The 66,594-nt window shown below is 37.4% G+C and overlaps 2 protein-coding genes across 2 annotated transcripts; both read right to left on the reverse strand.

Moving 5' to 3' along the window:
• Positions 1 to 2,702: 2,702 nt before the first annotated feature.
• On the reverse strand, positions 2,703 to 44,056 carry LOC110097732 (carotenoid 9,10(9',10')-cleavage dioxygenase 1). Its single transcript, XM_020824279.2, has 14 exons — positions 43,668 to 44,056; positions 43,374 to 43,444; positions 33,936 to 33,950; positions 30,778 to 30,889; positions 30,369 to 30,468; positions 30,135 to 30,197; positions 29,877 to 29,987; positions 29,618 to 29,802; positions 29,293 to 29,428; positions 23,663 to 23,780; positions 23,483 to 23,584; positions 20,742 to 20,993; positions 3,461 to 3,572; positions 2,703 to 2,974 (listed from the first exon to the last, which is right to left on the reverse strand). Exons 1-14 carry the CDS (start codon positions 43,944 to 43,946, stop codon positions 2,936 to 2,938), a joined length of 1,695 nt encoding a protein of 564 aa, XP_020679938.1. The 5' UTR covers positions 43,947 to 44,056; the 3' UTR covers positions 2,703 to 2,935.
• An 11,752-nt stretch (positions 44,057 to 55,808) lies between these two features.
• Positions 55,809 to 59,277, reverse strand: LOC110097745 (zinc finger CCCH domain-containing protein 24). The gene is made up of 2 exons (XM_020824294.2): positions 58,941 to 59,277; positions 55,809 to 58,400 (listed from the first exon to the last, which is right to left on the reverse strand). The coding sequence occupies exon 2, from the start codon at positions 58,274 to 58,276 to the stop codon at positions 56,177 to 56,179; it is 2,100 nt and encodes a 699-aa protein (XP_020679953.1). The 5' UTR covers positions 58,277 to 58,400; positions 58,941 to 59,277; the 3' UTR covers positions 55,809 to 56,176.
• Positions 59,278 to 66,594: the final 7,317 nt, after the last annotated feature.

Genomic DNA, 66,594 nt, shown 5'->3' on the forward strand with positions numbered 1-66,594 from the left:
TACGGAGGAGTTCAATCGATTGAGCGCTCAGAGTGATCTGCATGAATCGGCCACTCAAGTGGTCGCTCGGTATATCGGGGGCTCAAGGATAGCATCCAAGATAAGTTGGAGCTGAATTCAGTTTGGTCGATGCCGCAGGCGGTGAATTTAGCCATGAAGGTGGAGGTGCAACAGAACCGTAAATCTAAAACCCCCTACAACCGGCGCCATTGGCAAAAGTCACATACAAAGTCCAATTCCCAAGTATTACCGAGAACAACCCCGACGACATCAGCATCGGCCTCTTCCAGTAATGGAATTGACGGAAAGCCAGTACCAAAGCCGAAGACCGCTCCTCTTGCCAGCCCATACGCAAAGCCCACGACGCTAAAGTGTTTTCGCTGTTTCCAACCAGGACACAAGTCCAATGAGTGTCCACAGAGGCAGCAGGTACAATTAGCGGAAGTTGAGGGAGGCGAGGACCCTGAACATGCTGAATTTGAGCTGGAAGAGGATATTGAAGAGGTTCAGGCAGATGAGGGGGAGCCGTTCCTTGGAATTCTAGAAAATTGTTGTTAGCACTGAGACAGTCCAATAATTCCCAACGTCATGCTATTTTCAAAACAAGGTGCACTATAGCAGGAAAGGTGTGCGATCTTCTAATTTATAGCGGTTGTACAGAGAACATAGTTTCAAGGTCTCTGGTTCAAGGACTACAGCTTAAAACAATTAAGCATTCCCAGCCCTATAAAATTAGCTGGGTGAAAAAGGGCATAGAAATTTTGGTCACCGAATCTTGCCGGGTATCCTTTTCCATCGGCAAACAATACGTTTGCGACGTTTTATGCGATGTGCTTGATATGGACGTTTGCCATCTGATTTTAGGGAGACCATGGCAGTTTGATGTGGATGCACGCTATGAAGGCAGAGCAAATGTTTACTCGCTCGACTGGAAGGGCAGAAAGTTGAGGTTATTGCCTAGAACAACTGAAAATTCAGCATCAATTAAGGAGAAGTCCAAACAAGCCGCCGCTCATCTGGTCTCAGGACCTGTGTTACTTCAAAGTTGGCGAGAGCCCTCGCCTATGTTTGCATTGCTAATTGTGGAAACGTCGACAGCTATGGAACCATCCGAAACAGCTCCAGTAGAGGATGTTTGAAATCTTCTCAAACAGTTCACAGATGTGTGTACAGACGAATTGCCTGCCGAACTTCCACCGCTCCGAAGCATCCAACATCAAATCGACTTTCACCCCAATGCCATTTTGCCCAACTTACCACACTACAAACTCAACCCGAAAGAACAACAGATCTTGGCAGGGATCGTTGATGATTTAGTTCAAAAGCAGCTCATCCAAACGAGTTAGAGTCCCTGTGCAGTTCCGACACTATTAGTACCAAAAAAAAGATGGCAATTGGAGAATGTGTATCGACAACCGAGCGATCAATAAGATTACAGTCAAATATAGATTTCCGATGCCGCGTATAGAGGAGCTACTCGATAAAGTTACGGGATCAACAATTTTCTCCAGAGTAGAATTAAGGAGCGGATACCACCAGATTCGGGTCCGGCCAGCGGACGAATGGAAAACAACATTTAAAACTCCTCAAGGTCTGTATGAATGGAAAGTTATGCCGTTTGGCCTGTGTAATGCACCTTCAATGTTTATGCGGGTGATGAACGAGGCTTTGAAACCTTTCCTCGATAAATTCTGCATTGTATACTTTGATGACATCTTGGTTTATAGTGATAACCGGCAACAACACATTCAACATCTGAAATCTCTTTTTGAGTTGTTAAGGGAACATAAACTGTTTATTAACCTTCCTAAGTGTGCCTTCGCAACCTCCCACATTCGTTTTTTGGGCTTCATAGTCTCGACAGATGGTATTCATGTGGATCCCGATAAAGTTGCCGCTTTACAAAACTGGCCAACACCCACAACGTTCTTTGAGGTTCGTAGCTTCCATGGGTTCGCCAATTTCTACAGGCGATTTATCAAGAATTTTAGCCTTATGATGGCTCCCATCACAGATGTCCTGAAGCTCAAATCCTTTCGATGGGATTCCGATCAACAACAAAGCTTTAAGAGGATCAAAGATGCTCTCACAACCGCACCTGTTTTAGTGCTTCCAAGTTTTGATCAGTTGTTCACAGTGGACACCGACGCATCCGCCATTGGCATCGGAGCAGTGCTATCACAGTTGGGCAAACCCGTGGCCTTCTTCAGTGAGAAACTGTGTCCATCTAGGCAAAAATGGACAGCTTATGAACAAGAACTATATGCAGTGGTTCGTGCCTTAAAACACTGTGAATCTTACCTGCTGCATCAAGAATTTATTCTTTGTAGTGATAATAAAGCATTGCAACACATAAATACCCAAAGAACAATCAACATAATGCATGCCCGTTGGCTCCTCTTTCTACAACGATTTACGTTCACTCTAAAACATAAGCCAGGAAATGAAAACAGGGTGGCAGACGCTCTCAGCCGGAAGGCGGCACTTCTTACCAGTTTGCAATCGGATTTAGGGTTTAGGCGGCACTTCTATCCAGCTGTTTTTCCTTTTGCTGTGCTTGTTAACTTGTCTTCCAGGTTCCATCGGTCCTGTACAAGGTATCAACTTAATCTATTGGTTGGGAGCTCTGGCTACTAACTAAGAAGTTTTGAGTTCAAATCTTGTGTAAGTGATGTGCGTTTTGCACTAAATAACCAAAAACAAAAAAACAAAACACATTGATGACCCGTTCCATAAGAAAAAAAAAGAGCCTGTAAAACAGGCACTTGTTTTACAACATTTCTGCACATCAGCAGGTTTAATTTCTATACATAATAAGCAAGCAGTTTTTGATTAATATAGACAGCAAATCCACATTTTATTGAGGATGTTTACCGGATTTGTTTTCAACAGTAATCTGATCACTCCGTTGGTATATATATAGGCACTGCTTTTATCATATTTCTGATTGCTGCTGCTGCTGCTGAATTTGCTCCTGTCAAATTTCATTTGGAAAAGAATGTTCAGCCTTCCAAATAACATGACAAGAATGAAAATTCTTTTGATGATGTGTGCAGTTCAATCCTGAATGCCTTGTCGAACAATATTAATAAGAACAAAAAAAGATTTTTGACAAGATGGAAAAAAAAAAATGGGTGACAGAAAAATGCAAAGCTTGGAGTTCAATCCAACAGGTGGAAGCTTGTAGGGTTGTAAGGTTAAGGAAATAATATACAACACCAAGCAATACATTAAGATTTCGTTTGGGAAGACTTTCTTACTACTTCTTCAAGCAACTTTCTAGTATAAAAATTTTAATTTTTAAACTAGAAAGCTGTTTTAAGAAGCAATTAAAAAACTGTCTCAAACGAAGCCTGAGTTTATATTTAACTTCAGATTGGCAGGTATTAAGTAACAAGAAAGAGCTTTTTTATTGTTTTATTATTATTTTCTTGTCTAATATGAAGTTATATTCACTAACCTCGTTGACGAAGAACGCATGAAATCCGTATGGTACTCTGCAGGGCAGGTCAACAACTGCCACTGGTTCAGGAGACATTGTCTTGGCATCAATTACATTGACTTTTGATTCCCTGCATTGTTTAATCATTAGATGAACAAGTAATACATGTTTCTGGATACTACAAAATAAAACAAACAAGGACAGATTTGCGTTGCAGAATTGAATTGAGGTGAAAAGCTAAAATCTAACATCTATGCATGTTGTTGCTTGCTTCTGTTTCTTTAAACAACAGAAGCAAGATTAAGGCATTTAGATTCTAAATTTACGACACTAAGGCTTCGTTTTGGACGGTTTTATTTCTGCTTTTTGAAGCGGTTTTCTAATACAAAAATTTTAATTTTTGTACTAAAAAACAGCTTTAAGAAGTAGAAAAAAAAAAACATCCTAAATGAAGCCTAAGTCTTCTAAAACTAGCTGATAAAATACATTAGTATACTCGAGATAATGAAACCATAGGAATCTTAATCATGTCCATATCCATCCTCTCAACATTCTTCATCAACTCACTACAAGCCAAAATGTTGATCCAAGCTTAAAATTTGAGCCAAAACAACCTCCCTACTCGAGAGTTCGCAACTAGTAGTCTATTAGCATAAGAGAGAATTAATTATGGGAGCTTGTGCTCATAGAAAATTTTACGCCATATCTGAATAAAACTCGGTCTAAATGTTAGAAAAATTTTTGTTAAAACAAATATAATCTACCTCAAGAAAAACAATATCTAGCTCCCTTCTCTTTATCACCTTGGGAGGCTTCATAAGGAAAGGTGTTTAAAGTGAACATAAGTGATAATGAAAAATATATCCGTCAAAGGTTTGTGGAATGATAGAGAGGAAATGTGCAATCCTCGAATAACACTCAATGAGATGGAGAGGGAAAAATCAACAAGACAAAAGTAAAGAAGAGCAAGATAGGACACGAAAAACTTCTAGAGTGGCTCGATCAATTGACCTATTTCCACCACGCAAAAATGGTTTATTGAGTCTCTAAGCTGATTAGAAAGAATAGGATCTCACAAAAAAGGTCACAACAGAGGGGGATAGAGAGAAAAATTACAATAAATTTCACCCTTTAAGAGAAGAGAAGAATGCTCTTACAAATAAACTATAAAGAGATTTCCAAAAGGTGAATGAGAAATGAGAGAAAGTAACCAAGCTCTAATCCAATCAAGATAAATCTCGACCTTGTTGAAGGCTTTCTTTGAATCTTGTAGTCGATGCATGTGCTAATTAATCAATTTGCCAACCTTGATTTTCCAACCCCCTGCCCCATCATGCCTTCCTTGATCATATAAGACTCTAAAAAAGAACCACTCCCTGGGGTGTAACCACTATATGGCACTATTGGTGGAGCATGAAATCAGTTAACAAGGTAATGATTACGAGAGCATGATATCATGGGATGTATGTCTCCGTGCATGGCAGGTTGCCATAATCGTTAGGACAAAGATGATGAGGGATAGCAATGCTGAGAATATTGGACACCAAGACCCCAACAGAGCTAGGAATGCAGTAATGCAGGGATGATGCTTCGATTTCATATATACATAGGCAATGAGAATGAGTAGATCAGCATGTCAGATTGCATAATAACCTAGAAATTGATATTGGGATGTCCCAAATGCCAAGGCAGCTTTGTGCCTGACACTTCCAGAGAGATCACCGTGATTGGCAACTTTGAAGGGTTTATGATACACCCGGCTCAGACTAGCTCGGCCAGGCTAGCCCAGTCAGACTAGGCCGAACCAGCCATGTGGCTGAGCGGAACCAGGGGCAGCAGGTGGGGAAAGTTTGACCCACCTTGTGAGGCCCATGAGAGCTATTATTTATTATGTAAGGAGGAACTAAGGGGGAGATTGATGCGGAGCATCTTAACTATAAGTTGCCTTGCGCTTATCTTACCTATTATTATTTCTTTTATTTTAAATTCAGTTTATTAGTCAGCATCTTTTGTTATCTCCTGCTGCATTTTCAATTCCGTTAGCATCTTTTGGTTGTGGACGTTTTGTCCTTTTAGTTGTAGTGGTGAGGGTAGCTGCACATGCCCAAGCCATATATAAGCATATTTTCTAAAGAAGGAGGTAGCTGCTTATTTTCCCTGAAATTATTTCTCTGTTCTATTGCTTGTAGTCTCTTATTCTGCTTCTTCCGCAGTGCCGCTTCAGACTTGGTATCAGAGCTCGGCATGGCAGATTGCAGTAGGCGCGGGGCTGGTGACGAAGATCACAGCCTGGAAGCCCTTTGGGACGCGCATTCTAAAGTAGTCCGGCAATTGGATGAAATAGCATCGGATTTGTTCCGTCTATCTACAGAGGTAAGGCGGGAATTCCTATCAATCAGAACGGAGATGACGCAGCAAAATGCAGTTCTGGCTACTGGTCGGCTTCACCGAAATAGGAACGGCGCAGGTAGAGAACGACGAAGAATTCATATCGCGTCGGACGTCACGGAGTCCGACGAGGAACTGGGCAACGTTCGGCCAGGAATGGGAGGTGGATCAGATAGTGAGCCGGAGCTGATGAGAAGAAACAGAAATCACAGACAAGAGCCGCCTAGAGGAGAATTCAGAGTCAAATTAGACATACCATTCTTCGACGGAAGACTTCATATCGAGGATTATCTCGATTGGGAGCGCGCAGTTGAAACATTCTTTGAATACATGGAGATAGAACCGGAGAAACAAGTCAAGTATGTAGCGTGCCGACTCAAGGGAGGGGCAAGTGCTTGGTGGCTCCAAGTATTGCAGAGTCGAAGGCGCGAAGGAAGAGGTTCGGTACGCAGCTGGTATAGGATGAAGCAGCTTCTTCGTTCACATTTTTTACCCACAGATTATGAGCAAATGCTATATTTGCAATATCAGCATTGTGCGCAGGGAAATCGCTCTGTTAGCGATTATACGGAAGAATTTTATCGATTGAGCGCACGCAATAATTTGAACGAGACAACTAATCAGTTGGTAGCTCGCTATATTGGGGGATTAAGGGATTCAATCCAAGACAAGTTGGAGCTTAATTCAGTCTGGACTCTTTCTCAGGCTGTAAATTTTGCGCTCAAAGCTGAAATTCAGTTATCTAGGCAACCTCGCTCTCAACAAGTTCGTCGATCATATGCTGAGCAACCTGCTGACACTTACAGAACTCTTAATAGTTCCAAAACGTCCCAGGCCTCTCATTCAGCTAATACTCCCACTCCTCCAGTAACCGTGGAGTCAAAGGGGCAGCCTCAGAAACTTAAAGCTCCAATTAGGGAAAATCCTTATGTTAAGCCCAATGTTATCAAATGTTTTCGCTGCTTCCAGCAAGGCCATAAGTCTAATGAGTGCCCAAGACGGCCACAAATTCAGTTATTGGAGGCCGAGGCAGAGGAAGGAGAGGAGAATCTTGAAAATGACCAAGACTTTGAACAAGAAGATTTAATAGGAGATGAAGGAGAACAGCTTGTCTGTGTCCTTGAAAAATTATTGCTAGCGCCTCGACAACCGACTAACTCACAGCGAAATGCCATATTTAAAACCAAATGCACGGTGAAAGGCAAGGTATGTCAATTGTTGATTGACAATGGGTGCACAGAAAATGTGGTTTCTCGAGCTATGGTTCAAACTTTACAGTTGAAGACTACCAAGAATCCACATCCCTACAAGATAAGTTGGGTAAAAAAAGGAATAGACATTGCAGTCACTGAAATGTGCCGTCTATCCTTCTCAATCGGGAAACATTACATGTGCGAGGTGTTATGTGATGTTGTTGACATGGATGTATGTCATCTTATATTGGGGAGGCCATGGCAATTTGATGTCGGAGCTATTTATGATGGAAGGGCTAATACTTATTCGTTAGAATGGAAAGGTAAAAAGTTGAGGCTTTTATCTCAACCACCTGAAAACTCATGGGACTCCAAGGAGAAATCAGCCTTGCAACTTGTCACTGGATCAGCACTATTGAATGCTTGGAAGGAGTCATCCATAATGTTGGCCTTGGTAGTAACAGAACCAAATGAAAATTCCAGCTCAAACAAAGTTCCAGAAGCAGTACAGCAATTACTCCAACGTTATCAGAAAATTCTATCTGAGACGTTACCAGCCAGTCTACCGCCATTGAGGGCTTTGCAGCATCAAATTGATTTCATTCCTGGATCGGTATTGCCAAATTTGCCTCATTACAGATTGAACCCCACGGAGCAAACTATAATGCAACAGATGGTTGATGAATTGCTAGAAAAGCAATTGATTCAACCAAGTTTGAGCCCTTGCGCAGTGCCGGCTTTACTTGTGCCAAAGAAGGATGGAAAGTGGCGTTTGTGCATGGATAGCAGGGCAATCAATAAGATTACTGTAAAGTTTAGATTTCCGGTGCCTCGGGTGGACGAGCTGTTGGAAAGACTGGTGGGTTCTACAATTTTTTCTAAACTTGATCTGCGTAATGGATATCATCAAATCCGAATTAAGCCCGGTGATGAATGGAAAACTGCGTTTAAAACGCGGCAAGGACTATTTGAATGGAAGGTACTTCCCTTCGGCTTGTGCAATGCGCCGTCCACCTTCATGCGGCTGATGAATGAAATCTTGAAGCCTTTCCTCAACAAAATCTGTGTCGCTTACTTTGATGACATCCTTGTCTACAGTTCGACAATGGAAGATCATATTCAGCATTTGACATCCATCTTTGAGACATTGGAACAAAATCAACTTTATTTGAACCGTGCCAAATGCAACTTTGCAGTCCCTAGTGTCTCATTCTTGGGCTTCATAGTTTCGGCAGAAGGTGTTCAGGCGGACCCTCAAAAAGTTGCAGCTGTCGCCAATTGGCCGGTACCCAAATCCTTTTCTGATATTAGAAGTTTTCATGGTTTAGCTAACTTTTATCGCAGATTTATAAAAGGCTTCAGCGTGATATTGGCACCGATTACTGACTGCCTCAAACGCAAGCATTTTCAGTGGACAGATGACCAACAACGAAGTTTTGATGCTGTCAAAGAAATGCTTACTTCAGCACCTGTTTTAGCAATTCCAGATTTTAGCAAAACATTTCATGTGCATACTGATGCTTCAGCGGTAGGGATTGGAGCTGTTTTGAACCAGGAAGGTCGCCCCATTGACTTCTTTAGTGAAAAGTTATGCGAAGCCAGAAGAAATTGGACGGTGTACGAACAAGAACTATATGCGGTGGTGCGTGCGCTGCAGCATTGGGAGCATTACTTACTCCATCAAGACTTTGTTCTATGGAGTGATCATAAGGCGTTGCAGTATGTCAACAGTCAAAAAACGGTAAACCGTATGCATGCACGATGGATTTTATATTTGCAGCGTTTTACTTTTGTGCTTAAACACAAGACGGGTGCTGAGAATAGAGTGGCCGATGCATTGAGTCGTTGCCATGCACTGATTATACAGCTCCAAACCGAATTAACTGGAATGGAACATCTCAAAGATTTGTATCCTGATGACAAAGACTTCAAGCAAATGTGGCAGAATTGTGCCCAAGGTAATGCGACGGGTGAATTCTCAATTAGGCATGGTTATTTATTTAAAAACAATTTGTTATGTATTCCCGATTCTTCATATCGCCATCAGCTCATTCAAGAGATTCACGGCGGCGGTCTAGCCGGGCATGTGGGTAGGAATAACACAATTGCTCAACTACAAGCTCGTTTTTTTTGGCCTCAGCTACGTAGGGATGCTACTCGTTTTGTCGAACGATGTAGTATTTGTCAAACGTTTAAAGGGGGCAGCCACAATACGGGATTATATATTCCATTACCGGTGCCGGACACCATTTGGGAAGACTTAAGTTTGGACTTTGTACTTGGACTACCGAGAACCAAAAGAGGCAATGATTCTATCATGGTGGTAGTCGACAGGTTTTCAAAAATGGCGCATTTTATCGCGTGTAAGAAAACCTTTGATGCACTTAACGTTGCCAAATTGTTTTTTAGGGAAATCGTGCGACTTCATGGTATTCCGAAGAGCCTTACTTCTGATCGTGATGTCAAGTTCATTAGCCATTTTTGGCGAGAACTGTGGAAGCGTTTACAAACAGACATTAGATTGAGCTCGCATATCATCCGCAGTCAGATGGTCAAACTGAAGTCGTCAATCGTACTTTGGGTAATATGCTACGATGTTTAGTACAAGAACAATCGCAGTCTTGGGATGATATTTTGCCACAAGCGGAGTTCGCTTATAATTCCATGCCTAATCGTTCTACAGGGAAATGTCCTTTTAGCATAGTATATACCAAACTTCCAAATCACACTGTAGATATTGCTATGCTTCCAAAGTGCAAAAGCTCTGCTGCAGCTTCGTTAGCAGAACAATTTGCTAATACTCTTCAAGATGTCCGGAGCAAAATAATTGAATCTAATAGCAAATATAAGCAAGCAGCAGATCAACACAGACGTCAGCAAATATTTTCACCAGGCGATTTGGTAATGGTGCGTCTCCGTCGTGAACGGTTTGCACCCGGATCATATTCGAAGCTCAGTCGTCGCAAGGTAGGGCCTATTCCTGTATTGAAAAAGATAAATGACAATGCATACATTGTCGATTTGCCCGTCGAGTACAATACTTCTTCTACCTTCAATGTGGCGGATATCACACCATATCATCCACCAGATAACGCTCCCACCATGGCTACACCGCTGGAGCAAAGCTCTTCCTCGACAGGGGAGACCTGATGCGGAGCATCTTAACTATAAGTTGCCTTGCGCTTATCTTACCTATTATTATTTCTTTTATTTTAAATTCAGTTTATTAGTCAGCATCTTTTGTTATCTCCTGCTGCATTTTCAATTCCGTTAGCATCTTTTGGTTGTGGACGTTTTGTCCTTTTAGTTGTAGTGGTGAGGGTAGCTGCACATGCCCAAGCCATATATAAGCATATTTTCTAAAGAAGGAGGTAGCTGCTTATTTTCCCTGAAATTATTTCTCTGTTCTATTGCTTGTAGTCTCTTATTCTGCTTCTTCCGCAGTGCCGCTTCAGAGATGTTTAGGAAGGTCTTAATTTAAGAAAAGAATGTTGATTTGAATTAGGAAAATAGGGTTAGATTTTAATTCAGATTTGAGAGGGAAGTAGGAAGGATTATATTAAGGTTAATTGGATAGTTTTACTTTCATTATGAGATTGTGTTTGTTGTAGGTCTTTTTGAAGTTGTTCCTAGCGCCAGCTAGAATTTGTGGGAAAACAGACCTACCTCTCGAATAGTAGATCAACTGTATCTTTCATTATTGTTGGAGGAGTAATAAAAAATTAGCCCCCATACTTGTGTTCCTACAATTTCTTCTTATCTAATTTGTTGTTTTTGCTTCCAAGTCACATTAAATTAGTATCAGAGCGAGGCTTTTGAGAGATGACAGCATAGAAGATAGATACGTTGGAAGGCATAAGTGGTGCAAATCAAATCCAAGATGGAAGAGTTCTCAACCATCAAAGGTTTTCAGCCATGAAGAATCAGATGGAGAGCCAATTGGAGGGTTTATGGAGATGAAATCTAAAACTCCACTGAAGATTTCAATTGCTAACCCTAACTAAGATTTGACCAGGATTCCCTTGGTCGAATCAAAGGGAAAGGAGATCGGAAGAGAGGAGTTCAACGAGGTTATTTTTTTCATCAAGAGCCACTTCTTTTTTTTTTTTTTGCTATTAAATTTCTTGTCATTTCAAGAGCCACCTCCTAGGGCTTCGATAAGGGGCAAATTAGGGTTTCTAGATGGGGGAACAACAAGAATGGAATTTTGTGCTGGAGGTGGTGGGTTGGCCGACAACTACATGAGGCATTTCGGGAAAAGGGAGTGGGCGACCAGAGATTGAGAGGGTTGAGCCAAGCAATGGGGATTAGTTCATGCAAGGAGGAAGTAAGAAAGGTGGGATTCCCACCCTCGATAAAAGGGGGAACCATTGAAGGGAGGGGAAGTTGGAGTAGAGATGCTAGAGTGAGGAAGTTGAAGATGTCGAAATTTGACGAGGAGGATGCCCATGGGTTGGTATACTAGGTGGAGAGGTGTTTCGTGGCGAATGGGTTGAATGAGGAGAAGAAGCTTACGGTCGCAGAGCTATGTCTGGAAGGGAAAGATCTAGCTTGGTTCCAGTAGAGGGAGGATGGATATCCATTCCACTCTTGGGAGGAGTTTAAGGATTGCTTGTTGGAGCGTTTCTGAGCCATTCCGGAAGGAAAACTACACGAGCAATTCTTTGCCTTGACCCATGAGGGGGACATCATGGAGTATAGGGAGAGATTTCAGAGGCAATATTAGAGGAAAATTTCATGAAGGATCTAAAGCCTAACATACGAGCAAACCTCCAATTGTTGAGGCTGAGGGGGTTGATGGAGATGATGGAGCTAGTTCAGATGGTGGAGGATCGGAGACAAATGGAGAGGACTAGTAAGAGCGGAGTCACAAGAGGATCCTACAAGTGTGCCTCGACTTCACTGAAATTAAGGACCCAAACGACGTCATTTTAACTGGAGGCACCAATGGAGAATAGCAGGGGAGTTCTCCCCGAGGGCCACCTTCAAGTGGCTAACAGAGGTAGAGGTGTAGGACAAGAGATTGAAGGGTTTGAGCTTCTGATGCGATGAAAAGTATGCACTAGACTATCGGTGCAAAGACCACGCACTCTAGGTACTTAAGGTTTGTGATGGAGAAATTAGAAGAGGGAGGAGAGCACCTACACCTTGATATGGCGTAAGTGTCCCTTAACTCGGTTGTGGAATTTACTCCAAATCACGCCATGAAGTGAGGGAACAGTTAGAAGAGCAGCTAGTGGTGGCCTTGGTGGATAGCGGGGCTACTCACAACTTCATCACAAATTGGGTCGTAGATGAATTTAAGTTGAATTTGGTAGATATGGGGAGCTTTAGAGTCATGATGTGGATAAGAAAGGTAAAGAGTAATGGGATTTGCAAGGGGTTGGTGCTGATACTCTAGAGCCTACAGATAGTGGAGGATTTTCTTTCCTTGAATTTGGAGAGTACTGATGTGATCCTAGGGATGAAGTGGTTACAAATGATTGAGGAAACAAAGGTAGACTGGAAATCTTTGGCTATGGAGATTCAGGTGGAGGGAAAGACGGTGGTGCTACGAGGAGATGCCATCATGTGCAAGACTATGGTCAAGACAATATAGGGAGCATGGGCTGGGGTACTTGGTGGGGCTGTAGAACCTGGATGAGGTCCTAGATTAGGAGTCGGTCGAGGTCACTGAGTGTGTACATCAGCTTATGCAATAGTTTCATGAGATTTTTCAATAGCCTAGTAGATTAATGCCACTCAAGAAGAACGAGCACACCATTACCTTGGAGGGAGCTTCTTCTATTAATGTCTGTATAATAATTTAAAATTTTGAAAATAATTAAAAAAGGAAAAAAAATCTAAATTTTTATTTGAATTGGAGCACTGCGGCGTTAGGCCTAGAGCATTATTTTTTCAGTGCTTGTAAACAATTACAATTTTTTCAGTGGATGAGAGAAAGGGAAAAATAGATTTTTGGTCTCAGGACTGCTTTGCCATTTTTACAAAAATTGTTAAAATCGAAGGTGATACTAATCATATCTCTATTATGAAAGATTTTGATTTTGATTGCTGACTTCTCCTCAAACAAATTTTACTATATTTTTTTTGATTTTATTGAACTTTTATAACACAACTTTTTGTATGTTTTCGTACTGATTATCCTGAATATTTTTACTGCAACATTTATGATTTCACCAGATAAAATAGAAATTATTGAATTTTGTATAATTTACACTGTATAGAAATTGAGTATTTTTATTTAAGCATATTGTTAATGCAATAATTGAGAATGAAAATATATGATTGGGCAATAGCTGATTGCTATTACTTTTATTATAATGTGTGTAAAAGACAAGTAAAGACTAGTTGACAAGTTGGTTAAAAATTGATTGAACTGTCACCTGTATGAGATGGTAAGCCGACAGGCTTTCCTTTAAATATTATGAGTTGGATGTTATCATCTACTGATTCACGTGATACAATGATATAATGATTGAGAGTTATAAGAAGTTATTATCGTAATGACGGGAAAAGAGTAATGACTCTATTTATTGAACTAATAGTTACTGATTATTGATTACCGACTATTGAAAAACACTGTAATAACTAGACCTTATTTGTTTAAGCGTGACCACCGAAATGCATGTTGTAGATTCATTGTTACTTTATAGCTTTACCAATACTGTATTAATTTATTGTTGTTGTATATATTTATTATTACTATATTGCTTTACTATTACTGCCACCGGTTTTATTGACGATACTATACTAATATTGTTATCGATATGGACATCGATACTATTTGATACTACTATTGATTCATTGTACTAATACTGAGTATGTGATATACTAAGCCTGTAATATACTGAGCATATGATTAAGATACCAATTTGATACTGATATAGAATAATTATATAGCATGTGTACATCATTATATTGTTTTACTGCATTGATATGATTCCAACAGTCTTTACCGATGCTTTAATTTTACCGCTTTATATAATTTTTTTAATAATTGATAGTAATGATATGATGACTACTTTATCGATTCGATACCCGTACAAGCTACTGATTCCCCACTGTACTCTTTTATTAATTTTTGTACTATTTCATTGGCTTCTATATCGTACTACTTTGCTATTTATAGATTATACTGCAATTGCATCTGAGTTTTATTATTATTGTACTAATTCTTGATTATATGACTTACTATTATTAATTGACATACGATATGCACATTGTTTTTTTATCTTGTTTTGAATTTAATTATAAAATTTAGGGACATGCTGGGCTTTTTAGTTCATTATATGTGGTTTAAATAATTTCAGGTCAGGAAAGATTCAAGAGTGTAAGATTGATCAGGATTCCTTAGGTTCAATTTCTTTTTATTTTAGTTATTCTTTTGTACTCATAAATAAAAGGATGTGTTGTGATCATATGAATCATGAATATTGTATATTATTTATTTTTTGTCAATAAATATAAATGGATATAGATATTTTGAATTAGGGGTCTGAGGAAGATCAGAGCCGAGTTATTGTAGGATTCTAATAATTGTTATGACCCGGCCTGATACTCGATTTAACGAGGTGGGTACTGAAAGTCGGACGGTATTACAATTTCATCCCAATTTCAAATAAAATCATATTAACATAAACTTTTGAATAAACTGAAGAGCCAATAATCACAAAAAATATAAATCAATCAATATCAAAACTAATCATTTTCATCAATCGTTTTACCTGTTGTCATTTATACGTCGTCTTCTATAAACATGTTCTTCCCTATCAGCCATTCCAAGAACTTGAAATCTTACCTAAAAATATTAGTTAATGGAATGAGTTTACGAAGTAAACTCAGTGGGTAACTATTATAACAATTAATATGAATATTCGTATTTACAATACTCTGATAATCTTTAATATGCATCCAATCATTTCTTAACTTTATTTCATTCATTTCGATAATTTATACATATCCGATCATTTTGCTTTAAAACATTTTAAACCATTTTGATATTTCATTTTCTCATTTAATTCATACAGGAGCACCGTCTCAATGTACAACCTTTTCCATTTTTCCTTTTCCATTTCCATTATCTTTTCTTTTTTACGTGCACGAGTACGGCGTCCCCAGCCAGTACCATAAGGGGGTGAACTCCTGTAGGTTTTCAATACATTTTCCTAATTATATTACATATGTTTTATTTCCATGCATATATAACTTTTTGCTTCCCTTTTTCTTTTCTATTTTCCCTTTTAAATTCTCATTTTCATCCTTATTGTTACAATTGCATATAGCATATCTTACATGTATCTCTATGAATGTTACCTTTTATTTTCATAAACTTTCAAACCTTTATAGCGAATGAATTTGTTCTTAAGACTATAAAATCATAAGATATTTATACATTCAACATTTTATAATACAAAAAAAAAATTAATCAATTATTAAGAAGATTGCAAACATGAATAAACTCATAAAATAACATAATTTACCCACTTTGATCTTTTAGTTTGTCAATCCTTGACTCAACCTCAGTCTCAAAATTTCATCCTTGTTGAATTCCTTGAAAAACTTGTACCACTTGATTTCTTTCTTTCCTTCTTCTAAAATTGCCATAAAATAATTTTAATAATTTTATTCTACAAAACCTAACAAAAGTGTATGATAAGAAAAAAACACTTACAAAAGAGGATTATTCCGACCCAAAATCCTTCTTCTTTCTTTCCCAATTTCTTTCTCTCCGTTTTCAAATTTATTCCTTTGCCCTTAATGAAACACTCTCGTTGTTTAAATGATTGTTTAGATCAAGAATTAGAGAAGGATTTATAGAGAAAATAAAGAATTAAAACTAACATTCTTCTCTTTCTTCCCTCGGCCTTTCCTCCCTTTTGTTGAAATTTTCTTCAAAATCTATCACTTCTTAACATTAAGAAAGGAGAGGAGTCGCTAAATCTTATCCCCAAATGTGTTGGATGGCTAAAAACGGCAAATCGAAACTCCAAAAATCTTCCCCGCAGACGTTCGATCATCCGCCCTCACCGCCCTCTGTTTTGCGAAATTCCCTTTTTCGCGAGACGTCTGTTCGCGGTTAATAGGGAGGGGGGTTCGGTCGGTTCAATTAAACCGGCCGAAAGAACCGGTCATCACAATCATCCTCCCAGTTAAACGCTGAGGGGGGCCCAGCTGCTATATCAGGGGCAATTCATTTTACCGATAACATAATGGTACATTCCTAAGCTATTGTAGGAGTTTCATGGAAGCGTAAGTTAGAGGACACTCAAAGAGTTCAAAAAACTTGCAATCGGTTATCCGCGGAGTTACACTTGGTGGAGATGCGCCGAGAAGTAGAGGACTAGGTGGCGAGATGTGAAGTGTGCCAGCGGTATAAACACTTGGCCATAACACTAGGAGGATTACTATAACCTCTAGCTTTGTTAGAGAGGGTGTAGGAGTACATGATGATGGACTTCATTGAGGGGTTTCCGCATTCGAAGGGATTTGTTGTGATACTGGTATTAGTGAATTATCTGAGCAAGTATGCACACTTCTTCCCTCTAAAGCACCCTTACATCGCGGTCTCTATGGCTATTGCTTTCATACAAAAGGTGGTGTGCTTACATATATTTTCATAATACATTGTGTCAGATAGAGAAAAGGTGTTCCTCAGTCATTTCTAGGAGTAGTTCCATTTACAGGGGAAAATCCTAAAGAGAAGCACGACATACCATCCCCAGACAGATGGCCATACGGAGGTGGTCAACATAAACGTGGAGACCTATTTACGATGCTTTGTATCGGATGTGCTGAAGAGTTGGGCAAAGTGGAGACCTATTTACGATGCTTGGGCCGAGTATTGGTACAACACTTCATACCATTCAGCGGCATAAGCCACCCTTTCAAGATTCTCCATGGATAAATCCACCTCATTTGATACATTATAAGCATAACGCTACACTATTATCTAGTGTAGATGAGTAATTAGAGGAGAGTGATAGGATATTAGAAGAGCTTAAGAGACATCTATTGAGGACCCAACAAATTATAAAGAGGAAGGCTGATGTGCACAAGAAAGAAGTATACTTCGGGAGATATGGTTTACTTGAAGCTGAGACCTTACCAACAAAGGACACTAGCCCGAAGGAGGAATGAGAAATTATCCCCATGATACTTTGGGCCTTATGAGGTTTTGGAGTGCATTAGAGCAGTAGCCCATCGACTGGGATTACCACCTTCGTTAGCATTGCACCCAATATTTCATGTATCAAAGCTGAGGCGTGCCATAGGAGATCACACGCCATCTTCACTACCCCGACTTTGAAAGAACATATGGAAGTCATTTTGGAACCCATGGAAGTAGAAGGGGTCCGCCAAGAGGAAATAGGAGCACGGAAGGTACTAATCAAGTGGAATGATTTTTTGGAGTGCAAAGCCACATGGGAGCAATAAGAGATGATCAGGAGGCAATTCTCATACTTAAACCTTGAGGACAAGATGCGTCTTTGGGGGGGAGGGGGGGGGGATTATTGATATGCCCAGCTCATACCAGCTTGGCTAAGCTAGCCCAACCTAAGTCGAACCAACCATGTGGTTGGGCGGAACTAGGGGCAACAGGAGGGGGATGTTTGGCCCTCCTTGTGGGGCCTAAGGGAGCTATTATTCATTATGTAAGTAGGAGGAATCAAAAGGGAGCTGTTTAGGAAAGTTTTCATTTAGGAAAAGAGGGCTAATTTGACTTAGAAAAGGTTTTATTTAGGAAAAAAAGGTTGATTTGAATTCCAATTTGGGAGAGAAGGAAGATTATATTATGGTTAATTGGGTTATTTTACTTTCATTATGAGATTGTGTTTGTTGTAGTTCTTTATAAAGTTGTTCCTAGCAGTGACTAGGGTTTGTAGGAGAGCCGGTCTAGCTCTTGACTAGTAAATCAATTATGTCATTGTTGGAGTCATTATTTAAAATTGTGCAATATGAGGCCCACCTTAGCGCAATTCTAGTGAAAAACGCCTTGAGGCTTACGCCTCTAACTTTTTTATGAGGCTTGCATCTCATCTTGGCTGACTAGCGTGAGGCTTATGCCTCACCATATTTGTATACTTTTTTTTGTTAAAACTAACATAAATCACGCAATTTATTATGCAATAACTCAGATAAAGATCAACTCAGTGATGACAATGCAAATAATTCCTAAGTTGTTGCCAACTATTTCAGCTTTCATTAAGAATTAAATATAAATGAGTAAATAATTGAGAAAAAAGAAAATTTGGAGTTGAACTTAATGTTCTATGATAATTTTATGCAATTTCTATATTTAATATTGTTTTGTTTTTAAAATATTTGGATTTTAATTCTATTTCACACAATTTATTACTTGTCACTTTAGATCTTGTGCAATTTTTTTATTTCAAATATATGTCAATTTGTTAATTCATAATTCAATAGAAAGTTAGTATGTCATCATTTAACATATTATTTAGATATTATATAAAAAATCACTTTTGATATTTATTATCACTTTACGCAATTTTTTGATTTTGAGGCTTACGCCTTGTCTCATGAACAAAAAAAGCCTCAATACCCCATTGCATAATTTTAAACATTGGGAGGAGTAATAAAAAATCAGCCCCATACTTGAGTTCTTGCAATTTCTTCTTATCTAATTTGTTGTATTTGCTTCAAAGTAGCATCAGTTTACCAAGAGCAAAGCTAAAGATGGGGCTGAGAGGATATCGAAGGACACCTCTAGATCGAGAGTTATCCCAAGGCCTCCTAGAATGATATGATCAAGGACGTTCTCAAGAGGTATTTGAAGAATCATTGTATTTGATTATGAAGCGTGATACCTGGATATCGCCAAGTTTCAGGATATGCAAGATTTTTGGGGTTACAAAGGGGGTGTTCCTTTCATAGTGATCAGTCACATACTCTTGAGCTTTTGCTTAACAATAATAGAAAGCAGCAAAGACCCACATAATCAGCCATAAACATGAACTATTTGATCCCAATTAAACCATCAGCTCTACTTCGAAGAGAGTTTGGACCAAAATGAATACAAGTTGGGCAAAATACACTCATGGTCAAAACCCATTTTCAACTAAAAAAAAAAAACCAATGAGTAAAAGTGAATCACTTAGCATGTTTACACAACAATAACAACAACAACAACAACATCAAGCCTTTGTCCCACTACATGGGGTCGGCTACATGAATCCTTTTTTTCCATTGTGTCCGGTTAAAAATCAAATTCTCATTTAAATCTAATATAGAAAGATCATTTCTAATATTTTCTAACCAAGTATTTTTAGGTTTACTTCTACCTTTCTTAACATAAGTCAAATCTAATACCTCAACTTTCCTAACCAGGTCATCGGAAGGCCTCTGTTTAATGTGACCAAACCATCTAAGGCGACTCTCTCTAATCTTATCTTCCACTGGAGCTACTCCAACCTTTTCACGTATATGCTCACTTCGTATCCTATCTCTAAGGGTCAAGCCACTCATTCACCTAAGCATCCTCATCTCTGCAACACTTAACTTAGTTTTATGCTTCTCTTTTAATGGCTAACATTCGGCACCATAAAGCATTGCAGGTCTCACCACCATCTTATAGAATTTTTCCTTAAGTTTGAGGGGGACTTTTCTATCGCACAATAAGTCCAATGCATTCCTCCACTTCAACCATTCAACTTGAATTCTGCTGATAATATCCCAATCAATTTCACCATCACTTTAAACAATAGATCCAAAATATCTAAAATGTGTACTCTTATTAAGGACTTGATCGCCCAAAGTCACAATCCCATCACTAGGTCTATTGCTACTAAAATTACACTCCATATATTTAGTTTTAGAACGACTCAAGTGAAAACCTTTAGACTCTAAAGATGACCTCCATAATTCGAGTTTACCTTCAACTCCCTCTCTAGTCTTATCAACAAGAAGAATATCATCAGCAAAAAGCATACACCACGGTACATCCTCTTGTAAATGTCTAGTGAGAACATCCATGACTAATGCAAAAAGATATGGACTTAAGGCTGATCCTTGATGTAATCCAACCAAAATAGGAAAACTTAGCATGGACTTAGCATGTTTACACTTAACATATTTTTCAGTTGCCCAATATGGGAGGACTAAACCTAATACTCTCATGTAACTTAACATTATTGTCATGATGACACCCAAACCATACTTCCACTTGAAGAAGGCTAAACACTCATTCATTCTGCAGGAAATTTAGCTCAAATTATTTAATTCGTTTCAGAATATGGCCTTTGAAAGCTGAAAAGCATGAAGTGACAGTACGAATGCTAAGCCCAAGTTGAGAAAAAGTTCATCAAAATCCCCTTCAAGCATGCAGCATAATTTATTACCGTAGAAACACAATAATACAGGCATGCAGTCACACCTTCAAAAACCAGTTTGCCAAATGAGCCTGGAAAAGTGCTAAATAGTTTTAAATAGGACAACATTATTGCATCAAGCTTCCAACACCTATTGATGGATTCAAAAACTAAACTGAGAAATATCTCCCAATGTGGTAACGGTACAATCACGCGGTGGATAAGCTGAGTACACTGGATATTACCAACTGGGCCACAAATAGCATGGAAATGGTGAAAATCTGATTCCAAAGTTTCTAATAGTCATTCTACATTGACCTGCAGAGAAAGAAAGAGAGATGGCTGCGGGGTGGCGAGGAGGGAGGGAGAGAGAGAGAGAGAGAGTACCCAGTGCTTTCATCGTGTACAAAGAAGATCAAGTAGCCATCATCCTCTTCAATTCTGATCCCAGCTTCACGAGGCACAAATACTGCCTCTGACCCAAATATTCCTGGTCCTAAGTCAAAAATGCCTAGCACATTTCCACCAACCTCAAGGTTTTTTTTCCCAGCTTCAGGCTTAGCATGCAGATCAAATTTTACAATGCCTTTCACCTTTGCAACACTGTCAAGGATGGTGCCATAGACATATCTCTGTTTCCTGAATTCACAAAATATCAACAAAATCATTCTAGGAATAAATACAAGCATAAAAAATAAAAATAAAAAAATCCAAGATTAACCATGAGAATTACAAAGCCAATACATATAATCCTTGGACATTTCTTTTGGTAGAAGGAAGCCAAACGACTTCCTATTCTTTACCAATAAGTAGTTTGCATTGAATAAATTGCAAAAATCAATATAAGTTAGTAATGGCTTTCAGTTTCTCCTACAGGAATAAGTGGAAATTATTTTTTCGTTTAATGGGGGTCATTTTTATTTTTAGGTGAGTCTCCCATACTGAAAATTTCATGAAAACAGTTTTACAAATCTAAGTAACGGCATTTGAGCTTTTTCATGGGATTCAATCAAAGGGTCATGCTTTACTCCTGCTTTAAGGCCTTTTAAAGGGATTTAGATATCATCACCATCATCATTAGCCTTATCCAAACTATATTGGGTCAATTTTATGAATCAACTATAATTTTTGCTTAGTCCTATTGTTAAGTACTCCATTTGTTAAACTGGGTCCTACAATTACAAAGGGTTTAGTATGCTTTTTGCAAGTCCATTTGCATAACTTCCATTTATATTTTATATATATATATATATTCATAGCCCATCTATCTTTTCTAACCCTTCCACATTGCCAAACTTTAACTTTATGTTATCATTTTTTGTGACACTCAGACTTAGTGACTCATGAGTTACCCAAAATTTAAATTCATATGGCATAATTGATAAAATTCAATTTTATAATATTCTCTAGTCTTTTTGATACACTCTTATTACATAGTTTCTGCTATAACCACCAAGCTTTATATTGAGTTGTAAGCGAAACTAAAAAGAGAAGAGAACTTAGAAAAGTCTAAAACATCGCAATCCTCAGGATCACACCATCCCTTTTCTTTCCATTAAAAGGTGATTTGTTGTACTGTTATTTGCTTTGGTCTCTTCGCACTAGCTTCCAGTCAGAAGAATTTTTCTTTTGAAACCTTCTTGCAACTTTTATGGACCCAACTTCTATATGAAAAAGAATCCTAGTGGGGCTTGGATATATAACTATGAAGCTCAAGAAATGTACTATCCTCTTACACACATTTGTAAACTCATCATTGCTTAGCAGAATTACACTTGCATTGTTCTCTTTGTTTACTTCAACTCTTTCATTCTTCACTGGATGGTCATTATGTTTGTAGTGCTTTACTAGCTTCTCCCTTGAAAGCTTGTGCTTTTTTGTTAGCTTGTGATAGTAGGCTAGCGCACTCATTTTTTCACAAATTGCTTACCTCAATTTACAATCTGCAAAAAAATCAAACTCCTGAGCTCCAATTTAGAAGATAGGGACTAAGCCGCTTGGTTACACTAAGGTTAAACTCCAATATTGTTTGATAAATTGCCATGATCAATGCATACTCTCCCAGACTCGAACTTCTGACCTACTCTATAGAGGATTGCAAATAACTTAGTTTCAAATTGAGTTGACCTTATTCCTGTTTTGATCCAAAAGACTGTCTTGTTAGATATAAGACTTAAATTAGTTGGGGTCAATTTGATATTGATCAATGACTTATTTATTTATTTATTATTGATCTATGACTTTTATTAAGTTTAAATTTCCATTTAGGTTTCAAAGTTGACTCCAATATCCTATTGTTTTGCAATCATCACTATCATACAAATGAGCAAAAAGATGAGGGTGTAAAAAGTGGGAGGGGAGTGAATAAGTCTAGGGATCTATGGGATAAAATGATTAACATAGGAAGGCACTGCTGCACAAATGAGGCTTAATTCAACAAAGGTGGAAAGTTAAAATCAACAATAATGAGGAGATAAAAGTAGGAAAAGTGAAGTCCGACAAAAGCAATAGCAACATTAGCACAAGGCGACAACAGTAACAGCAGCATCACGGTATCAAATTTGAAACACTTTGAAAATTCTTATTAGATCTTTCCCTAAGAACTAGTTGTGATCTCAGATCTATGGAAGGGCTTTATATTGTGTGATAATACCTTCAGAGATCTCATGATAATTAGATCCCTTTATTGAAAAAGTTTGTTAATTCTTGCTTAGATTCATTTTGATGAATGAATAGTTCTATTACAAATTACGATGATCCCTGGATTTTATAGTCAGATTCAAATTCACAATACATTTATTTTTTCTACTTAAACTAAAATTGCATTAGCAAGTATTTTAGAACTCAAGCAGGCAAGGTGCGTTAAGGAAATTATAGGTTTGTATTATAAGTTGTTCAAGTCACTTTTATGTATTACCTAGTGTTGTTATTCAACATATTCATTATCAACTGCAATGGAAACTTCAGGATTTCTTTTTAGTATTGAACCATGCTCCAATTCTAATTACTAACGCAAGATCCAAAAGCCTACAGATTTGAAGCACACTTGATGGAAAAAAGTGCACAAAAAATTAATATAGATGATTAGCTGGGACATTTCTTCCTCGGCATCTACATTCAAAAATCACCTGCCAGTGTAGTTCTCATTAATCCTCGGAAAATCCACTGCAGGTGCTGACAATTCCTTCTGAGTAGCTGCACCCGTTTTCAGATTAAACCTCATCTCATATCTGGAATAACAGGTTAAAATCAGAAGGGAGAACAAAAGGATATGGCAAAGCAACATTAAAATAAGTATGGAAACGTACAATTGATTTGTAAAATTTTCTAGTTTATCTTTTACAGCTCCGTTGACCATGTCCAAATCAGGATTCTCAAGTCGACAAGTAATAAGAACAACTTCATCACCTTCCTCCCAGGCATTTGCTGATAAGGACGTTGAAAAATATTACAGAAGTTACACCGATAAAGCATACGGAGAAAAAATGAGCATGCCCTATAAACAAACAAGCATGCTCACAAGGTCACGACAAGAATTCCTTGTCAATGTAGTGCAAGTAGTTGATATTTGATGTTCAATGTTCTTCAGGCTATTCATTTCAAGTACTTGGTGGAATAATTATTACCTTTAGGATCTAATTCATCTACGTATAACCGACATGAGGCATAATTTTTTCTCGGTTCAATAATTTTGTTCATTGATCTATTTCATTTATATAAATTATTATTGACTTGTTTGATGCTCTTGATTTTAATCTAAAAGAGCCATGTTGGAAATCTAATTTATGGAAATTAATTTGATTTGCTCTTCGATATTATTTGGTTCCAAATTAATAAAATTCTCGAATATTTTCAATCATCTCATTATCAATTGATTTAAACTATAGTATCCATGTTTTCATTCAAAGAAAGTCAGCCATCAAATTAATTGATTAGTTGCAATATGTGAATCCTCAATTTTTCTTTACATGAAAGTATACATCATATTAGTTGCGATAGAAAATATGACCATAAGTCATCCAGAATTCAATTGACTTTTATTAGAGCATACGATTTTACCATTATGTTGGTTAAATGTGGAGCATATTAATTAGGTAAAAGTAATGATAAATGATTCAATTTAAACATGATAGGATAAATTATGATTCTAGAACACCACAATGTGATTATTTAAATATTCAAAATTACATTCGTATGATCCTAGAAAAGTTTTAGGGCAGATCAATTATTTGATTTTTTCATCACTATGAATAAGTTAGAAGAGAGTATGACATCTCTCAATTTTGTTTGAAAAAGAAACTTGTTTATGGTTGGCTAACTCACAAATTTCATAATGAGAGGATTCATTTTTAACTCATAAAAAAGTTTTAAATACATATTTTTTAAGACATCAAAAGATGGATGTCTTAATCTAAAATGATGAAGTCAAATAGTAAATTTTTTATTAAATAGGATTAAAATAGAATAGTCATTATTGATAATATCGGATTTGTTCAGCTCTTTCAGGTAGCACAGTCCATCTTTCTTCTTAGTAAGTCCAATCTTTTTTCTCAATCCCCGGTCCTGAAATAAACAAGTAGGGTTAAATAGGACTTGGCAATTATGATCACTAGTATGTTTTTGTATGGAGATTAAGTTTGTGGATAATTGAGGTACGTAAAGAATGTTTTTGAGAGTAAGAGAGGGAGATAGGGGTATGCCCTTGGCCAGCTATTATGGTAATTGAACCATCAGCAATGATGATTTTCTTATCACTCAGGCAAGAGGTGTAGTTGATGAAGTGGGTAATAGAGTGTTTCATGTGATCTGTGGCTCCTGAGTTAAAAATCCATAAACCTTTCAAATGATTTTTAGAGACACTTAATCCAATAGATATAGGACACTTGAAAGTGCAAGAGAAGAAGATGCGGGTCATTTTTTAAGGAATAACAGGAGTTGATTTAGTTTATCAATATCTTCTTTGTTGAGCTCTCTGAAGATGGATTGTGTTCTGGGTTGGGCTAACTTATTGTAGTGTTAGCTTGTGATGTCCCCTTTTGTCCGCTTCTTTGATTTCACTCCTTACTTGGGGCTTTCCATGTAACTTCCAACAGGTTTCTTTTGTGTCTTGATTTCTTGCAATAGCTGCACTAAAGGGAGTCTTTGTTTTTAGATTTTGAAAATTCCCTGCCTCTTTCTTTCCATAGCGCCTCTTTGATTTTCACCATTGTTGAACCTTCTACTGCCTTTGATTCTAACATTACCCCCCGTCGGCTTTCCTCAGCACAAATGAGAGAAATATTCTCATTTAGTGAAGATGTCTCCTCTTTGTCAAGGATCTGAACTCTAACCTAGTAAAACTCTGCATTTAATCCTTAAAGAAAGTTATACACTCTCTCTCAATAAAGCTTTTCATAATAGCATCATCTTTTGGACACTTGGTTTCTATACATCTGTAATGATCAAGTTCTTACCACAATCCTTGAAGGAGAGTGGTATATTCAATCACGATCTTGCTTCCTTGTTTTGTGCTTCTCACCTTGACCTTAATCTCTAAGACTTGAGTAGCATCTCAAACTTTTGAGAATGTTTGTCTGGCATCATCCCATGTCCTTTGTAGTACACAGGAAAATAAAAGTATCATTAATTTATGGAGTCATAGAATTCTACAGCCATAACATAATCATGAAGTCCGCTTCATCCCATGCCCAAAAATTAAGATCTCCTTCTTGTGGTCCTACTCCAAGGAGATGATTCATCTGTCATTTTCCTTTCAAGTAGGGCTTCTCAAATTGAGGCCACTTCAAGTAATTCTTCCCATTTAAGCGAAAGAAAGGTTGCATATTTTGGAGGCCTCTTCTTCCTTAGTGCATCATAGAGTCCTCTATTTGATTAAAGCTTTGAGAGGAATTTGCTTTAGACATTGCAGTGACAAAAGGTAACGATGAAGGCAATATCAAGGAGGGAAGCAATGAAGGCTGCATTGGTTATAGATATGATAGCAACAACAAGGCAAGGCCGATAATGAAGGCACGATAGTAGGGGAAAAATCTCAAAAGTCCGGCAACGACAATAAAGGCTATAATACCATGTTAAAATCATAGAATTGGAGGGGGAAAAGGCTTAATTTTATTGGACAAAGTTATCCCTATTTATAGATCTATACAAGATATCTTAATAAGGAAATAAATAATCACGGAATAATATATAATTGCCCTAACATAATCCTTCCTAAATCAGCCAACGAAATCTGTAAGGAGATTGGTGTGATCCAGGTAAGCCTCCCATGGATCCCCATGTTGGACATGGGATCAAGAGCCAAGGGGGATCCCCATGTGGGCCATGAGATCAAGAGTCAACGGATGGCTATGATTTAACAATAAATATTAAATTTATTTAAAAATTACATAAATGTCATCATAATGATGCAAATATGTGATAAAAATAAAGATAAGTACTTAATGAAACATGGGACATAAAGAAATATCTTCTATTATTTTAAAATTAAATGCCTCCAATATTTAAGTAACTACTCTTTTGTAGCCATAAGCAGAATTCAAACAATCCTTGAAACTTTGTGAATCAAATTATATAAATATATTGCAAGTTATAGTGGACATTATTTAATACAACAACACTCACAAATCAAGGAATTTTAGGAGTTACAAGGTTAAGTTAGAGTTAATGAATTTAAATAATTTTTTTAAGTCTAAATTATTTATATTTGTCATTTGAATAAAAATAAAAGTTGATAGATTGATCAAAAGATAAGAACCGGGGGTTTATCTAAACCGCAATTAGTTTACTTATTCAACCATTGGTTGTAACCATATTATCAAGAAAATTTGAACTAGTTGGCCGATTTGGTTTTTAAAACCTTGGTATTAAGGTAAATTTGTTGGAGAAAAATTTGTCCATGTTGGGCATTTTAAAGAAAATCACATAAACAACACATACAATATTAATTTTTATGCAATTATTTATTTTCCTTTCCATTAATTAATTCATATATTTGTTATTTCTGTTTTGTGGACATGCATAGAAAGGTTATATTTTATTTTTTTAACATTAGGTTAGTTTATTTGGTTAAAAGACTTTCAATCTTGATTTGCTTTAGACTAATTCCCACAAAATAAATTGAGAAGATTATGATGGATAGCAGTATATCTTCATCTTCTTAGCATATTAAGAGTTTGTATTGTTTGGACTACTATTGGGATTGTTATCAAGTGCCGGTTTTAGATTTATTCATTAAAAAAGCAAAGGGCTGTGATGGGGTATGACTTGCGGGTTGTGTAGGCATGCAGTTCACTATAAGACAACTGCTCTCTATTGGGCATCAATAACTTGGACTTATCTTTGGTTTAAACGGTTAAATGACGCAATGATTGCTCCCACCTCAAAAATGCAAGCAAGTTTGTGGTTCCTGCGCCTATTTTTTGCGAGTTCTGTTTTGGGCAATGAGATTTGCATGGATATTTGGAAATTTAAAATTAAGATTCCTTATTCTATTTTATCAATATAAATTATTATTGGCTCATTTATTGCTCTTGATAAAAAAAGTAACACAATGAAAATATAATATGTATGAGTTAATTTGAATTGCTCATTGATTTTATTTATTTTCAATTTCTTATTAAAATTCTTAAATATTCTCGACCATTTCATTATCAAATGGCCTTAAACTCTAATATTGCCTATTTTCATCTAAAGAAAATGTATCATTGAATTAATTGGTTACTTATGATTTACGAATCATCAATCGTTTTGCATGAAAGCATATTACACATTACATTAGTTGTATTTAGAAATATAACCCTGCGTCACTCGTGCCCTTAAGCAAATCATACAATGATGCTTACCTCATAATCAAGATCCAAGTTCATACTATATGCCAAATTACCAGGAGTTAAATAATTAGAAGAATTAATCAAGGTTCCAGGTTCAAAGACAAATGTGGCTAGATCTGATAATAACAAACAAACATAGAGCAGAAAGTAGATCAACTTGACTAATTGCAAAATTAGATATTGAAGAAGGACAACCATCAAATAATAATTGAACAAACAAAAAGGTGCGGAAGGTCAATGACCAATAGACCTGATCTGAAAAAATCATACGCATATAGAGAAGAAATAACGTCAACTTTAGTCATTGCACCGATTACATCTAGAAAAAGGAAGATGTAATTTTCAAAAACAGTATTTCATAGGTTAATGTACATGTTCAGAGCATAGAAAAAATAGAGTATTTCATAGGATAAGTGTCTGTAATTGAGCATGTTAATTGAACAAGCTCACGCCTCTTACTATCCCATAGGAATTTTAGATTTACAGTGTTTTGTCCATCATTTTAGGACCCTATAATGGAGGGTTTCACATTAAGTTAACAGCTGGTTCAAAGGAACTCCTGAATCTTTCTCATATTGTACTTTGGTCAAACTAATATTCATGCAAAAAAGGTAATCGATAAAAATACAAAGCTAAATCCACATATTAAAAGTCCCCAAAGTTCCACCTACTCTTTAACTTGCAGGTCTATTACTTCTAAAGTTTTGCAAAGACATGTTCACCTTTTACATATGAGACAGTTCCGTGCCTTCTACATTCCTAGGATGGACCATAGGCATTATGACTAAATAAAAAATAAAAAATAGGCATTATGACATTTGGGTAGGTGGGGACGGGTGGCTGTGCAGGTATTTCTAAAATCAGTTCTCCATCCATGTCTATCCATGTGTGGGGCTCAATGTTACTCTACTCAAATAAAAGAGACAAAATAATAGTATTTTCAAAAGGCAAGAAGAGAAGTTGTATAAAAAATTTAAAAGTAAATGTATACATTGAATTCCAAAATTTATGAACCTATAAATAAGTTTCTCTATGCATGAGTGATAACATATAAATTGCTAGCTCCGTCAGAAATAAAATTAACACCTTGGCAAATTCATCAGAATTACCATTATGGAATATGAAGCAATTAGGAAGATCAAACCATCTAATCAGTTGTTCATCTTTAGCATATCGTGGAAGCACACCAAATTTTGCTCTCTTTGTAGGATCAAATGTAAATATCAACTTTCCCTTCACCATTTCCTAAAAAAAGGGCAAAATTCTTGGGAATTTATAACTATTAAAAAAAGTTACAATATTGCTTTGTAGCAAATCTTAAAGAAGGCAAGTAATTTGAACAAAAGAGACTTTCTATCAATCCAGCTCCTAGTTAAATGAAAAGCAAATTTTCTAATTAAAAAACATATAAGGGTCATATTGGAACTTAATCACCTTTGGTCGGAAATACAAAGGAAGGTCCATGAAAATTGCATAATTCTCGGTGATGGCAAAGTCATGCATCATAATAGGTTCTGGAATTGTTATTGGCACTGGATTGTGCATAACACCATCCTTTGTAATGACACGATAAGTAACATATGGTGATGTTTGCGAATAACCAAATGTAAACATCTCATCTGCATCCAACAAAATAGAGGATGAGCATTAACTCTGCCAATGAAAATTAAGGGGGCTATAGTATCATTCTTACCAGTGAATGGATCAACTTTTGGATGAGCAGTAAATGAGTGTGCAAGCCTCTTATCATAATCCTGCATTCCAAGAGTTTGCAGGTCTCCATCTTCTAAGACTTTGATAACATCTGCAAGATGCAAATAACAACTGCTAATTCCATATAGATCAAGTTCTGAAACTCCCAACAATTCAACGAGCAATTCAGATATAACAACCAATGAGTTTTGAAGTGCCAAACAGATAAGACAGGTTACAGAGTCTTTATAATGCTTACAAGGTTTATCAGCTTCGGACAAAGCCAAAAGTTTACCATGATGGTAAATCAGAGCAGTATTGCCTGAATAATATAAGATAACTTGGTGAATCACAAAAGCATTAGCGTAGTTCTAAAACAACATTTGAGCAACCCCGTCATGAATTCTGATGAACAGTGTGAAAATCTACAATTACATAATATCTTACTAACCAACCTCACATCATGCGATCAACAAGAAGCATATTAACCCACCTGTTCCTGTTCCATATGAAGCATCCAGTACTTTGAGTTTTACCCTAAGAAGTTGCATCTGAACCATAAATAGACCAAATAATCCTTTGAGGTCTCCAATCTAGAGGAACAGAAGCACCATCATAAGTTTTGCAAAAATTTCACCTTGATATGGAAAAAAGTCACAATTTGGTGCACAAAATTTTGAATAAATTGAAAATAATACTTATCATAGGTGCATCTTTTAAGTACAGCAAAGAAATTAAAATGAAACATACCGATTTCATAATTATTTATGGTTTAAATTTGGAATGAACTAACCAGAAATTAGATCTTTCTGATTGCATTATGTAAACTGCTCCTCGGAACTCAATAGAACAATAGGAAGAAAAGGATGAAGAAGATCCATTTTTAGGATTTCAGAATTTACCTTCATAAATTTTGCTCCTCCAAAATATTCTTCTTGCTTAAGCTTGGACGTCTTAACATACCTAGAAACATAAGTTGCTTTTCCTTCTTTGATACGCAGACCATGAATCATTCTGCGGTGGTTATCAAAAATTAATTAAAAAAAAACAATTAATATTCACTTATTTCCTAAAGACATGAAATCTTAAAATACGTTAATCTTCAAAAAGCAATCAAACAGATTCTGGTAGTTACTTCCCAATGCGGGTCTACTATATCACATAATAAACTTCAATAAAGTTAATGCATTAATGCTAAAACCAAATGCATTGATTTGTATAATCATACTAACATCCCCTACACAATGTTTTTGATCATGCATATGATCTAGAAGTTGGAGCTAACCTTATTGATTCCAAATAGATCTAAGGGTCCTGGTTGTGGGCTCCGAAAATTCGGCCCCGGCCTCCGCCCGCTGTTGTTTTTTTTTTCTTCGGGGGAGTTTTAACAGAATTAAGTTCCGGGGTAAATTTTGGAAGGCAGATGGGTTTGTAGATAAGACACTACCCAGAGATTTCTCCCTCATTTTGCGAGGACTTTATGATCTGAGTTCTGATTTCCTATAGGCGCAAGCCCCTATAGTTAATTACCCCTCCCAATAACGATAGAGAACTTTCGATTAAGGATAGTCATCAATCAGATACGTATAAATACATGTTATCTGGAATATAGTAGCAGCATGGGTTTGAGAGTTGAAGAGCTTGGAAATGGTTGAGAATTTGAAGGTTTGATATTTAAAATTGAAAATTTCACCATCTTATACTTAAAGTGGATGGTGGGGGAATGGATGATGGACCCGATCAAGATCCCATGGTTCCGTCGTTCCGGGCCATCGTGATCCTTGGTCTACTTAGTCAGAGGAGGTAGTCGACCCAACCTGACAGAAGGATCCTTGTCGGCAGCCATAGGTTGCTTTGTCCAAGGGGACCTCGTAGACCTAGGGTGGATATTTGCCTAAGGGGACAAATTTGAATCCACCTTAGCTAACAGAGGGCTTTGTACCCTATCGATCATATCCTATTGATTCATATCTCAAGGATTTGATGTCATTAAGGATCGTATTGGCTCTGGCCATAACCAGTATTTCGTGGTGCCATTTGACGACAAAATCACTCGGTTCAGAGGGCCCCGGGTCATAACCGTTTATCCTGCGGTGCCATTTGGCGGCAAAACCGCAGGTTAGAGGACACATACCACGTCCTTACTGGCAGGAGATTGTTTGAGAATGGATCCAAGTGATATTTTCGACTAGGCATTAGCTCTATGTGAGCTGAAGTAAATTTTAATTTGTCCACCCTGGCAAACCGTTGCGGAGAGCGAATAGATTTTGCTTTAAGTGATTTAATGGTCGAATTTCAATCTTTAAATATTCATATTTTTAAGATTTTGGGAATTGAAGTGGAGTTTTGATGGGCATTTGGGTGACATTTTGAATATCTTGAAATGGACCCCTCCGGTTGGGATTTGCATTCAACATGGCCATCATCGGGGTGACTGGGGTCATTCAGGAATTTCATTAATTAGAGTCAACCCTGTCTGCTACTCGACAAAGGATCAGGTCCCTAAGCTTCATGGTTTTATTAATGAATTTTTCTTTGTTGAAGGCCTTGAAGGCTTTATATGAACGTATAAAATAAATATTCCGGTCGATATCCGGACCATATATCTGTTTAATAGTTCGACCCGTGTCAACTCCTATCTACCTGCATAGAAGGAGCGGGCTCGAACTACGTTCATTTATAAACCCGCGCAGCATCCCTAGACGTCATATGTGTACCAATAACACGCTCACCAGGACCCATGCAGGTGTTGTGATTGCATTTACCCCTTGTGTACCTATGTGTATACAAACTACGATGCATGTACCGGGGTATTTTGGACATATTTAGAGACGCCTTCTGTCCGCTTGCACAGATGTTGCGGATCATGTAGCGTGACGTAGCAACTTTTAGATTGAGTTGTTTGCTGCTTTGTACATGCAGACTATCGTGCATTGCTTATTGCTTTCTGCAAGTGGATTGTAGTGCACTAACGAGTCTCCTGCTTCTGGATATAGTTGAATCATAGCGTTGTCACCCGATTGCAATGAGATATTTCATTGTTCTAATGGACACTCCCTTTTTTCATTCACCGGGAGGGTCCTTCTGGACTTTGAAATTAATGATCGCTGCTTTGGAAAGAACTCCTTTCAGGATCTTTAGTATAGTTGACTTATTGTTTTTTATATTTGTAGATGCAAGCACTGTTTTCTTCTTAAGTGCAGGATCAAGAAGAAATTTTGAAACACCATGAAGTTTAATTAGAATTTACTCAAACATCCCCTCCATTCTGCCAAGTGTCCTTTTTCGTACATCGAGTTGTCTTCATATCTGACGACCTTTGTAGCATCTCAATCACCACTGTTGTAGGTGATATATGTACTTATGTCCACAAGGGTTCGTTGTACTTACGATTACCCACTGTTGTTATGCACAAGCGGCTCGTGTGTATTTACAGGGACCCTTTGTATTCACTACGACTTCTTGGAAATATTCGTAAAAGAACCATTGTCCTTGCATCACATCCACCTTTCACCAATCTCAGGTGGTTTTTTATGATTGCGCTTGTTTGTAGGGGAGGGTCCTCCACTATCGAGTGGTAGTATTGCCATCTCAATCTACAAGCAAAATTGCTAGTGTTGGCGATCTCAACAATGCATATAGGACACACACATGCATTCTGCAACCATTTATTGTTCTTGCAGGTATGGCTCATTTGACCTCGTATGTCAAATCATTTCACCTGTTTCAAAACTGAGTAGAGAAATAAAACAGAGAAACTAATAAAGCTTGAATAATGACCAGATTTCAAAATAATAAAGAGCACGAATATGTCATCATAACAAGAAGAAACTTGTTCGATTGTTCCACTGCCGAATCTGAAGAATTAAGACATTCCATCTTCTTCAGGCTTTTTTTCAGTTCAATCTACTAACAGATGAAATCCAAAATGTAAAGCAAAGTTCAAAAGTAAGAAATATCCAGTATGACATGTAGTTCAAATAAAGAATGCACAAAAACAGAACCTATTAAATGAAAGTTCGTGCAAATTCTTTGGAAGTAAGATGATTGGAGCACATACCCATCTCCGTCAAACCTGCCAAATGAACCAAAAGAATGTTTTGTAAGTTTGTTTGCATCTGTAGAGCGTATAACTTACAAATATATTTAAGCACCACTAATGCATCCACTAGTCCCTTTTAGCAAGTCCTTTTATATAGCACATTAAGTATACATCTCACTCTAACTGTCAAAACACCTCAGAAGTAACAGGCAGAAGGGATAGAATTCCACTATGAGATTACAGTACACCAATTGATGCACCGACACTTCTCCTCAAAGAGGCGTGCAATGTCCGACACCGTATCCAACAAGACACACGTCCAACACTCCTCCAACACGTGTCAGATACACCGAAAACGTGTCCAATTAAAAAAAATATTAAATACAAATTGGACACGCGTATCTTAAATATTTTATGAATTTTTAAAAATATAATTTCATGTATTTAAAATTTTTACTTATTTAAAATATAAAAATTAAACTTCTTATTTCTTATCCACAACACTAAATCAATCACCCTCTCAATATCGATGATAACACCCTCTTAATATTGATGCCCAATATTTATTGCATAACATCAATTCCGGACTCTTGACATCTCATCTCTCGATAACTAATAAACTGCATAGACGTCCGACTCTCGATATCCTAATATTAATCATTTTAAGCAGAAATTCTAGTTAAATGATTTATTATTTCTAAATTATTTTTGAAATTCTACTTATTCAATTTTTATACACTATTTTTAAAATATAAAAACTATAATACCGTGTCCTATATTTTTAATAATTGACGTGTCACGTGTCCGTGTCGTGTTTGTGTCGCCGTGTTCGTGTCTGTGCATCATAGCAGTACACTATAAGGGGTAGAATTTCACTATGAATGCATATTAATACAAGAGACTTACATTGTTCGGCTTTGTAGCTTATATCCACGGTGTAGTAAGGGATAGAATTCTATTATGAAAAAGAGATAAAGGTACAATGTATGGAGAAGATCCACTTCATCTTGGGGTAAGACTCGACACTTGAAGTACAAAGGAGAAGAGAAGTGAAGAGAGTTGAATCATCTTATACATTAAGTTCAATCTCACCAGTGGCATGATGATCTACTAGGTTCTTGGTTAGACATATTAAAGAGGAATAAAGCCACTTATTGACTCTTCAAAAGGACATTGTAATCATCTAAAAAGATATAGGGGCTGTTTGGTAGAAGGATTTAGGCTGGATTTGAGCGAAATCCAGCCAAACGGCCTAAAATGCAAAACCAAATCTCACGGCAAACGAAATCCTCCATAGACGGAAAATTCGGCCGATTCGCTCTAAATCCCGGATTTCCGAAATCCTGTATTTTGCCGGATTTACGAAATCCATGGTACTAGAGGAAGAATCCGCTCAGTAAATCATGCTCTATAGCCAAACAATCACATGAGATTTAAGAGGATTTATCATGAATGTTACCAAACAGTTTTCAGGATTTAAGCCTCTCAGGATTTTCGAAATCCAGATTTAGAGGATTTATGAAATCCTATTTAAATCAAATCCAGGATGCTACCAAACAGCCCCATAGGATAACTTTTTCCCTTTAGCAATAGACATTAATGCATAGAGGACATGTGTCAACTCCTAATAGTTATCAGATGGATTGTGCCCTGGCAAGCTCAAAAGTGAGTGATGTGTATCAGACCTAATGTTGATGGTCTGATTGGTGATCTAGAGCACCAGTGGTGTTGCAAATAGGATTTCAATCTCTAAAGTTTTTAGCATTGACAAGCACAAGGCAATGACCTTAAGATAATGGGAAGCCGAAGGCTCGCTGGCAAAGAAAGCTCTCAATGGGACCTGCTGGCTGGAAAATAGATGGGTGTTGCATCTTTGGAGGAGTTACAAAGGATTGGGTTATTACTAAAAGTATGCAGGGCGACATTAGAGGAGTCGTGGTAATTGAGCCAACAAGGCATCATATATTGACCGGAAGTTGGAAAAGCAGATTGAGGGCTGTCCGATGAGGACCACAAAGGTTTCATTGGGTTAAGAACCGAAAGGCATTGATTGGATAAGGTGACCAATGGTCGGAATATCACCAATAAGCTAAAGGCCCCTGGTGAAGGCCATGAACATTGGTTGGTAGAGTGATCCAGATTAAGCTATAAGCTTGAAAGATGATTTGTTAAGGTTAACGGCAGTTGGGTTGGCCATAAATCAGTTCACGAAGAGCATCTAGAATCATGAGGTGCGCTAAGAGGACAGTTTGGGCAACAAATATTTCAATCCAAAAAAAGTTGGAGTTAAGGGAAAACCAAAAAGTCTCTTGTTTGGTTGGGCCAATAGTTGGAGGGATTGACATGTAAAGTTATTGGAGTTTCTTTTGGATTGAGCCGCCAGGTTTAACTGATCCAAAGAGCTTGGCAATGACTTCTTTAAAGGTGCCAGTTGTCTAACATGTGTATAACCTTGAATGCATATAAAAAATTAGGTTTTATAAATTCTCTTATTTTAAATGCTATAAGTATAATTTTTTGAAATGACAAAGGTGACCAATTTTTTACCACCTGAACTTGACATGTAAAGTTATTGGGATTGGTTTTGGGTTTGGTAGCGGTCAAGTTCTTCAATACTAACGAGATAATTTATGAGCTTCTAGAAATTGCTCCAATGGTTCATTTTCCAATAGCGAGAGATATATCTAGCAGTGCCACCATCAGTAAAGGCACTAGGATATGATGGGGATAGTTCGACAGAAGTAGTGACGATGAAAGAGATTTGGTGGCTATAAGTGACCTAATATTGGCATATTGTTTTGCCATCCCTAAGATGGCCAATCAAGTAACCATACTAAGAAAACATTGCATAAAGAAAAGCCTAATGGTGGTAACTAGATTAGGTATGTCGGAAAATGAGGCCTTGAACAATCAATTCCTCAAAACATTTTCCATGTCCGCTATAGGATAAATTAAACTCACGCCAAGTCGTCAATCGCTTAAGGAACAAGGGGGAAAGGGAAATACCAAGAATGTTAAGAATATTTCGGCTATTTCAGCTCCACTACCTCTGCCTTAAAGCTGACAAACTGCGACCACTGCTCTACTGATCTACAGTGCTTGCCGCCACCTTCTCTAAATCTCCATATGAGCTCCTCTACCTTACTCCACCTTTGTAAACTCAGCTTCGCACATTTGGATATCATTGTTTCCCTAGGCTTAACCCTATGCTCCTCGCCAATTAGCACCCAGCTCTACCCCTTGCATTTTCCTAGGCTATGCTATTCAATAAAAAGGTTATAAGTGCTATAATCCCACCGCTGGAAAAATACATGTCTCTCGTCATGTTACTTTCGATGAAACAAACTTTCCATGTATTTCCACACACCCCATGCTGCCACCCCTCAAACCACATCTGTTGCACCCCTTTTCCCTCTTATAAATTCCCCAATTACCAAAACACCTCCTCCTACCAATTCTGCTCCACATATATATTCTACAACATCATCCACCAATTATTTCGCCTCACCTATAATCTCTGTGTCTTCCACAAATTCCCCAATGTTCCCAAGCTCCTCCTCTCAACTCCCTCCTCCACCAGTTACACAACCTCATCACCCCATGGTTACTCACCTTCACACAGATTCCCTTAAACCATGCATCATTCTTGATCTTCATCACACTGTTCAGTCCACTCATACCTGCTATATGGCTACTAGCAAATTCCCTAAATGGGGCACTTCCATGTCCGCAGAATTTTGTGCACTTCAAGCACAAGGCACCTAGTCACTTATGCCACCTCCCACTAATCAACAAATTATCAATTGCAAATGGATTTACAAAATTAAACGCCTCGCTGATGGCTCCATTGCTCGCCATAAAGCTCACCTTGTTGCACAAAGTTTCAAACAAGAATACGGTGTCAACTACCACGAAACCTTTAGCCCCGTCGTTAAATTTCCTACAATTCGTCTCTTCCTCATTGTTGCACTCCACCATAATTGGCCAATACTTCAACTAGATGTAGTCAACGTCTTTCTTCACGGCAAACTTGACGAAAGTATCTACATGACCCAACCTCAAGGATTTCAATATCCCCATAACCCACATCATGTATGCCTTCTCCACAAAGCCATTTATGGCCTCAAACAAGCCCCTCGCTTATGGTTTGCCATGCTATCCTCCTACCTCACTACTCAAGCTTTTACAGTCAGTTCCGCTAACCCTTTCTTTTTCCTACTTCACAAAGAAAACATTTGTGTATCTATCTTTATCTATGTTGATGATATACTAATCACTTGCAATGACTAAACCTTCATCTCTTCTCTTATTCACAAACTTCAACTTAAATTTAAAACATGCAATGATGGCCAACTCTCATGTTTTCTTGACATTGATATTACTCGACATCTTACTGGATATCACCTATCCCATAAATCCTACATCCAAGAAATCCTATCCAATGTTGATATAATTACATGCAAACCGTTAACTACTCCTCTCCCATCTAAATTACCCTCTGATCCAACATTACAACTTCCGTTCAACCAACCTGCACTTTTCCGCCATCTTGTCGGTTCATTAAAATACTTGGTCTTCCACAAGACCGGACATCGCCTTTGCTTTAAATAAACTATGCTAACATATGCATCAGCCACTACTTATACATTTTCAACTCCTTAAACGGGCACTTTGCTATTTGCAAGTCACGCTATACTATGGTTTTTTCCTACCAAAAACCAAGCTCCATCTCTCTGCCTTTTCTGATTCAGGTTGGGTTGGTGACTCTATAGATCGCAAATCCACTACAAGTTATTATATTTATCTTGGGCAAGCTCTCATCACTTAGTACGTAAAAAAATAATCCACGGTTGCAAGATCCTCCATGGAAGCTGAGTACCACTATCTTATCGCTACTGCAACTTATCTAATTTGGATTCGCCGCCTCTATCGGGGCTTCCACATTCAGCTTAATACAACTCTCATATTTTGTGATAAAGTTTCGGCTATGTCCGTAACCTGCAATCTGATATTTCATGCCCGCAACAAGCATGCAGAGTAGGGGTATCAATATTTGACACAACCCGAAAACCCGACTCGAACCCAACCTGAAAATTTCGGGTTTGGGCCAACCCGAACCCGAAATGGGTTAGGCTCGGGTTCAACATTTTGACCCGTTTCAAAAATCAGGTAGGATTCGGGTTGACCCTTTGACCAGAAATTGACTCATTTTTTACCCGAAAACCCGATTTTGTCTCGGTAACCCGAGATTGACCCTTTTTAACCCGTTTTTTACCCGAAAAGTGAATATTGACCCATTTTTGGACTCGAAAACTAATAATTTTTTTGTTGGAAATGGGTCATTCGGGTTGTGTCAGGTTGACTCGGACCTAAAGCAAGTCAGGTTCAGGTCCGAAAAACCGGCCCGTTTTCAAAAACGGGTAGGGTTCGGGTTGACCCGAATAGTGCCGGGTCAGTTTGGGTTCGACCCGAACCGACCTGAAATTGACACCCTTACTATAGAGATCGATCATCACTTCATTCGTGATTGCATTCAAGCTAAGCATCTTGATATTCATCACATATCCACATTAGATCAAGTTGCAGATATCTTTACAAAGTCACTATCAACAACAAGACTTCATACTCTTCGCAACAAGTTAATGGTCGTTCCGCCCATCAACTTGAGATACAATGATAAGAATATTCTTCAAGCTGCAGACCGCAACCACTATTATGTCGATCTATAGGGCTTGTTGTCACCTTCTCTGCTCGTCAACAACTCTTTTCACTTTATGTAACTACCTAGGGTAGTTTAGTCTTTTCATTATCTGCTTGCACCTATGTATATATACACTAGTTTATGCCACAATAAAAGCCTAGTGTTACATTCTCTTCTCTGTGTTGTATACTTCTTCTATGTTTACACTGTTTACTGAAATGCACGTTGGCATTCAATACACAGGATTCAACAAAGAATAGGTGTCATCTTGCAAGAGGTTCCAATGGAAATCGAAGTGAAAAAGTTATCAACAAATACCCTGAAGTTTCAACCTTCTAGCTTGGGTTATGCCGGTAGCAAAGCCTACAATGCCACCAAATAAGAAGTAGCGTCAAAGTAAATGTACTTGCAGGAATGTAACTTCTAATACCAAAAGATGATGGCATTAACTTTCCTATAAGTTTCAAGCAGTTTTCTAATGGATAGCCGGTTGGAAATGACCAAAAAAAATGGCTAAAACGGTCGTTGGAACAATTACGACCACTCCACCGATGGATAAAGGCCACCAAAAATACCGGCGGATGGTTTGCCTCATTGGCCCCAGGCGGTATTTCCAGAGTCCTTTTTCCACAAATAAAATCGCTAGAATTACATACACGCCAATCAGACGCCAATCGGCCGCCAATATTTTCAGCAACCTTTTCCCACTGATAAAGTCACTAGAACATCTAATTTTCAACAGTTTTCAGCTGTCAATATTTCCAACAACCATTTCACTAGTAATCTGTTGAAAATGTTTTCAAGCAACAAAAAGTCTTTATCCCACTATGTGAGGTCGGCTATATGAATCTTTTTTCTCCATTATATTATATTAAAAGTCAAATTCTCAATTAAATCTACTTAAAAAAAGGATATTTTTAATACTTACATCTACCTTTCTTAATGTTGACCTCGATTTTGCCCAGACATGGGCATAATAGGTTGAGCCAATCTGCCCTCCCATCGACCCGTTCGTGTCGAGCGTAGAGGCCTACGATCGTTTTGTCCTACGGGATAGTGCGGCCGTACCCTCTGCATTCGAACCCCCGCGAGCGGTGCTCCTTCGGAGGCCCACACTTAATATAGGCTAAATCTAACACATCGACCCTCTTAATAGAGTCATCAGAAGGCCGACAATTTATGTGACCAAACCATTGAAGGAGACTCTCTGGTTTATATTTGCCACTGGAGCTATTCAACCTTTTCATATATATACTCGTTTTGCATTCTATCTCTATGTGTGAAGCCACTCATCCACCTGAGCAATCTCATCTCGGCAACACTTAATTTTATGCTTCTCTTTTAATGGCCAATATTCTACGCCATAAAGCATTGCATGTCTCACCACCATCCTATAAAATGTTCCCTTAAATTTGAGTAGTACTTTTCTATTACACAATAGGCCCAATGTGTTCCTCCACTTCAACCATCCAACTTGACTTCTACTAATAACATCCTCATCTATTTCACTATTGTTTTCAACAATTAATATGAGATATCTAAAAACATGCACTCTTTTTAATAACTTGATCACCCAATGTCACAATCCCACTACTAGATTTATTATTGCTAAAATTACACTCCGTGTATTCAATTTTAGATATAATCAAACGAAATTATTCAGACTCTCAAGTTCACCTCCATAATTCAAGTTTTTTATCAACACCCTCTATAATCTTATCAATAAGAAGAATATTATTAGCAAAAAGCATAAACAAAGGTACATCCTTTTACAAATGTCTAATAAGAACATCCATGAAAAAAGCGAAAAAATATAGCCTTAAAGCTAATTCTTTTAAAGCCTATCCAACTAAAATAGAAAAACACTTGGCCAAACTAGTGTTTGAACAAAAGTAACAGCTCATATATAAATATCCTAAATAACTTGAATATAAGCATTATTGACTGCTTTCATTTCTAGAACTCTCAAGAAATCTTCAATTGAGACTTTATCAAATGTTTTTCGATGAAAAAATTAAGTTAATATGGTTCTCTACATGGCTTTTAGCATTGAATCATTGTCCGTCAGAAATCCATCAAAAATCTTCTTTTATGATGAAAATTTAATATTTTTAATGAAAAAATCCACTAAAATGATTATTTTTCCTGTAGTCAATTGTGGAATGTCATTTACCCTCGAAATGACATTTGAGAGCTAATAGCATAAAGGAATCTAGACCTTACAAAACTAACCAATAACTAGCATGTTGGCACTCTCTCAAATGTAGATGGGGCTTACAACTCTTCAAAGTTGTCGTCGTCGCCAAGAAGAAAAAAATGGTGGAGCCATATCAAGTGTGAAAGGTGAAAATGACTTTGAGAGGGCATGTGACATGACTGGAGGAAGAGTAAACTAGAGCTCATTGGTTAGCATAGGGGAAACTTGAGGCAGTATCTTAATATTATGCTAGTTGCCAAGATCTTGCCAGTTTTTTTTTCTATCTGTTCGGTTTTTTTTCATATTGGCAGATATAAATGGTCAATGGCATTATATGTACATATTATAAATAAAAAAGAAATAAATATAATGAAAACTTTTTTTAATTTTTGAAGTCGTCACCTTTCTCGTTAGATGAAGTATTTCCTTTTCCTCTGTGGGTGGTCGCATGATAGGCAACTTAACTATCCAATGAAGTTGAAAAGCAATGTGATAGGGAGCTAAACTCATAGGTTAGCCTAGTAATAGGATAAAATAAAATATGGTGATGCATAATTAATATAGCTTAGAAGGTAGAATTTTGTATAATTCTTTTTTAGGGTGAGCTGGTGGGCTCTTGATATGAATCCACTTAACATATTTGGAATAGATTCAACAAGAGCAAAACAAACGAGGATAGTCTTATTAAGTTAGTACTTTGTGGCACAAACCCATTGGGTTGGACTCATTAGTTCAATAACTTGATATCATCTAGGATTGACCTCCTAATTACTTGACTAGTAGGCAAGACATAGCCTTATCCATCTAATTGGGCATATTGGGTTGACTCTACAACAAATAGATGCAACTAGTCCCATCAACTCAATGAGCCAAGTTTAGGGTCTAGTCAGATGATGGAGAAGCATAAGCAAGGTAGTGGCTTTGAAACTATGTCACGTCAAGTTCAATTTCTCTTAAAAAGTTGAGGGATCAAAATGGTCCCTCAAAATAGTTGGGGATTATTTCAATCATTTTCTCAAAAGAAAATAAACTAAGGGAAGGCAAAGAACAAGATCTCACTAAAAAATAATGAGATATGGTTGGCATGTGAGAGAGAGTGCGTAGACTACATAGCTAAGACAACAGGCAAAATCTAAAGACTCTTTGAAGTCTAACCAATCTAATAATCAAGCATGGCCAATAAGTCAACCCAAAGAACTGATAAAAACATAAGAGAATAAAGAATGTGAAAATAAAATAATGAAGAATAGAATATTTAGCTTCACTTGTGACACTAATGGAGAATAATATTCTTGTTAAGAGTGTTATTTCGCCTACCATCCTATCTTAATTGAGAGATGACTGGAGATAAGAGTCTTTCACCCTACCATCATTGAAGGAGGCAACATGTATCAATAATTTAAGGGATTTCAATAAATATCATCATCGTTCTTAACCTAACCACAACTATTTAGGGCTGCCCAGAGAATTTCATGGTTATGCATTAAAATTATTTCTTTATCCTAGAACAATAAGTCAAAATAAAATATAAATTCATAATACAGCTCTAAGGAATCACCAATGGTATCCAGCAACAGGAGGAAACTTTGGATTGGGCCCAACTCTGACAAACTCCCCATTCAAGCACACCTGCCAACAAAGAACAATAACTCCATCATTCATATTAGATGACAGGTTCAAATTTAAACAGCTCTGCATAACTCCAGCTCTCGACATGCCAAACATTAATGATTCGTGGGATTGTTTTGAATCCTATTTTAGACTTAGCTTAAAATCTAGCAAGACCAGATTTTGTGGACATTAAATCCTATTGTTTTGAGAAATCAAAATTAGAGGCCAAGTAAAAGCTCACGGGGAGAGATCCGTGGACAGGGAGAGCTACAGAGGGTGGGGTTTCGTCGCGGACGGGAGCGAAGTTACCAGCCAGGTAGTGGAGCGGCTTCGAGGAATCGTTCATGAGATAGACTATGACTCTCTCGAGCCAATCCACCGCCGAAGAAACTAATCCTTTCCTTGGTCTTGGCTGCACCGCAACAACTAAGCTTTGCGAGCTCTTCCCGTCCGCTGCCTTCTCTTCCTCTTCTGTGAGTCGCTGCTTCTCCAGAGTTGCCGACGCTGCCAATTCCCCCATGGCTCTGGGCAGCCTTTTGATTCCTTGCAGAGCTGGCCCCTGTAAGCTCCCTAATTCCTGTTAAAAGGATGAAGAACTTGTGGCAAGGAAGACGATCTTGTGGCAAGCGCTTTACCCAAATGATGTTGGCTTTAGCCAGATGCCACACGAACGTACAGATGCATGACATCACAAGAAGAAGACGAATTTCATTTTAATTTTTTTAAATTAAAATCGTATAAAAATAAATAAAATTTAGAAATCATCCAAGTTAAAGTTTGCGACTGGTTCAGTCGACTCAATCGTTCTTCCATTTTGACCCTCAGCAATTTTAAGAAAAAAAATTTAATCCGAGCACGGGCGACCGGCTTTCTTTATTTCCCCCATTTGGCCATTTCCTCTTCTTCCTCCATCAGCTCGTCTTTCTGCTCACAAGGAGTTCGCCATTCCGTCCGATTTGCTCCAGACACCCAAAACTTTAATATTACATGCATACTATCCTATATTATTTTAATATCAAATATACCACTCATATTTCTTTCCTATCACTCATATATTTCATTTCTACCACTCATATTTGATATGAAAATGAACTAAGGGTGGTATGTATGTAATATTAAAGTTTTAAGTGTTAAATATGTAAATAGAATAGTATAAGGTGATATGCATGTAAATCTCCCTTAAAATTTTCATGTTTTTGTAATATTCTTTCTTTATTTTTGTTTTCGGTTAAGTTTTTTTTTTTTACTATGAATAAATTTGTGAAATATTGATTGTTGGGAGAGAGGTTGCAGTATGTGTAAAAGAAGTATTGTGAGATGAAAATGTATGGGTGGGTTTGTTAGAGTTTTGTTAGATGTATGTGGGGTGTAACCGAGTCAAGCCAACTTGTGAGCCGGCTCAGTCTCGACTTGTTAAAATGTTTGACGAGCCGAGTTTATAAAGCTCGCGAGTCGAGCTCTATGGCTTATTGAGGTCGAGTTTGAACAGTCCTATGCTCGACTCACGAGCACGTCAAACAGCTTGCGTAATCACAGTGGGAAAATGAAACACAGGGCTTGTGCTGGCAAAAAAATCAAAATGCAGAAGCGGGCGACACGTCAAATCCGAACGCGGGCGGCACGACAAATGCAAACGCGGGCTGCACGACGAATGCTGGCGTGGGCAGCACGACGAATGCTGGCGTGGGCAGCACAACGAATGCGAACGACAGTAGCATGAAGGACTCAGACGCAGGCAACACGTCGGGTGTGGATGACGGTGGCACGACGTACGCAGGCAGCACATCAGGCGAGGACGGGAACGACGGTGGCACGACCAAAGCAGATGCTGATGACATGACAGACATGGACGAGCAGCTCAAACTGCAACTCGACAATCTCATTTTCCCATTCGAGTCAAGCTCAATATTTGATAGTCGAGATCGACTCGAACACCCCTGACTCAAGCCCAACTCAACTCGTTTGCACCCCTAGATGTATGCTTTTGTGTGGTGAAAATGTATCAGTCGCTAGATTTTTGTTAGATCTAAGTTCTTAGAGTTGGATTTGTCGGATTTTTTTTTTATAGTTTTTTTTGTTAATATGAAAGTGTTGCTAAGTTTTTTTTATAATATTTAGTCTTTCCCAATTAAAATTTTAATTTTTGTCTTTGAAAATAATTGAACTCTTTTTTTATTTTCTTTAATTTGGTTTAGTCTTTGCTTTTTTCATTCAACTTAATTTTTTTAATTGACCAAATCTTACTAAATAAATAAAGGGTATTCATGCCTTCGTTTTTACTCTTGCAACTCTAAAAAATAAAGTTTAGACTATATATTATTCCTTTTATCCATTAAATTATATAATATTTAAATAGTAAACATAAAAAATTTAAGCCAATAAAATAGTTTCATCTTAATTCCATTTTTCATGTATTTAATCTAGGTTCTTTGTGAGTAGATGTTTAGATATAAAATTAAATGAATTGAAATTGTTAGATTTAAAATGCTGTATTAACTTAATAATTTATTTTCATAAGCTACAATTTGAAGAATTGATGTAAATCTAGCTTATGTATTCTTTTATTTTTCTCATGAGATGAATTTTATCAAAAATTTATTAAAAACTTTTTTTTGAATTTTTTTTTACAATGAAGTAAATAATTTATTAATTATGTTATAATCAATCTATAATAAATTATACGTTGATTTTTTAATATTTAGGGCTTTTAAGCTTACATAATGAGAGGAGGAGCATCATTATTACTTGTGTATGATGGGCAACTAATTATGGATGAGAAGTTTGTGCCAACATATATTGGTAGTAGGAATTGGTCATTACTAGTGTCATTGAATATAAGGGTGTCAACATTTGACCTAACCCAGAAAATTTCAAGCTCGAGTCACCCTGTTTACCATACAGGTCATGTTTGGGTTGACCTGGAAACCCAAAATGACCCAAATCTGCACACACGCGCACTCGCGATTACTGAACGCTCACACACTCTGCACCGTGTGAACACACGTTGCGCTCGAGTCTGCACCCAAACAAGCAAACCCACGACCGAGCCATTTGGACTCGAGTTAGCGAGTCAGGTCGGGTTAGGGTCAACCCGTTTGAACCCTGGATAATTCTGATTTTAACTCGAACCCAACCAAAATACCTGTTTTGACGCCCCTAGTTGAATACTAAATTCGGGCAACTCGATATTAGAGTGCTTACAACACTAAAGTTTAATCCTTCTATATTTATAATCAACATAGTATGTCACCTTCCGGTTGGGAGTAAGTTCATTGTGTCACATGTCGATGATGATGAAGTATGTGACATTGTGTTATCTCATGCTAATGGATCATTTATTGTCTTGTATGTTGAGGTCGAGAAGTCTTTAGACACCATTATGCATGAGACATTTAGTTCTGAAAACCATGAGTCATTTGGTTTGGAAGATGACGTCGAGCTCTTTCATGCTAGAGTAGATGTTCCAGGTAGTTCAACCCAAACATCTTCGTTGAATATGACGGTTGGTACTAATTGTAGACTAGTAATGTCAGTTGTCGGTGAAGAATACGAGACAATGGATAGTAGATCTAGATTGCAAGATTTTAATGTTGTTGATCATGACGTGTCGAATCAGGTTGAGGTGAATGTAGATGGTGATGGGGACGTTTGTGACTTGTGACATCATATGAAATTATTGCAATATTGGAGGTGTTTCAGCCGTAAGTCAATACTTGTATATTGCTTTACAATGCTGGCTTATCATGAACAATGTTCAATTTGTCTCCATCGCATCGAACAAGTAGAAGTTGATAATTATATGTAGTCAATATGAAAGTCAATCTAGTACTTGTACGCAGGGGCGGATCCAGCTTCTTTTTCTAGGGTGGGCAAAAAAAAAATTTATGACGAATGGGCAAATATGCTTAGGATTGATAAAAGTAGGGCAAAAAAAAATTTTTAGGGGGGGCAAAATGCCCAAAATACCCAAAATATTTCAAAATCTACCCTCTAAATATTTAAATTCTTTTTTTGAGGGTGGGCAAGTACGTGGCAGTTGCATGCAAGATTGAGCAAAAGACTATGAAGAATTTGGATAATATTATTTGCTAGGGAGCAGCATAGTTGCAACATTCCTATTCTTGTTACTGGCCACCGGCAATGTACATCTCAATTCATCAACTATTTCATATTATTTGCAATTAGAAAATAAATGGATCATAAGCCTTGTGAGATTTTAGAATCAAATTCATCAAAAATTAACATAATTGTTTCTTAAATTAATGCTTAGTATGTTATGCGGAAGGTCATTAAAGCTATTTTTGGCCATTGGGAGGAATCATAACAATTGTTGAATCGATTTATGAAAGTAGTTGTATCATCCATGCCATAAATAATATATAGAATTCAATTTACAAATTCTCATAGGATTCAGAGAATATTTCAGGCTTTTAGACTTTCCATTGTTAGATGGATGTACTGTCGCCCAATACTTAACCTTGATGGCACCTTTCTTCTGGGTAAATATAGGGGGATGTTTTTTACTACAGTTGGTGTGGATTCAAACAATGATCTCTCCCATGTAGCCTTTGTCATTTTTTAGTCTGAATGCAATGAAACTTGGAAATTATTCTTGTGATAAATGCATGAGCTGCTCCCTAGTGTTAGTGGAAGGTCGCATTTGTGCCTAATAGTAGAAAGGCATGTTGGTTTAATTCATGGGTGCTGTGAATTTTTCCAAATGCACCCCATTGCCATTGTTTGCAACACCTCACCAAATGGGTGTTGGTGAAGTTGATTTTCTTTCTAAAAAAATGTACATGGCGAGAAGCACTATCGAGCCATTATTATTTAGTAGAAACATGTTGCACATCCAAAAAGCTAAGGCTGGGCTACATCAATGGCTGATTGATAGAGATTTAAGTCAATGGACTTTAACATGTAACAACGGCCATCAATACAGTGTGATCACTACCAACACTTCTGAGTTGTTTAATGGGGTGTTAAAGCAAACTAGAGAATTACATGTGCAGGTGATATGACAGTCATACTCATATGAGTACTATCACGTTTAGTTGACATATGTCTGGCGGGTAAGGATATATGGTTAGCTCGAGTGCCATTAATCAATAAGAAGAGAGTGGAGTGGCACTTACCTGACCGAGTCATCCGCCAGTTTGGGTACGCTCTGATGCCATATGCGCCTCATATAGACCCCAATTTATTCGCGTGGATGGTCGAGGAAAGGCATATACATATTGTATGAAATACCACCAGGTTTTCATTGTAAAGTGGGAGTATAGATGGGCTCCACTAGTATAGGGTGTACATATTGGCCCTTATGGGGAACGTGTGATTTGTCATTAGTTGCACTTGTTCAGATCTTAGGCGACCCTATACATACTAAAGGCACCTATAAAGCCTCCCAGTACTTACTACCCTTGGGCCCCCTCGGAACGGCATTTGGTAAGTATTACTCTAGCAATACCTTTAACAATTATATGGATAAAATAATTCAAGGGTCATTACCTCGATCATTGAAATATTTCATGCAGTGTGATTTCTTCCTTAATGTGGAGTCTACCTTGTATCCTTACTTTGGTGGAACTGAGAACACTAGTATGCAGCAGCAAATTAATAGACTTGAGAAGCTTTGTCATCGCATGCGCATAAAGATACGCATACTTGATCACCATCAACTTCGGGATAGACCTCTCCATCAGCCAAAGCATTACACATCGGGCATTGATGCCATACCACGCAAGCAGTATAAGAGACTTTTATTATTGTAGTTGCATTCTAAAGTGCCAAAATTTATGTAACTTCAGTTTATGAACTGCTACATTCTATATTATGTCATCTAGCATGTATTCAACATTTTCATATTACTATGCTCACTCCTCACATAACATAAAATCTGTCAAAATTTTTGATAAAACATGAACTCAAATGAATCAATATAGGAACTGAATAACATATATAAATATCTAGCCGCCAAAATAGACTATCCTCTCATGATTGAATTTTACAATATTTATCAACAACAATTAACAGTTGTATAAAACAACACACCATACAAATAACATAAGAAGTTTTACACTACTGGTCCTCCTTTAGTAGCTTACATATACGCATCTGGAGTTGAGTTTTTTGTTGGGCAGCAAGAAAGTACATCTTGACAATCATGCACATTTAAAATTTTCATCTGCTTACCTCCAGGCAACAACTTCTTCATTCTTTTTATAAAAGTCCAAAATAAAGGCTTTCACAACTGATCTCAAGGTCGATAAATTATGAGATATTCAAGATCACAAGGTGGCCTTTCAACAAAGTTTAATGTCCCACCCACCCTTTCATGACATACCTCATGAAAATACATTTGAAGAAAGTAAGCACCAACAAGGTCATGATGATCTTGCTCAAAACATTCTTCTTGCACGTATTTCCATCCTTCAACATTTAGAAATTTTTTAGTTTTATTAGCCTCTATCTTCATAGCCTATGCCTGAAAATACCAAAGTACATGATCTCTATCTTCAGTCCATACATGCATTTAACATCTAAATATTTCATTTGCACTAGCCTGTTGCTCAAGTGGACTGGTAAAACGCCATGTCATACACTCATGAATTCGTCTGCTAACGATGTCTACAAACTCCTTCGTCGGTATACCACAAGGCTTCTCATTATCCAGCCAATGCATTACAAAGAACAGATGAAGATGAGAAAATGCAAATTAGCTTTTAGAGGAAACTACCCTCAATGTTCATAAACAAATGATGCAATACCCACTTAAATAGCTAAACTTCTACTTAACAAATCAGTTCTAAGCTCTTCAATAATATTATCTAATAAATATTTTCACTGAGCTTTCTGACATTGGCATAAGTATTTAATGTTGCTTTCCCCAAGCATGACCTAGAAATAGATAAAATCCAATGCCTATAAATCTGCATATGATTTGACAACGCACAAATGATGCAATATATATCAGGAATCCAAACCCTAAAGAAAATGAACTCCCTAAATAAGAATCATAAAATTCAGAATATTAATAAAAATATTTGTAACAATACTAGTCATTAACATAATCATAAGAGCTATGGTAATTATTTTATATTTAATTTCTTGTTTATTTATAAAATGACTTCATGTTAAATCACATCAAAATATATACATGAGTAAATGTGTTATTCACTTAGATAATTTAATATTCGTGATATTTTTAATATGATTTAAAATTTATAGTGTTATATTAATAAATATATAAATAAGAATTCCTTAATATGTATTTAAATCACACATAATTTTTTTTATCACAATAGTCTTTGCCTAATAATTAATCGAATATATAGTATACACATATATGCCCATATAGATAAATAACATATTTCTAATCGAGTTTTAATTCATGAGACTCGATCTGGGGGGGTGGCTATGATCAAAGCAACACTCACCCAGAGTAAGCACTCCTTTGCATAGCAGCCACCAGTGTACAAGCCTGTGGGTAAGCAACTACTCCCACTGCGAAGATCATAACATCTAAACTCACCTTGGAAAATTAAGTTCAAAATGCAATCATCCTTGGTGCCTTGGTGGGCCCATCTGAAGGACTCACCAAGATCAACATGTTCTCTTACAGTAATTGTTTTACACCTATCATAAATGTTCTCGATCAAGCTATATGAAACACACACCTATGAAGCCTAACATTATAACTTCATTGACCAAATTCAACCCTGGATCACATCCCCTTCCACCATAGGGACTCGCCTCTTATTTCTAGGGAGTCGCCTTTATAGATTGACCCTATATTTTAGATCCCAAAGACTTTCTAAAGTCGCTCAATCCTAAAGACTCACCCAAGTTAGTTGCCCAATATTTTTCTATTTATTCTAGGTGTAGCATTTGTTGTAGCCCTTTTAACCCTATGAATAAGAGATGAAGATGAATGATTTAAATTTTATGTTGTGAAGATTAGTTACAAAGATCATGATCTTTTGATTTACTTTTTAAAGTCAATAACTTCCCTCACTTAGTTCTCTAACACTAATCAATATGGATTTATTATGAGGTCGGGTATCAACCACAAATAAATTTAGATTCAATATCCTCTAAGGTAAAGTGAGTGTGGATTGATATCAGTGACCACAAGACATGTACACAAAAAAAAAAAGTAGAATTAGGAGTCATCAATGGATTTGGAGAATCAAACCTACACTACCCACCATATTTTGTTGGAGATGGAGAGTTGAATCACCAAAATGATCTAAGAGCACTAAAGCTAGCTCTGATAAATGACCTAAGGGTGAGTACCTTTTAAGGTTAGTTTAACTTAGCACCCAATTGGACGAGACCCGTGACTAGAGAACTAACTTTAATGCCTTCTAACAATCTGAGAGGCACCACTCCCCTCTCTACTCAATACCACCGTATGAAGCACTTACTAACCAAGAATTGGCTCAATATATGTAATTTTAAATGTCAGCGAGTCACCATCTCCCCCGCTTTAAGCTATGGGGCCTCCCTATGTAACACAGAGGTGTTATGCCCTAGAATATAATTTGAAATAATTATTTCTTTTATTTTTTAATAATAACAATAATAAGAACTATCTATTTTTTATCAATAGTATAAATATCATCAAAAACAAATTTATTGATCAAAACATCAATATACATCTCTATTCATACTTCAAAAGTTATATGTAATAACTAGGAGTCCTACAAATACAAAACCCTCTTTTCACTCATGATTATAAAATAATATCTACAGTAAAAAAGAAACAAACAATAGTAAAACTTGAGGAATCTTGTTACAAATCAATTTCACAATCCCAATCTTCTTCAGTTTCACAATCTGAATCCTCTTCCCTAACCTAAAATCATTTAAATCATATATACTAAGCTAAAAGGCTCAGCAGATGACTAAATCCTACAATTGAACTTAAAGCATGATAAAGAAGTAGTATACATGGCATTCGTTAGTTCATAATAGCAGCAGTCAATATGATCATAAATATGCAAAAAAAGAATAGTAAAACACATGCAATGACAGTAAAATATATAAACTAGTATATTACAAAGGACAATAAAATAGTGTAGTAAAGAAATATTGAAATCTATAAACAAGCAAACCAATAAATCAATATGCATGTCCAATCAATAAAGTCGTAAATAATCCTTCTTGAATCATACTTCTTACAAATACTATCAAGTCAATAAGAAAATCATATAAATTAATAAAATTTAATAATCTATAAAGACTGTCGAAATCTATAGCAATATAGTACCATTAGGAAATTATATAAGAGTATACACATAATATTCAATTATTATATATCAAACTCAAATCAATATCTATATCACATGCTCAGTCATAAGAACCATGTGCTTAAGAACAATGAATCAATAATAATAATATTGATAATGAATTAGTAGCAGTATCAGTAACATTTTTTATATCAATAAAATAGGTGGCAATAATAGTAAAATAATAAAATAACAATAATAGTAATCAATACAATAATAAAATAATATATTGGCAGCAGTCCAATAATAATTAATCAGTGCGATAACATGTATTCTAGTAATCACACTAAATAAGTAATAAGTTATAGCTTGTGTAATATTTTTTCAATAGGTGGTAATTAATAAGTTATCAACTATTAGCTTATAAATAAAGTTGTCACTCTTGGTCCGTTGGCACAATAATAACTTTTTATATCTCTCAATTAGTGAATCACATAAATTAATAAAGGATAAAACTAAAACACAGTATCTAATGGAAAGTCCATCGACCCATCATCTTATATAGGTCGGTCAATTTTCAACCAACGTTAGTAAATCAATGTTTTCACATATTATAATTATAATATTATAAAAATAATAGTGACCAGCTATTACCTAATCACATATCAATATTCAATCACAATGCTTGTATCAATAGTATGCTTATAGTAAAATATCAAAATTATTATTATATACAAATAGTACAAAATGTAATAACTTTTATTTTACCCCGTAAATTTATAAAATCAAGTAGTCAAAATGTCCAGAATAAGCATTATTATAACATACAAAAAGTTATGAGATAGAAGTTCCCTAAATTCAAAGAAAATACAATAAAATCAATTTGAAAGAAATCGAGCGGTCAAAATTAAAATCTTTTAAAATAATAATAGGATAAAACACATACCACAATTTGAAGAATTTTTGTAAAAATGACAAAATAAATCGGTGACCAAAATCTGAATTTCCTTTTGCTCTCTCCTCCTTTTCCATCTGCCTTTTTCTTCTTCTTATGTTAATTTCCTTCTCATGCAAATCGGCGTGAGGGAGTGAGTGGAGAGTTGAGTAGAGGAAAATACATATAAAAACATATTTTAGTTCGTAGCGCCGAAACGCTGTATGCTGAATTCAGAATTACTGTAGAATAGAGCCTTCAATGTCGATGTGGCTATTTCTAGCACCACTGCACTCACAGGCCCAACGATGCAATGTTCACAAGCTCAGCATCGCAACGCTCCAGCTGAAATAGAATTTTTTTTTTTTTTTAAGATTTTTTTTAGGTTGTTACAAGTGGTCTCCGGTTGTTGAACACACCTTCTCCAAGGCTTCGTTTCTTCTCTCAAACTAGACATAGGTGCCGAAAAGCTCCTCTCCCAAGGCACAAACATGTTAGGTTAGAGCATCCATATAAGATGGCCCCAGCCCAAGGATCTCAACACCATTGCCACAAGCAGGAAGAGTGAGCTTACAAGTTGTTGGATTCATCAAAGGCAAAGCAATGAGGAATTACTAGGCTTGGGACGACTAAACTAGTAAACTTTCTCCTTCACATACTCTCTCTCTCTCTCTCTCTTAGGCATCGACCTTCATTATTGAATGAGTTTCTATGAAGGTTAAAGTGCGGTGACCCACTGTGTGTGTCATAAGTTTCATGTCACCACTAGAAAGATCTAGCATCACCCATGAATAAATTTAATTCCAATAAGCAAACAAAAAATTCATATTAGAATTAAGTTTTGATGATAAAAAAGATCATCTATGGACATACATATTGAAGAAAAATTATAATACTTGAAAATGTGATGCTATAGATATGATCATATTGATAGATAAATTACTAATGATATATACTATGAATGCTTAATCTTCAAATAAGCTGTTTCATTTCTTTAAAAAAAAAAATCAATCTATGAATTATACCGTGAATGCCTTCTAAATTATTGTTTGCTATGTGATAATATTGAAAGATCAAAGAGTTTATCAATGTAATAGTTCATCATTATTAATGAATAATTAATCAGCTTCTCCTTTGTCTTCTACTATTTTCTATTATGGAATAATCTGATACTTTTTTTCCAATCTTTTTATGTTCTTGGATAAGGAGAATCAAACTGCAAGCCATACAAACAAAATCATAACCAAAGTAGGAATCAGCTCTCCAAATTTCAACTAACTTCAACAGGAAAAAACACAAACAGTTTTAAGAGAATCCCTACTGCAATATAATGAAAAAAAAATCTTATCATTTCTTCCATAAATTATTATATAGCACATTATATTCCCGGTTATGTTTGACATAGTTTTTTTATTATTTTTTAAAACAACTTTCTAGCAAAAAAAATTAATATTTATTTTTATATAAAAACTTACTTTAAGACGCAATAAAAAAACCGTTTCGCCTCAAACAAAGCCTAGTTAATGCTACATTTATTATCCTGCAAAAAGAATGAGATCCCAAAATCTACTATGCTACCAATATTTCCACCAGCTTCAAGCTTCTTAAACCCATAACAAAGATAACACAGCCATCTATCTATCCCCCCACTAAGGTTACTATTAGAATCTAACTCTAGTTTCCAAATCAAATCACAACAATCTACCAAATTGCCTAGCCAGCTACTAAAGCTTGAAAATTGCAAAGTGGTATTACAGTACTAGGAGAAATTGAACAATAAATAGCTGAGAATTAGTTCAGAAACTTCTCTCATAACAACTAAAAAGACAAAAAACAAAGAAGAGAGAACAACTGCAGAGCAACCATCATATTTGTGTATTACAGTTGCAAAACAGTAGATATTTCTGTTCAAACAGAGCAAATGGCAAGCAGATGCTTGACAAGAAGCAAAAATGATATCATATGTCATCTCAACATCATATAAACCATGCTTTAAGGTTTTTTACTCCTTATTAAAACAGCTTTATAATACACAAATTAAATTTTTTTTACTAAAAAGCTGCTTTAATAAGCAATCCCAAACAAGCCTAAATCAACTGACATGAGATTGCAAGTTACAACATTGATGATACTGAAAAGCCAACCACAATGTAGCTGCCTCAAATGAGAAAATTGAAGCATTCCATCTCTTCTTGAACCAAAGGCAAACTTGAGAAGCTAACGGTAACATAAGATGAGATTAAAGTTGAAAGGGGGCAAGAAGCTCTTCTACCCAAATGAAGCTTAATATATAGATGTTATAGAAAGTTTCATGGATAGGAACAAAAAAAATCGAACATGTTAGGGGAGTAACTGTTCCAGGTAGTCTTTCAATTGACCCAGAAACTAGATTCTCCCATTCGTTTACCTGTCTAAACGCATCAACTAAATAACTAATAATACAATTTTTTTACGAAAATGAATGACTAAATTTTCCTCCAAACCCATCTTGACTAACCATTCATTCCAAAACAAAAAACAAAAAAATATAATATTTACTAAGAATCATTTGCTGCTACGAACAGCAAAAGGGAATTCATGCTTCAGTTAAACCACCATCTGATCCAGCTGCATTTTATCCAACCAAGCTCCGAGTAAAGAAGCTTGATCATGACTATCTATCTGATCACCTGAATCATCTGCAGATGCAACAGGATCCATATTCGAAGGTGCAACCATGGTTGTAGCAGCAGCTGGTTTATCTGGTGGCGATTCCTTTACGAGTGAATTAACCCAGTTTACGTCAGGTTCTTCGCCTCCTGATTGCGGATCCAAAGAAGATCTTTTGAGCCAGCCTAGCTCTTCATTATTAACACCCCAATCAAGTGTCCCAGATGGTGATCCCCATTTTGACAAAGATGAGCTCAGTGGTGAGCCCAAAGCAACCATTGTGCCCCCAGTACCAAGATCACGAGAGCTCAGGCCCAACAGAGTTGGCTGAAGTTGCTTCTCCCGCTGACTGAATGCTGCAGGACAGGAATACATTGGGGATATTGGCTCCACACTTCTAGGGGACAACCTTCCTGGTGATGATAACCCGAATGATGCCTGCAGGAAAGAGGATTGCCCAGGAAGTTGGTGATCCACAACCTTTTGAGAGTAAAACCCAGTATTTACTGTTGAAAGTATGCTCTGTTGCTGCTGCTGCTGAAAATGATTAACGTTAGAAGCCTTGAGTGAAGGAGAGAAAAGAGTTCCCTGCTCAGAGTTGTATCGAGGCGATGAGATCTCAGATGAAAAAAGGTCATCAAGGTTAGAAGGGCAAAGAATTTTTTGTCGGGTAACTCTATTGCTAGCTGAAGGAACAAGGCGAGAGACGCATAGATCCTTTACCAACTGCTGGGAATCAAAATCTTGCATCAAGGAGAACTCATCCTTTGGCATATCTCTTGCACTGAAAGAAGATCTCAGCCTGCTTGATTGCAAAATACTTCCAGGAAGGTGCAAGGCAGGCACATTTTGCTGTGGCCAATTAATTATGGAATGAGAATTGCCATTTGCGGAGGGCGACATAGGAGGTGTAAAAGGAGAGACAACTGCCGAAACAGAAGATGGAGAACTAGGCATGAGACCCATGGCTGCCATCTCCAAAGCTGATGATGACCTCGGAGAAGGCACGGCTGAACCAGTAGACATATATAATGGTCGAAGCTCTTCATTAGTGTGGGCAAAAAAACAAACCCTTCTTGAGCAGCTGGTCCCATCCTTGCACAATCTCGTGCGATACTGTGCTGGGTGAAGCCAACACTCAAACACCCCATGCGCATATTCACACATATCTGCCCTCCTGCAAGATCCCTTCCTGAAGTCGGGGCATGGGACACAACTGTAGTGATACTTCCTTGGGTCACGTCTCCTAGCATTTTCTCCAGGATGAACAAAGGGGCACTCAGTCCAGTCATGAGAGTATGCCCTCGAGCAAGGCCGGACCTTGAAGGAGAACATCCGGAACTCATCAGTAGCATAGATGCTGTTCTTGATGTCAGGTAGGGAAGGATCAATAGGATACTCTTTCTTCTCCTGAACTACAGTCGGTGGATTATCTTGAAATTTTCCATCCAAAGGAGATGAGGTGGAGTCAGAAAATGGTGACAAATCTTCCTCTGATGATGATGATAACAGAGGATAATTAGAATTGAAGGAGCTTGCAGAAACCCTGAGTGATCCACCATGATTATCCAGAACAATAGGACTAGGATTTCCAAGAAGCTTCTCAAGTGTAGCCTTGACATCAGAGAGCTTAGGAGGGACAATAATCAAATCACCGGGCCTATTACCTTGGGCGTCTTTACAGTTAGGGTCAGCACCAGCCAAAAGAAGGAACTTTACAGTCTCAACAGCATTCGCTGAACCACCAGAAGCAGCACAGTGAAGAGCGGTGGTTCTGTCAGATCCACAACAACGGTTGACATCGGCAGACGACAGGCTAAGAATCAATTTGAGAACGTCAATGCTGCCATAAGTGGCGGCAACCATCAGCGGAGTACGCTGCTCAACGACCTTTTTGCGGCCATACCAGTCACCGATTTCGTCGATGGCCAAGGGGAATCGATCAACGGATCGTTTGAATCCATCAACATCGTTGTTGGCCGCGAGTTCAAGAACGCTAGAAAAAGAGTCTTCCGTCTCTACCGTGAGGTGATTCATCGTTACTTCGAATGCGAAATTCGATTCCCCTTTGTGAAGATGAAGTAAAGAAAGGATATTTCAAAGATTATACCTCCTCAGGACCACCGCACGTGCTTCAGCTACGCGGAGAATTGCTTGGCTTCTATATAGAAGAAAAAAAAAGTAAATAAAGAGGAAGGGAAGCAACATGAAAAAGATAAAAAGACTAACTATATATATAATACACAAAGTCCGATTGATCTTAGGGAAACGATGAAATAGATATAAGATAGATGACTGGATTAAACGCAGCACACTCTCTAATCAAAGTTTGAAACTAGATTGAAATAGAGAGTTCCACAGCGCCGGTTCGCTTCAAACAAACTTCTTTCTGGAGAAAAATTGGGGGCTCCTGCGTACAAGATTGGGCTTGATGTATGAAAAAAAAAAGTTTATAAATTGTTCTTATAAATACCATTGTTCCATATCGAAAGAGAGAAACCAAATGGAATTGAAGAAAAGGCACAGATCCAACCGCAACAACGGCGGGCTGACGTTTATGAAATAATAGATAAATGCCACAAACTAATCCAAATAAGTAACCTATCACAAAACAATAACAAGTACGAGACCAGAGAGAAAAACATTACTAGCAAAGTATCAGAAAATTTCCCCCCGAAAAAAATCAGATAACTGAACTCACAATTTCAGGCAGATCAGCAGAGCAAGCGGCACCCCAATGAAAGCCGGCGTAGAACAGCCAGAAGAAGATCCAATCCTTCACCGGTCTAACCAAAACACAGCACAAGAAGCACGAGCTCCTCGAACGTCAAGCGACTGCATCGCAGAGATCGCCGCTTGCAGTCCATTGAACCAATAAAGCACACCAAGCGCAGTAGAAAGAAGAAGATAGATTGGGGAATCAGAACTTCTGTTCTGCGTATCGGAAATGAAGCAAAATGGGACTCCCTCGTAATCTGTAATGAATTTGGAGACCGGAAATTTAACTCTGTTGGCTACCGCCCTCTTTTCATTTCCACTGCTCCTGTGAGACGAAATCTGCTCGACATTAACCCTAAATTCACTCTACATGCAGATGAAATGCACAAAAAAGTTGACAGGATGAGCCGGTGGAAAGAGGGCGATTGACTGGTTAGGTGGGGTCGGATTACCGGCAGAGGGTGGGAAGACGGGGAAGGCGTGTTAATTCCAAGGGCTCTGCTGGATTGGAATCCGAAGTGGCGTCCGCGAATCTTGCGGTACCGGACTCCAAGCATCAGTCAATTATGATTTTGGAGGTAGGTCGATTCCACGGGTAAGTTGTTGGAAAAGATTTTGAGAAAGGAAGTGGACCCTGAAAATGTTGAACGGATGCTCGACGCGTCAGCATTTTAATTAAGAAAGTAGATGATTAGGATTAGAATTATTTTTAAGAAAAAAATGATGCTTAATTTAAATTAGTAATAAGACTATAATATTAAAAAATAAAAAGTAAAAAACAAATTAGTCAAACACTACTCTGCCACCTAGTCGAATCTCTGCCCAGCCATCAACTATCGCCGAACTTACACATGGTCACCAACTGATTCCAGATTTACACCCCGCCACTGATTGTTGTCAATCCTTCGACAACTGTCTCCTGATTGCATTCTTTCTGACCACCATTGCCCGTTGTTATGTTCTTTCTGGCCTATGTCGCCATACAATGACCTTTCTAATCACCGTAGAATACGGTCCTTTTGACCTCCATCGCCAAATAACATTCATTTTGACCTCCATCTTCAGACAACGATCTTTCTCACCATCTTTAGACAACAGTCTTTCTGAACATAGCCCCCCCCCCCCCTCCCCCCGACTACGGTTCTTCTGACATCGTAACCATACAACGGTGCTTATGACCTTTGTCGTCATACAACGGTCTTTCTAATCATAGTCGCATGTCGACTCCCGTCCTTTTGACCTCCATCGCCATACAACGGTATTATTACCATCATTTCTCGGCGACGGAGGTCAGATACTACAGTTCTTCTAACCTCCCTTGTCATACAATGGTCTTTCTGACCGTCGTCGCCCATTGACTACATTCCTTATGACATCCATCTTCATACAACGACCTTTTCGACCACTATCGCCTAATGTTTACGGTCTTTTCGACCATCTTTGCCAGACTAAGGTCTTTTCGATTTTCTTCGACTGCCGACTATAGTCCTTTCGGCCACCATCTCCTAACTACGATATTTCTGACCTCTGACACCTGACAATTGTCTTTCCAAGCACTATCGACCGACTACAATCTTTCCGACCTACATTGCTCACCAATTATAGTCATGCAGACCAAACAAACATCTCAACACAAATTCTTCCAACTCCCACTATGTAATGCGCTCTATATAATGTATATTGACTATATCGAGTCAAGGCCTTCCCCCTAAGCAAAAGCATTATTTGCAATCAACTACAAATATTAATGGATTCATTCAAACAGTGCCAAATCTCGTGATTTTTCTCATTTTAAAGGTTTTCCACGTAAAAATCTTTATGTCTCTTATGAACGCTATACATCTACTCTTTTATCTGTATGCGTACTGGATCACATATAAAACTAAGACATTAAATTTTATATTTTTTTACCGTCGCAAATATTTCAGGATACAACAATATTAAATTTAAATTTTCTTTTATTTTACTTTTAGGGTTTATTAAATGAATAGTATCTGAAGGAAAAAGAAATAATATAGACTTATATTGATAGTCTTTCTATTAACCTTTGGTTTCCACTTTCGATTTGAAATTATGAGTGTGATACAATACAAAAAAAATATATATATATTTAAAAATAATAATTCAATATAATCAGAAAATATCAAATGGATTGATTGCTTATTTTATCAATCATAATAAAATAATATATATTTATTTATCCGAGCAAGACTCTTTTTGAGGATTGAGAGCGTATCAAATAATATTTAGATAAATATTAAATTTAAATATTATATATATATCTCAATTTAATACTTATTATTATACTCATGAATAAGACAAGATGGTGCTGGAAAGGCGTATAAAATTATTATTAAGTTCTATATTTTAATATTATTGTTGTTTTATTTTATATTTTAATAATATTGTTACCATTATGCGGCATGCAATCCAAATATAATATTATTTATTCCCCCACGAAAAAAAAAAATGTATACATCTAATGTTATTTTATTTGCACGTCGAGGAATACAAATGCAGCCGGACAGGTGGCTTTGTTTCAATACAGAACAAATTTAAAAATAGCTCAATTATACGTTGACCTCTTTACAATAAAAGCGGGTCGGGTTCGGGTCGAACCCGGAATTGACCCGGCACTATTCGGGTCAACCCGAATCCGACCAATTTTTAAAAACGGGTCAGATTTCCGAACCCGAACCCGACCCGATTCAGGTCCGGGTCAAACCGACCCGACACGAATGACCCGAAGCTGACCTAAAATTGCTAATTTTTGGGTCAAAAATCGGGTCAATATTCGATTTTCGGGTCAAAATCAGGCTAATCTCGTGTTTTCGGGTCAAAAATGATTTTCGGGTCACTTTCGGGTCAATTTCGAGTTGCTAGGTCAACCCGAATCCGACCCGATTTTTAAAACGGTTTGATTTGTTCAACCCGAACACGAATTTTTTCGGGTCGGGTTCGGGTCGGGTTTTGGGTCGTGTCAAAAATTGACACCCCTATTGGGGGCCTGAAACTTATTTGAAAGATTCAAGGCCCAAAATTGGATGACCAAATTAGATCCAAATATGGCATGCATATAGTTGAATCGAGTGGCTAGGCGAGATGAATCCAACGAGCTTAATATCGTTGAATTCTGACATCATTAAGGCACTTTAAAACTTGACAAGCACTCTACAATCAAAGGGATCAGTATGGATCATTCAATGGAGCATTCCAAATCCCAGATCTTCTTTATATTTATGAGACATGTCACTCTAAAAAATATATAAATAGTCACCCACTCTATAAATGAAGAGGGACTTTTGGTTAGAGATTGGAGAGAACCTTTACGCTTCAAGAACTCCAGCACCATCGCCTGCGAACTTCCGTCGATAGTCGTCGGACTCCCGACCGGCCATCGTTGGACCATTGCCTAGCCACCATCCTTTGTTGGACTTCTACTTGATCGCTGACCGTCGCCAGACCCCTGCTCGGCCATCATCGAACCACTGCCCCGCCACCAACCACTACCGGGCTTAAACCCCGCCGCAAACCAAAGTCGGACTCCCGCTCAACCATCATTGGACCACCACCCGGCCATTGTTCGACCATCGCCCGGCCGCTGATCTCTATCAGACTTCCACACTACCACTAACTACCGCTAGACTCCCACCCTACTATCACCGAATCACCGACCGGCCACCGCCTCCAGTCGAATTTCAACTCAATTGTTTTCATACTTTTGCCCGACTGCCGTTGGACTTTCTACCAACTCTCCAAACTATTGTAATATCACCGTCTCTTACTTAAGAAACGGGTCAAACTTTATAACTCAGTAAAATCTAGTTGAATCTTTTCACCTCGGTGATGCCCCATGATTTTTCCTACATATAAATTATGATGTTTTTTTGTCCTTTCTTCAATTATCTGTTAGTATGCTAGATATTTATATATTATTAAGACGAAAAATTTACTCACTATATCAGTGCGAATATTTTTGCTTGTAATAATATTATTTTAAAATGATGAGCAATAAATTGTGAAGAATTTTAGTTTGAATTTAGAATCTAAAAAAAAAAAAATTAATAGAAGTATTGCTATTTTTTAGCTAAATCATAGGGTTTGGTATACTCAGCAAACATTTCTTGATATTAACTTTATGAATACTAACACGTATACAATCTTGATTAAGGCTTCTATTTAGGGCAGTAAATTTTTTTTGTTTTTGTTTTTGGTTTTAAATACTCATTTGTAAGCTATAATTTCAAGATTTTTTTTTAAAAAAATAACATTTTAAAAGTAGAAGATTGAAATAGCGGTAAAAAAAAATCTCTCCTAAGTACACATTATTTTTTTATTCACTACTTTTCTTATAAAAAAAGGATGAAAAAGTTGTTCTAATTAAGGATGTCAAAATTTGGAACAATTATTACGTCCTCTGATCGGACGTAGAGCTACGTTCGGCCGCCAATAACATGTCGCAACGTGCTCTTACTCTTTACCGCGCGGCCCGACGACTTGATCCGGAGCGGAACCCAGGAATGCTATGTTCGCGAGTTTCTCGGTATTGCTCGACATTTGCTTGGTATTGATAGGTATTGCTTTGCAAAAACGAGAAATACCGCTCTATGAAGACCAATACCATGCAAATACCGAGTTTTTCTACAACTCGGTACAACTCGGTATTTGCTCGGGATTTGCTCGGTATTGCTAGGGATTTGCAGCCTCCATCTCACGGGCAGCGGCTCTCAATCTGGTCCTCTCCCCCTCACGCTCTATCCCTCTCGGTTCCGGAGATCCCAGGCGAATCCCGACCTCTCCCTTCTCTCTCGGGTTCACGAGCTCCAGACGAGGCCGAGCTCCTCATCTTCTTCCTATTTTCCCGTGTAGAGGACCCTGACCGAGCACTCGTTTCCCCCTAGCTCCCGATTCCCCTTATTGGGACATCCAGGCGGAACCTCCCACCCGATCTCCTTCTCTCGCGTCCAGCTCTCCCTCTCCGGTCCTCCTCTGTCCGGATCAAGCCAGGAAGCCCGACGCCGGCCTCCCTGTTTCCTTTGTTCGCGGACGCCGACCGAAACCAAGGTCTGTCCGACCTCCAGGACCGAACCCGAGTCCACCTGGACCGACCCTGCTTCCCGCTCCCTCTCCATCGCCTGGAGATCAAGCCCGACACCTCCAAGCCCGTCCGACCTTTAAGGCTGAACCCGACGCCTCTTCCATTCTCGGCTTCGTGTGCCTAGACCGAACCCGACGCCTCCTTCTTCCTTGGAGCAGGTGATCTCTTCCCCCCTCTTCTTTTCATCCTCTACTCTTCTTCTTCTTGCTATTACGGATGACATGGTTGAGTGATTAGTTTATCAAGTGAAATCATCCATGAAAGCATTGATTTCTTACTGTGATGAAATTCTCGTGCTTGCTTAGGTTAGATAGTTTATTATCTGTGAATGTTTCCTCTTGAAGATTTAACTAGAGAAATCTTCCGAAGCATGGATGAATTCTGTAACAAAATCATCGTTGTCTGGCGAATGGAGTTGTGTATAGCTTACCTTTCATACAGTTTTGTGAATAAGGGTTTCTCTATGTTATAAATGTTTTGTTTAGGAGAGAAAGCTATATGGTTTTTGTGAGGTATGAATGTGTTCTGGTACAAGATCTATGTTGTTCTCCATTGTCTTGGAGCAAATGAATTTATAATGGTTTAAAATTTCATGTTTTACCTGAAATCTGGAATGAAATTTTCTAGGGAATTAGAACGGCCTTGTGTGTATCTCTCAATATTTTCATCTTTTACCTTGGAACGTGAGGATGATTAGAACTTTGTCTTGCTAGAACCTTATGTAAATAATTGAAAATTTTCCATTACTAAAAACACTTGGAAAGCTTTAAATGTGACGAATCCCCGCCAGAACTTTGCAAACAATTGAAAGAACATTTAAAGGTGTTCTCTTATGAGGTGGAGTCATATTCTTATTTTCACACGTGCATGAACGTTGCTTACTTCAATGTCACATTTGTAGATGTGATAGAAAGGTTGGTGATTATACCAAAAATGGATGAACGCTCGGGGTATGCGAAATTGCACTTAGTCTCTATTAACTAATCTCTTATTCAATGGTATGTAACGAGAAGTTTGGAAACTTGTTGGTAAATTTTGAGAGTTGCCTTATATCAGAAGCTTATTAGTGAACTTTGAGGGTTATCGCAAAGCGTTCTGTGGTAGAAAAGCCTAAAATTTGCTCTATGTCGGAAACTTTTTTGTTAGATTTGTTTTATATTGGGAGACTTTGCAATTCACTTTGCGTGGGAATGTTTCATGATGCATTATGTTTCGATTTTAAACATGCTTTGAGTTTAATGAGAGGTGATTTGGTTATATGAGAAGTGATGTATACGTCAGAGAACAAGTGTTACAAAATTCTGAAATTTTCCCTCTTTCTTTTAGTTAAGGTTGGCAATGAAATGTCCTTCTTGAGATTCTATTCCTACTTTAAAGCTTTGAGGGAAGCATTGTTGGCTGTAAACTTTTGGCAAGAATGTTATGGGTTTTAACACAAAAGCAAGTTTATAGCTTTGAGTTAAAAGATTTCATGGATATTTGACGACATATAATGTAGAGGTTGAAAGTTTGTTGGGAAGCAAGCATGTGTCTTACAAATTTAAAGTAAGGTTACTTATGCTATTGGGAATGTATTTGTCAATAAGAAAACATCGGTAGATTCTGAAATACTTTTATGCTCTATTGAATTTCATTCCTTCTGATGTCGGCTAGTAGTGGGAAAGTTACCGTGTGTTTTTCTCTCTCAATGTTAGGCATTGGTAGAACTTTCATGAAAAATTTCAGGGAAGGTTGGGTGATTATGTAAGTGATCTCTTTCAAAATTTGAAAAAAAAAAGAAGTATGTAGTGGATTTTTCTCATCTTCTAAAACTTATATATTTGCAAGTTTGTTCCTTTGAACTTTTGGTGGCATGCGATATAGAGGATAAATAGTTTGCTAAGGGACCTTATAAATCTTTTCACGACTTAAAAGGATTTCATGATTTATATTATATCAGAGTCAGAGGCCTCGATAACTTGTTTTATTTGGAAATTTTTTGGAGTTGTTTTCATATTTTGAAGTTAGATGGTTTTGATTTATATTTGAGACATATGATTCGTTTGTGTTGAAGAGGGGTTTGGTAGTATTTCACCATGAAAAGAGCCATGGTATGATGAAAAGATACCATGAATTTGTGGGTCTAATAAAATAAGTATCACGTCGTGTCTTCACCCTATTTCTTTCATATCAATATTACGGAAGAAGAATGGACCGGCCCAGACAAGACAATATTAATAGATAGAAAAAATGAATTATATAAAAAAGACTAATAGAAATTGTCTCTCGTGATCGTAGACAATTTACCAAGCAACGCCAAACATATTCAATCGTATCTACTCACTCTTACTTGTGCTCCATACGTCGCGGGGTCGGCTACATGAATCCTTTTTTCTCCATTTGTGTCCTTATTAAAAGCCCAATTCTTCGTTTAAATGCTAATAAAAGAAAGGTCATTGTCCTAATATTTCTAACCAAGTCTTTTTTTAGGTCTACTCCCTACCTTTTCTTAACACAAGTCCAAATTAATACCTCTACTTCTCCTAACACGGCAGTCGTT

This window comes from Dendrobium catenatum, unplaced genomic scaffold (assembly GCF_001605985.2).
Source record: "Dendrobium catenatum unplaced genomic scaffold, ASM160598v2 fragScaff_scaffold_1344, whole genome shotgun sequence".
Taxonomy (NCBI): Eukaryota; Viridiplantae; Streptophyta; class Magnoliopsida; order Asparagales; family Orchidaceae; genus Dendrobium; species Dendrobium catenatum.

Coding starts and splice junctions, on each gene's coding strand:
- LOC110097745 (XM_020824294.2), bottom strand. CDS start 58,276: ATGAATCACCTCACGGTAGAGACGGAAGACTCTTTTTCTAGCGTTCTT.
- LOC110097732 (XM_020824279.2), bottom strand. CDS start 43,946: ATGGGGGAATTGGCAGCGTCGGCAACTCTGGAGAAGCAGCGACTCACA. Junction 29,988..30,134: donor GTCCGAAGCTGATAAACCTT/GTAAGCATTATA, acceptor TGCATCTTGCAG/ATGTTATCAAAGTCTTAGAA. Junction 3,573..20,741: donor GTACACGATGAAAGCACTGG/GTACTCTCTCTC, acceptor TAAACAATGCAG/GGAATCAAAAGTCAATGTAA.